General features: G+C 37.4%; 1 protein-coding gene across 1 annotated transcript; it reads left to right on the forward strand.

Annotated features, from left to right (window-relative positions):
- The first annotated feature begins 26,930 nt into the window (after nucleotides 1-26,930).
- Nucleotides 26,931-45,027, forward strand: LOC124138321 (transcription cofactor vestigial-like protein 2). The gene is made up of 4 exons (XM_046504913.2): nucleotides 26,931-27,081; nucleotides 27,391-27,655; nucleotides 37,938-38,351; nucleotides 43,216-45,027. Exons 1-4 carry the CDS (start codon nucleotides 27,004-27,006, stop codon nucleotides 43,263-43,265), a joined length of 807 nt encoding a protein of 268 aa, XP_046360869.1. The 5' UTR covers nucleotides 26,931-27,003; the 3' UTR covers nucleotides 43,266-45,027.
- The last annotated feature ends 27,062 nt before the right edge of the window (nucleotides 45,028-72,089 follow it).

Raw genomic sequence — 72,089 nt, forward strand, 5'->3', positions numbered from 1 at the left:
TGTCTGTCTGTCTGTACGCTCTATCCACTCCACCTCCAAGGCGATACCTCGAGCTGGTGAAGAGTTCGGTGCATCAATAATGAGGGCTGTCGCAAGACACCCACAAGACACAATGTATAATAGAAGAAGAAGAAGAAGAAGAGGAAGAAGAAGAAGAAGAAGAGGAAGAAGAAGAAGAGGAAGAAGAGGAAGAAGAAGAGGAAGAAGAGGAAGAAGAAGAAGAAGAAGAGGAAGAAGAAGAAGAAGAAGAAGAAGAGGAAGAAGAAGAAGAAGAAGAATATTTATTGTACAAAACACCCACAGGGGGCAGGGTTCAAAACATGAACATGACTAATTAAAACATTGGCATACAAAACAGAATACAAATATTGCTATGATTATATTGTAAGGGTCATATGCGTCATGTTAATGAAAGTCAATGCTATCATATATTTATAAAATAACACACTGTATTAGTATTTTGAGTGTGAAGTGGAGGCGTATAATTTTATATCTCACGTCATCACCAGTGTGTGTTTCAACCGTGAGATAAAATGAGTCGCGAATGAAGAACTCTGGATCGCCTTTGATTCTTTGAAGTGATCAAAGATGGTACATGCTTAGAACTGCAGTGTCATGAAATTAACCAAACTGCATTCACGCCCAACGACGTCAAATACCAATTTGATCAGTTTCGTCTTCTTACCCAACACGCTAATTGGCCAAAGGCCAAAGAGCAACGTCATGGGAAGGAAACCTACAGTGTCACTATTAATAAAGTTTGTCCAACTTGACGGCGCATAGACAAGCTCTATGGCTAAATAAACAAGCATCCCTCTTGTTATCCAGGCTCGGATTACGGTGTCAATAGCGCTAATAACAACCTAGTGACCAGATACATTTCAAGTTGGTTGGTCAGGGCACGGTCACTTGTGACGAAGGACCGCGGTTTAACTAGAGATGAGAGATAGGCATTTGGTACAAGAACCTTGAGGTGAAGCTTCAAGCCATGTAGCTTTTGATGGATTGGCTGGGACGGTTCCTTTGTTTACGAACGCATGCCATCCAGTGCAATGCAAGGTAAAACAAACTAAACGTGAATGAAAAAGTAAAGGATTGTTAGAAAAACCAACACATACATCAGTTTCGTCAACTGTTCTGTATGATTTGTGGTGCAAGTGTTACAAAATATGTCCGTGTTTCTTTATCTCTGTGGTCTTGAAACATAATTTCTTTCAATACATGAATCGGTGATAAACGCTGTTTCAGTTAACGCCAAACACATACCTAAGTTAATTAGGACAGAAGCGATGTACATATACTATGTTATTTACATTACAGATGTGTAGATGTACTCGGTTTGACACTGTCATGTCATGTCATGTCAATACCACTCTTGATTAATATCAATCACAGTTGACCCTCGTGAGGTTCCGCGGAGAAAAGGTCCCAATATTTGTTGTGAGCGGCGATCGGATGGTCAGGCTCGATGACGTGGTGCTTGCGTGTCATCGACCCCAACGGCTTGGCACATTGTTCATAACACCAATCACTGGTTCGTCTGATCCAGATTTGATTACTTACAGACCGGAATCATATAGCTGTAATATTGTCGAGTGCGGTTTTAAACAACAAACAAAGCAATCATAAAAGGTCATTTCCACTCAATCTATAGAACATTTATTGTACATAAACACCCACAGGGGGCAGAGTACAAAACATAAACATGGCTAGTTATAAGGAAAAGTAAAAAACGTTGACATAAACAATGGAATACAAATATTGCTATGATTAAGGTCCAGAGAGGACATGCAGATTTTCTTTACTTGAACATTTTGTAAATGAAATAGGAGATAATTTTAGTCTGTCTTACAGACCCTGATACAAATATATATCAAATACAGCCCATGCAAGTCTATAATGTTTGGCAAGTCTAGATTACTGCAGTATCTGAAAATGAAGAGAGTCACTGGGCTCCCTTTTATTATATTTTTATTAAGATAACTGAACAACTGTTTTTTCTGTACGATATGTTCATTTCAGAGACTAGATGTTAGTCTAGAGATAATTTATGCAAAGGGCTCTGGTGGATTTAGTAGTATTTTCAGTGATTTAGGGTGCATAGCTGAGACGGGTGATGAATTTAGTTCCAGTCTCAGATCTTTGTTATGTACAGAATAGTTCGAATCCCGGTTCGCCCCGATTATGTTTCTAGGTTTGTCAGCACCATACCCGTGCTCGTGGGTTTCACCGAAGTGGTAAACGTCTGAGACCTGCATCACTTCGGGCTTTCCTCCCACATTAAGCTGACACGCCGTGATATAACTGGAATAATGTTAAAAGCGGCGTTAAACTCAACTCACTCACTCACTATGAACAGAATATGTTGTTGACATGTCTTCTTGGACACATTAGACACAGACACACACACACACACACACACACACATGCACACACACACGCACACACTACCACACACAGACACATATATATATATATAAAGGGGGAAGCTAGTAAACTTATTGATGATAATCTGTAAGCTGTAAGTAGAGTTAGAACCCGATAGCACTAAGCTATGCAAGTACACAATATTTCTATATCAACACCCTTAGACATAAACCATTGACACAACGTGGCTGTTCCTTGGCGTGTCAATCATCACTGAGAAAACAATCAAACCTATCAGTAACCATTGCTTTTGTACACACATATTTGCATATGATCGTGAAGAAAAAAGCCCAAAACACCATGTGATCTATACAAAAGCACTTTGTCATTGGCTTTCATGTATCACACAAATCAACAGACTGCAATACTTAATGTTCTTTAAAACATTCTTATCGGTTGAACATGCAGGAGGCTTCACCAGGGATGTCATCCCTTGTTCCCTGCTTGAATATGCGGTGATACCTCACAACATCGTGTCGGCTTCTTGCGACGGCGGAGCGCCATCGGAGGGGTCATTATCACATTATCAGGAATATTTACAGCTCTGATAGTTCCGTCTCTCGGTGTATAACTCATTATTTATACGTATGTTTTGAAAGACCTGGCGCACTTTTTAATTCGCTCGGTTAAACTTCGAGCTACACTTTATTTTGAGATTAGCTGATGGGCTGTTTTTTACATTTTTTTATTTCATGCATGATATTATCGGTCTATTGTAAGACAGACTGTGATAGTTTCCCATGTATCATTTTCACTTCAAAGGAGGCTTTTTGCAATTGCACAGTTTTGTTAACCTGTTTAGTTGTTAGAGATAAAAGGACGCTTTGCAATGTGAATTATGTTGATTTATATACACTGGGAGTAGGAGTGTGTCTGTATTTTATCATGATGAATAGGAACATTTGATTTAAACAGACATTATTAAGTTCACGTTGACATGGATCCCGTGCACACTTATTTCCGTCACAATTAAGCAGTGATCCTTGGCGCAACCCTATTTAGAATGTCACACACCCTCCGTCTGTTCGGAGAGCAGAAGGTCAGTGGTTCGATTCCCGGCGGCGCCATACCGAAAGACGCTAAAAGAAGGAACATGTGCTTGTCGTTACGTTTGCTGGCGTTCGGCTAGAAGGGGCTAAACAAGGACTGGTCGGTTCTGAGTCGGTATACTGTGTCTGAGAGGGGTATCCATGTTAAACTGAAAAATGGTATTTCAGTGGACAAGCACAATAAAATGAAACGTCAACGCCAAAGAATAACCAGTTTCGATTATCCGCCGAAACAGGTTCCATTGGGCGTAAACGGAAAAATAGTGGTGACAATTATGTATACTACTCAAAAGAAGTTAACGATCACCTGATTCTTCCATATTACAATAGTTAATCTCTCATGCCATGACAGATTAACATAAGCAATATGAAGGAATCCGGTGATCCTTAACTTCTTTTGAGTAGTATATGAAAATCAGTGATGACACCTGGTGTTAGCTCGTAAGAGGCGACTAACGGGATCGGGTGGTCAGGCTCGCTGACTTGGTTGATGCATGTCATCGATCCCAAATGCGTGGATCGATGCTCATGATATTAATCACCGGATTGTCTGGTCCAGACTCGATTATTTACAGACCGCCGTCATATAGCTGGAATATTGCTGCGTGCGGCGTTAAACAACCAACCAACCAACCAACCAACCAACCTTGCTCACGGTATTAATGATATAGCCTTTTCAAACGGCTTTTGTTAAATTTTGATCATGATTTCCTGATATGTATATGGATGTGTTTATGGGGTGATAATTCCTTTCGACATGCCTCGTCAATTATAGATAATCACCCTACCTTATAAATTATGTCCACATTATTGACTAACGTTTGGAATGTCTGTGTTTGTATTGTTCGTAAAAAATGTTTTTAAACCTTTTCCCATGGTGTGTTTCATTACACATTCTCCACTATCAAAGCCCAATCTTTCAAATCTGTTTTGACACAATGCATAGTAAGCAAATTATTCACTGATACAAATGCCTCACAATGTTTGGAGAATAAAGTTAAGAAAACATCTAAACAAATCAGAAATGTTTCATAGGAAAAAACTATGCCAACGGAAATGGCTTAATCGAAATTGCGGCACGGGTTTTACTAAATATATGCGTGTGGCCAGAAGCGAATCCGGATTTCGATAGTTAACATATTTTCTAAAGGTACAATACGCAGCAGGCACGCGTTAGTATGTCTTTTATGGCTTATATAATAGCTGTACAAGCTCTCCTGTACATGCCAGCAAAATCGTTTCACACTATTTGGCGGTGTAATCCGCGTAGAAAGGTCCGGCCTCAGCATAAACCCGCGCCACAAAGCGGGGAGACTTATTTTGATATGTTTTGCTGATGTGAAAGTTATGACGCCAAACCGAGTAGACCTTAAATTTGACATAAAGTAATAAAGGGGCGAAAAATGTGGAAGTTCTTAAATTTTATGGCTGTTGACAAGCATAATTTACGTAGTAACGTTGTTTCCTTTATAACCTTAAAGCTGTGCGTGGAAAAAAAGTCAATTAGGATTTGTGTGAAGGGACACTGTAGAAAAGGATTTGAGACCACCTCATGCCAGATGAACCTGGATCATTGCTTTTTATGTGGGTCACTGGTGGCCCAGCTGTCAGAGACGCCGCATTTCTCTGTACAGCCTGTCGTCCATTGAGCCTTCCAAACCAATGATCGTGGGTTCGAATCCCAGATTCACCCGAGTATGTTTCTAGCTTATTTCAAGCTGTGTTCGTGAGATTGTTTCACCAGTGGCGGACGTCTAAGTACTGCATCACTTTGGGCTTTCCTCCCACAAGAAGCTGACACGCCGTGATGTAACTGGGACACCGTTCATGCAGCGTTAATCCAAACTCACTGTGTGTATGCTTGTACGGTATATACGGTATATATGGCACGTGTATTTATTTATTTTTCAAACAATCTACCTATCTGCATTGATTGTGTTTTTGTATATCCTGATTAGTCTGCGATACAGACCCTGAAACAAATATATCCAATACAGCCCATGCAAGTCTATAATGTTTGGCAAGTTTTAGATTACTGCAGTATCTCAAAATGAAGAAAGTCTCTGGGCTCCTTTTTATTATATAAATAAAATTACATTATATTATATTTTATAACTATAATTTAACAAATGGTTCTTCTGTGAAATTAATTCATTTCAGAGACTAGATGTTAGTCTATATCCTGATCCACTTTTCCTGTTCTTGTCGCAACATCCCCCTTAAGATGATTGGATGGGTGCGGTTGAATTTTGATGGTGATTGCGAGAATCTTCGGCGATGATTATAACCACTGGTTGCCTTGAAACAAGTAAACTGCTCTGGCAACAGAACGTATACACCAATGTTTGATGGTTGCTGAAAAAGAAACAAACAAGAAATGGTTATTCGATGTAGATGCATTTGATATACGAATATCACAGTTAAGTTTTGGACATTTCGTTTGCATTGATTCGGCGAATGTTTTCAACGTGGTAACGTTTTGATAAGGTCTGTAATGATTTGGTCCGATCCAATTTTCAAGTGTATCTTTCTTTTGCCGGGCAGTGTACATGGAGTATATATTATTTGGCAGGAGTATAACTGGCTGTGACCGTCATCATTGGTGTATCCACGTTTGGCTTTTGCGTAGGTTTTGAAGTTACGGTGAGGTTCACTTCGATCTTTCATCACTACAATAAGCAAATACGCCTCATTATGACGGAAACACTTCACAAAGCGACCTTACAAGAATATATTAAATCCATGTATAGCAGTGCTGTTTTTTTTGCCAATGTACGAATCTATCAAAATAAAACTTAAGCTAGTCATGTAGTTATAGTTGATTCTTAATGGGTATTGGCTGGAATTTCTATAAATCCACCTCATTGCCAAATATATCCATGCATCTTCCCAAACACCCAAACATCATCCATCAATATACACAACATGCCCTCCTCATTAATTTTCAATCCCACCACCACCAGGGTATCGCGTAACTATATGTTATTATAAGTCATTACGAAACATAACTTCTTAGTACCCAGTCGTCCATTACGCCGCAATTCGCTGTGAAGAGTTGCGTCCCTTGTGTGTAATCAGGATCCTAGGATCGTTGATAAGATTCCGGATTCGCGCTGAAATGATTTTTAGTTTGTTAGCATCTCACCCATGCTCTTGGGTTTCACTGAAGAGTTGGATGTCTAAACCTGCATCACTTCGGGTTTTCATCCCATATTAAGATGCCGTCATATTACGGAAGTATTGTTCAAAGCGGCTTTAAACCCACATCACTCTTTTCGGCCTATACTCAATTTCTCCTTCACTAATCCGTTTGTTATGTCATTAAATTAAGGAGAACATAATTAAACTTTTAAGTTTTGATTACACAATTACAAAGCTCCCCCTCAATAAATCTTTCACCAATATACACAAGATGCCCAAATCTCCAAGTTATCAATCCTAACTAAACACCACCGGCGTATCGCGTAACTACATATCATTACCAGCCATTGTATGTACTATTAAAGTTTATAATTTCACCTCTCAGACAGTTTACATAAGACGTTCAGTAAGTCTTCAAGTCTATCCAGCATTACTGTTTCAGTCAAAACGCATTTGGAAAGGTTAAGTATACAACGACTCGGATTAAAATAGCCACCAATACTGCAGGTGAAATGACTACAATCACATGTCATGTCGATATCTTTCAACACGTGACGCAGAAGGGTACCACTAATGAGGTTTCTATCAGTGAGGCATGTACATTGGTGGTAGATATATCATCACTCTGTGTGTAGGGCTCCACTGCAAGGTGGTCGCGATTTATGTACTGAAAACTTTAACCGTAAACCATGGTGAGAGGATGTACAGGGGTAAAGGCCATCCCGCATTCCACCTGCGCATTATTAGGGTACGTGATGTAGTGCCATCCTTGCAGACTGGGTTGCTGTCTATAAATCCGGCGGCGACTGACAACGTTGATGCCAGTAAACGTGGCTGTGAAAACACTGCAGGAAATATGTTTTTATTAATGTCATTTAAAAATGCTTTCTTCATGGGATATTTCACATGACACAGATATTAATTGTTATAATATGATTGGGATGCAATTTGTCTTTTTTATATTTATCACCCAAAAGTGGCTTCCACGGGAGATTTCGATTTGGTGATAGGCTATCTCTCCTTGCAGCTATCGCTGCAACGAAATTGCATCGCAATGCTTTGGAGAATACTGTGATGTCATCGGTTACGATGACGTCACAATCAAATGACATCACTAATCTCTCTGCTACTGATGCAGTTAGTACTTTTCGCACTCAAAATACTACTTATGAAATTTATGCACTCAAAAAAATGATTTCGGATGACAAATATAATCTCACCCTTATGTCTTTTGATATCAAATACATCAACCCTCTGAGTTTTGAACTTTTGTCGATTCGTGTTGATATAACCGATATCAAAGACACTTGGGTGAGATTCTCTCTGTGTAGATATCTCTCTGTGTGTGTATGTACTACCAGATATTTCTGAAACGTTGATAGGAATAATGAGGTATCTTATAATATGTACATGTACATATACAAATGCATAACTGTACACACCCGTGAAGACACGGGTTAGAATAGGTCTTCAGCAACCCATGCTTGTTGTAAGAGGCGACTATGCTTGTCGTTAGAGGGTGACAGGCTCGTTGACTTGGTTGATGCATCTCATCGTATTCAAAATGCGAAGATCGATTATTTACAGACCGCCGTCATATCGCTGGAATGTTGCTGAATGCGGCTTTAAACAACGAGTGAATGTTTGTACTTGTCTGGACTAAAATTCCGGTTGTATAGTTGTAGCTCATTTTAACGTCTTTTCATGAGTATGACACGACCAGGGGATCGAACCACCGACCTTTCTTTCCCCGGCCTGACACTGTATCCACCTGACTACTAAATCAGTTTGGAATACAGACCAAAAGGAATATAAGGAAGAGAATTTATGGATGTCAACTTCTTTATTATGAGGAACACAACGTTTTGGAGTATATGCTTACGCCTTCATCAGGTGAATAATGAAGGAGTAAGCATATACTCCGAAACGTTGTGTTCCTCATAATAAAGAAGTTGACATCCATATATTCTCTTCCTTATGTGAATCACTTCTAAATACCTTTCAAAGACCCAAAAGGAATATCCCTATCAAAAGTCGAGTGTCGTATGCGTATGAACTGAAGCACCTTATTTTCCTAATGGCGATGGCATGACATGCACGCCCAACTCTTGCCATCATCTGTCACTGTTGTATCAGTATAAATAATAAACGACAAAACCCTTTCCATATTCAGAAGAACTTACTGCTAAATACAGAGTCTGTTGTACGATTCCGACTATATGATGGGTATGTGTTTATGTATCAGGTGATACCAGGTGTTCGCGATGAGCGTATCCTGCCCCGTCAGAAACACATGCAAGGGCAAGTCAATTGTTCACCTGAAACATATGGGATATCCGATATCATTTGTATCACTGATGCGTCAAATTTGGAAATGCACTCCACATGTCTACAATAAAACGTTTTGAAATCTTTACCGAGGCCTTGAATGTTACAACCTTGTTATTACCCTGTCGTGACCCTGTTCAAAACCATTAATACATATATCTGTTTATCAATTCATCTAGAATTATTCATCCTATTCAGCAAATATTCCTACTAAAATACACTTTGCCGTGTCGTTGACGTGCTCCAATGGGTTACATAACAAGACTGCAGAGGAGTTTCATCTTATCTCAGAGTAACAATCTGGAGGGATTTAATTACCTAAGCACCGTTAAACACCTCTGTCTTGTCATTGCATGATAAATCAGGTGAGGGTTAATGACGTTGTTATCTACACAGAATGTTGATTGCGGCACGTATATCACTGACACCCATACACATGTTGACATTTGTAAATGTTAATTGCATGTTCATAGCTGTGAATTGCACGGCCAAGGACGTGTGGGACAAAATACACTTGCTTAACGTGTAGTTAAGTAGAACGAGTGAGTGTGCTTTGAACCTGCTTTGAACAATATCGTAGTTATTCACAGCGTATATATGGGCAGAGAACCCATATCGACTCAGGTAGTAGATGTTTAACCCAAAAATAAATAAAAGCGACAAAACCGTTTCCATAATCATGAGAAATCTCTACTGTACGATTCCGAGTGCAGTAAACTACGGTTATAACGAACACGCTTATAACGAACTGACGGATATAACGAACTTACGTTTTTGGTCCCGACTATTTGCTGTAGTTATGGTGTATAAATACTTATAACGAACTACGGTTATAACGAACTAAAATTAGTAGTCCTCTTGAGTTCGTTATAACCGTACTTTACTGTATTTCAAATAGTGATGATACAAGGTGTTCGCCAAAAGGTGAGCGTATCTTGTCCCACAGGAACCCGAAACTGAAACCTGCAAGAACCCTGTTCGGAATAGAACCGTCAATCAGCTGATCCTGGGACTGACACAGCTTCTTACTATGGTGCGTGGTTCCTTGCCTTTTGCAATACGAATTGAACATACTTTGACACGACTAGAAGGATTCCATTCACCATTAAAATTAAATTGGTTTTATCGGACAATGTCTATTCACATAAAAAATAGTTATTACTACCGGAGATTACAATATATCGGCATATCCAGCTTCATTAAAGTCCAAGTTAGACATGGCGTTTTGCAGAAACCCAGCTGTAGACTAAGAAAGGAAGAATTTGCGTGAAAAAAAGTCATCTTGAATCTACAGTAAACTACGTTTATAACGAACACGCTTATAACGAAATGACCGATAAAACGAACTTTCTTTTTAGTCCCAGCAATTTGTTGTACATATGCTGAATATATGCTTATAACGAACTACGGTTATTGCGAGCAAAAGTTAGTGGTCCCTTTGAGTTCGTTATAACCGTAGTTTACTGTAATCATAACTAAAAACGTTGAATAAGTTAAACGTTGAATGAACTTTCATTATCTAAGACACGGAAATCTCAAAACATATCTCTTAGTGACGCAGAGGTTCAGAGAAACCAATTAAAACCGTCAAGCCAGAAACCCATACATTCAAATGGTACTGTTTTTTATGTCCCCCTTACCTGCTATGATCCAGATTCTGTGTCCTCACTCTGTGTCACAAACTGAATCACCTTTTCCTTCATCGACCAAGAACCAAAAGCATTGAAGGCCTAAGGTAACACGTCATCTCATACGTCACTATTAAATTACATTTCTGTACAGTGTTACGCGCAACTACCAGTTAGAGTTTGTGTGTAGAAAAACCTAGTGACACTTAAAAAAGTACGACGATTTAAACCTCGTTTTGGGATTAAGCAATACTTAGAATGAGCGCTTGGTACTTAACTTTAAGGTTTCAAGCTGTGAAATACTCAATTCCAAACCCATTCACTACTTCTAAATCATGAAAATCCCAAAGGAGCGGTCGGGTAGTCTAGTGGTTAAAGCGTGTGCTCGTCACGCCAAAGCCTCGGGGTTCGATTCCCTACATGTGTACATTATGTGAAGCCCATTTATGGTGTCCCCCACCGTGATATTGCTGGAATATTGCTAAAAGCGGCGTAAAACCATACTCACTAATATTCCCAAAGAAGCGAACACAGAATTGTAAACAAAAATATATTAATGAAGCTCTGTTTGTAAATAGGTATATTCAAACAAATCAGAATAGGCAGCTGAACAAAGAATTCTTAAGTACATGGACCGTGTTAAAGTCTTTTGGGAGATGTATAGGAATAGGTTATCTCGTGAGCTTTAACATTTTTTGTCTACATAATCTTTTATCATTCTCATAAGATATGACCAAAAGAGTGATGATATGGCGTAAAATTCATCATTCATTCACGACTTACTTCATCATTCCTGTAATCTAAAGATTACACAGGAAGAACATGACTCCAGTGAGATGCGCTTTAAAGGATGAACAACGAGTACAGATCTCCAGCATGTGCACCTTTCACTGTGCACCTCATTAACGTGATGACATTACACAACTAATGAAGCCACGCGACTGACATCATCCATCACGTGATATATCTCAGGCGTCACTGTCGTCAAGGTGATAACGCCACCACCTGTAAAGCAAGACCCGTTACTGATCAAAGGGCGATGGTCACCTGATTGATGGCGTTCGTGATAGTGAATTTATGATGAGTGAAATGATAGGTGAATGAATTAGAGCTATTTGTAAAGTTGTTAAGGGTTTCATCAGAAAAGCAGCGTTTCCTGCCTTGAGCAGTTTGGAGTATGTTGTGCAATTGTACGAATAGAATAGTCACAAAAAACTTAGGTTTTTAACACATAACCTGTCATAATTTGAGTAGCATAGAACAATACTCAGCAATATTCCAGCTATATGATGGCGGTCTGTAAATAATCGAGCCTGGACCAGACAATCCAGTGATTAATTTCATGAACCTCGATCTACGCAATTGGGGTACGATGACATGCATCGACAAAGTCAGCAAGTCTGACCACCCGATCCCTTGAGCCGCCTCTTACGACAAGCATAGTCGCTTTTTACGGTAATACCTTAATATATGGTAACACTCCTAATAATGGAGATGACTTTCAGACCGGTAATGAATATGCGTTTATATTATGAAAAATATTTCTCGTAATACAAACATCATAAAAAACATATTTCTTTCCGCAATGAACCCAGTTAAATTTAAAAAAGCATCTCATTTTATCTTAATTTCAACATTTGAGAGAGAATTTGTGCCACCTACTCTGGGACCTGCACATCGCAAAAGTAAGAACGAGGTTCCCTTCTATGGAAGACTATGAAACTTGGAAAGCCAGTTTATCAAACACCAAAGGTCTCGTCTGCCTGGACCCGCGCGTGCAAAAGGTCACGTGGGAGGTCGTCTGCCACACAGACGGCACAGCAGGCAGACGATAACGCTGCTGGGGTCGTGCCGCCCCATAGCAGACGATACAAATAGCCAGCAAGTGGTTCACGTTAACGGAAGAAAAATGGTTTTACAGATGAAAGTCGGGAATGGTCGGGAGTCTTGTAATGATCGACTATAATGACCATAGTGTTGTATGATCAAAGTGCTCCGATTATATGTGACTAGTTGGGAATATCAAATACGGCTCAACGTTAATCAACGATGTCTGTAATTAGATGAATGATAACGATAAGAATTTGTTTTGTTGATGCATAATCGTTTGGTTAATCAATTACGTATGTACAATAGTTTTGTACTCTGAACTGTTGAACATATATATATATATATATATATATATATATATATATATATATATATATATATATCACTCTCTCTCGCTCTCTCACTATATATAGAGAGAGTGATAAATATATATATATATATATATATATATATATATATATATATATATATATATATATATATAGTTTATTTGTGTCAAAGCCATTTGTACATCCACATATAGAAACATCTATGCATATATTTTAAGACCGTATGTGCAATGGCCGACCTAAAAGGGCTATGACTAACAGTATAAAAACATATGGATACATACTTCCATTGTAGTGCTTTGAGACAATGTTTGGATATGGTTCAGGCGCGTTATAGATTTGCATTAATAATATTATTATCATTATTAGTATTGTGCATTTCAAATGGTGACTTTTACAATCCGAGTTCTGAATTGATAAAAAGTTAAGATACATGTATCTAATATCCTTACCATTTGATTCTCTTTGAGATAATAAACTCTTATGATAATGAATAACGTTGATAACACTGTGGCATTAAAGCGTCATAGGACCTTTGCCTTCCCCTTATTCACCGTGTGAACGAGATAGTGTAACGCGAGACAGTAAACTTTTGCTTCTGAAGAAAGTTCAGCAAATTAATTTCACTTTGTAGTTAAATCGGAATTTAACACTATGCCATCAGGAAATACTAGATAGCTTCTCGAAATGACGTCTCGCGTGACTGCAAAACCGATAACGAGGCACTTTGATGACGTCATAGATCGTTCGACATGTTGACTGCTTACTCCTGATTGCAATGATGGTGGCTAGTCATTAGGTGAAGAATCCAATGAAATATGCCTTTACTTTGAGGAATTGCCTTTAGGTCGTGAATACAGGGAATAATCTTTCGGATCTTTCAACAAACGTTGATGAAGATGAAATAAGTTCCTATCAGCAATGGAATACTTATGAGAAAGGGGACTTGGTAGATTGATTACGAATGAACAATGATTAACCAAGCCAGAAAAGAAACATATACGTAGTTTACATAGGTGGTAAGAACTGAAAAATGTTCTGACGAATACGATTCATTATTTAAAACTAGATCCATCGACAACCATGAATCACACCTGTTAAACTACCACAAACAAATTCTATAAATGTAACCCCATTAACAAAAAAACCAAACCATATAGCCAAGTATTTTAAGGTGATAAGTCGGACATCAACGTAATCCCTCCAAACGTATTTATGATAAATTTTAAATGCTACAAATTTTAGCAAGACCATGTGAAAGAATAAAAACAGCGTCTTATGCTAGAAGTGTGAAGAATGTGTCCCAATCCTTGAGATCTTTGCGAATAAGCCGTCCCCATGGCCCATGCATCCATACTAAGGATTAACGCGTTATGCAAGGGTGTTAGTTTTAGCATATTCAAGGAAAAGCTAAACTCCGAAAGGACATTATAGATCTTGGCGGCCTTACCCTACATGAGGTGGAGCACTATCTCCAAGTACCTCCATCACCCGACCTCCTCAAGCTAGGAAGCTGGGAGATCATCTCTTTAGACTGCAATCGATTGTTTTAGGATAGAGTCAACAGAAAGGCGACAAAGAGATCACATTGTAAATGCGACCGTTAGAAGTTTGCAGGTTCCTCCTGGAGAATGTCCTTGTGTGAACCAAAGCCTTTCCTATACAGAAACACCGTTTGAGGTATTCTATGTTTTGTTTTCCGATGCTTTTCTCCATTGTTTTACATGTTTTCTTCTAATTTCATAAGGCTTTGGTTGTGGTTTCGTGATTGTGGAGCAACGCGTGTCCTGTAGTCATAGCGTTTGTGTTTAGCTATTTTTGTGTACATGTGTTCTGTACAAACATTTTTGTGACACTGTTTTTACAAAACTGGATACTATGTATATGGTCTGTACACATGGGGTAGGCACGTTATCATTTATTGTTTCATAGGACCTGTATTCCTAAGACAAACATTATGTGTGTCGTATAATCGTTTATTTCTGGTGAATGCTTTGCTTTATTAATGAGGACATCTTCCTAAATTATTAACTATGAAAAATACAATGCAATGCCTTGCTGTATATCATATACTATGTTTATCATTTAATATGATATACAGTCACGTAAGGAAGCTTTAGTAAGTAAAACACATAAATAACTATTTCCTCTTGATGGATGCATGTATTGCACAATAAAAATACTTCATTCAACCAGGGAGGCTTGATAATAATACACTTATATAGGCTCCCTGGTTCAACAATTTTACACCTTATATTATCAATGCATGACTTTCGTACTATGTATGTCTCAAATAGTGCATACAAATGTACTATTCATAAACATCAATAATTGTGAAACATAGTTTGCCAGTGTCATAGGTAAGCGCAAATGTTGCTGATAGAAACGTATGCATCTATCAAAACTAAACTTCTTTTCTCAATCAATTACCAATACTTATTTTTTTAAGTCTAGCGGTATGCAAGATATTTTACACACCAATACGCCAGTACCCTCCCTTGGTTTCCCATGCTGCTATAACATACCGGTCCGGCATGCGGAGAACGGGTCCCTATCACTCTTTAAATACACAAATACTTTGTGTCTTTGGTCGTGGCTCACCTAACGTGGGAACTATGAGGCAACAAACATGTACAAGTCTCAACATAAACCCTCCGTAAATTTGAAAACGCTTCGCCGGCAGTTTGATAAAGGATCATGGGATATTAGCAGTTCCTATACCCTTGAGAAATATAGGACGCCACAAAAAACACAACATGGCAAACACAAGCAATACCAGTCCTCGGGTTGATATGAGCAAGAGGTTTGGTGGGCTTATGATACGACTCGTCGAACCTAGTGGTGAAAAACTACCACCCCCTGCCAATTATCCCACCACTTCTTGAAGTATTTTGGAGTTGTCTCCCTTTTCTGTCTTATTTCGTTTGAAGTGTGATCTCTCTCTTTTTTTAAAAATCAGTTTTATAGATGTATAATGTTCCTTTTGGAATATCAAAACGTAAACACAATTAATGGTATTCATTAATAAAAAAATCAATGGCATCACATAAAAACCCAGTTTGAAATCGTAATAGCTCCTTGTGTTGTACATATTAGTATCCTGTGTCCCAGCATAACTGTTTTTATAACTCTTATGCTTATCAGAAACAATGTTATAACTCAGAGATCATTTCAGGCGAGACATCTTGATTTACCAGACATCAAACAATTTATGATAAATTAATAAATTCAATAAATGCTCTAAGCATAGTCACAGACACAATCAACAAGACAGTCAAATTCCAACTGTATCAAACTTGTATTCTTTCCCAAATCGTTACTTACCCATCATATATAAGACAATGTGTGAAGCCTATTTCTGGTGTCACCAGTCGTGCTATAGCTGTAATATTGCTAAAAGCGGCGTAAAACTATATTCACTTATTCACATATAAGAGTGTCATCGTTAGTCATTCCGTTGATTAATACCTATGTAAATAATCAATTATGCATCCGTGAGCTGGAAGAACATTATTTCATCAAGTAGTTAGAATACACGGTTACTGTTAGTGGGTCAGGAAGAGAATTTATGGATGTCAACTTCTTTATTATGAGGAACACAACTTTTCGGAGTATATGCTTACTCCTTCATCAGGTGAATGAAGGAGTAAGCATATACTCCGAAACGTTGTGTTCCTCATAATAAAGAAGTTGACATCCATAAATTCTCTTCCTTATGTGTATCACTTCTAAATGCCTTTCAAAGACCTTTTTTTGGATCCTTTTAAGTGTGAGTGAGTTGGGTTTGGTTTAACGCTGCCTTTAACATTATTCCAGTTATACCACGGCGTCACTTTGAGATGAACACTGTCTGTTTATGTCATCTCAAATATGTATGATCCACATTAGTTGCATATGTTAACAATCTTTGTTGAAGCAAGAATTGTATAAACGGACAAATGTCACGCATATAAACTAAAGCTATCAAAGCATTTTACAAATAACGCCATAATTACCATTGGTTCAGGTCAATGGAAACAGGACATTTAAGGCACCATTTAAGCACATAACACACATTAATACACGAGCATAACACAAGAACAGGCTACCCATATTCATCAACATACTCAAGTGTAATTTATGATGATTAAACACTCTCCTTAATGTTTTAACATATGTGGGTTTATGCAAGAAGCGTGCTCCTCACGAGAGTCCTTATCCAACCTCACAAAAGTCCTTATCCCGAATATCAAAACTTCATATCTTGAATGTACCACTGTCAGTTAAAATTCCCACATGGATTTGGCATCAATGTTTGGATGAAAAAACACAAGTTTGTTGGTTCGTAACATCTTTAAATTGATGTAAAAGAGTAACAGAGAACATAAAAATAACTTAGTGGCTCGTTTTTGCAAATTTGTTTCAGGTACTTAACTTGCCTTTCATTGTCAACAGTCGGCAAAATTGCCATTTGCTTGTGTCACTCATGACAATGGGAAACAAAAGCAGGTAAGAAAAAAATTAAAAAAGGAACCATATAGATATCATATAAAAACCATCTTAAACAGGCCTTGTATTGAGTTGGCACATAACTTCGGGCAACAGAAATGGGACCCCGTGTATCAAGATACGACAAACTGTCTATGCAATTCCAAAAAGTCGACTTTGGCATTATTATTACGATTAAAAAATTAATGTAGCATCACCTGTCCTTTGTAGTCTCACGTGGCGGAAGACCGATGTGCTCATGCGCGCACGGTTAAAAAGTGGGATTGCAATGCGAAAATTGATTTGAAGTGACAAATTACCAAACATTAATGGGCTTCAGAATTTTGTGCTGTTTGTACAGTGTTAAGCAATTACCCTTTTGTGTTTATATTAATACAGTCTTGAGTCTAGGGTCGCGTCCCAGAATAAATTATTAATTTGCTGCTATAGGTTATTGCAACTGCTTGCAAATATGGAAAAGTCGTTATCACGTTTATTTATTTAGGAAAAATGTTTTTATGTGATGATGAAAATGTTTCTTTCCGTTACGGACAGGAACATACAATCGTTTTAATAATCTGTCACGCAACATTTTACAAGAAAGAAGAGAATGCAATGATCTTGACAAAAATATGTGTGTCCGATTTAAAGAAGAATTTTACTTTTCTTTGAAATTCTGTTTGTCTGAATAATATATATGTGTAACAGATTCTACAAGCAAAGCTCACGACATGTTTTATTACAATAAATATGTGTTCTGCGTGATAAAGTGTAAGAGTAAGCTTGAAATAAAATGATAATAAAGGCTCCCATGAAACAGAACATATTAAAATGTAAGACATGTGTATTTTGTTGTTCGTCATTAAACTCCTTATGCATTTGTTGAGACAAGTAGCAGTGAGATACTTTAAGTTGAAGAATTGAATATAACGAGAGAAAAATGCAACATAGTAATTTCTCTTAGTTTGTGACAAAAACTATTCAAACTAAAGCAAAGAGACCAATTTTACTCAGAATAGGACAAAAATCGAATTCCTTCAAACACAAACAAAAAGGGTGTCTCAAAACATAGAGCCAGGGTGTCTATGTTTGCCGCTTAAAGTGTTATGTTCAACACATAAGGAAGAAATTTGTTAGGAAAGTATTACCTCGTCGCTGAGCATCAATATAGCATCTCTTTAACAAGTCACAGACATTACCACTAGGCAAGTGGTCAATAACAAAACTAACTTATTACCACTTATTAACATACTATATTTAACATTTAAGTAACATTTTGTGACGTGCATACAGTTATTCGGTTTGTGAAGCTTAAACACGACTCAGGATAACATTGTTATAAAGAACGTACAAATTCAAACATAACAGTGTGCAGTATATTTTGCAAATGCATAATGAGTACATTTAGATATTTCAAAGCATTCCTGAATATATATTTCCCTTCAACCTTATCTACTTGATAGTGATAAGCTAGACTTTACACGTTCAGTCCACAGTGTGATATTCAATGCATTATACTCGCTGACGTCTTAGTTGCATCGTTGGAAGTGTTATTGTCACATCTTAAATATCAAAATATGGAACTGATGCATTGCATAAATTTGACTGTTTTGAAATGTTTGCCTGGCATTCCGAAAAGTTACCAAGATACAGGGCGTAGACATTCTGACATCAGGAACATATATTGACGTGCGTATTATATCAAACGTAAACATGAGCACAATAAAAAGGCATACGTATGACATTTAAGATGAAATGTATATCTGAAATATTTTTATTCCGATGTTGGAGCTCTGTTCAGTAAATTAATCAGTCAGTGTATTGACTTGTTTTGATGATTGACATACATTTCCAGAATGAGTAAAATATATTAATTTTATTGGCCAATAAATATGTGTCTATATTATTTCCATCTTTATCTTGCCATCTGTGCCTGCTTGGAATAGAGTGCCCACTGTCATGTTATTCAGTTTTCTATTTGTTGTAATTGACCAGGTACATCGGCCTAGGACGAAGATTCTCAGGTCAAACTTTCAATAATATTCATCGTTCAGCTATTCCAGTGCAAAGCCCACCGAGGACACGCAAAATACACCATAGCTAACCTGATTAAATTCAAAAACATAAGTTTTGCTAGAATGTAAACAAGTCGCGAATTTTGTTGTTTGCCTAGCATTGCATGCGGTTTTCCTTTGATCTCTAACGTCGCGGTGCTCTTTTGATCTCTGTTCTAACAATAGCACTATTGTATTGCGGTGTGCACTGGAGGTACCGCACTGGCCTACCGATTCCTTGAGGACAGAATCGGTGCTCCGTGTGTCATACGTAAACACATAAAAAATTCTAGTTTTTTTAGGTTCACGCAGCTCTGGATAAGTCTCCTGGAAAACCTTAAGAATCTGTGGGAGCCTTGCAAAGCTTTTGATAAGGTTAACAGTTAGCAAGGTGTCTTTTTGGCTTTAGAAGATTTTACCTACATAATTCGACTGAGAGGTAAACACTTATTTGATCCTGTTCTTCGTCTAGTGCTTTGGTGGCTTGTCATGCAAATTTTGAGTCAATCTTACAGTTAATCGTAGCAAATTGGCTCCGGATTGTAGGGATATTTACAGCAATAGTTTATTTGGCAATAGCTACCTGTAAATGTTTAGCTTGGTCGGGTAACAGTAGATTGAAGCTTCGCACTATGTTTGTGAGCAGTATTTGAAACGATTATGTTTTAGTTTGGAATATGCAATATTGCAATGAATAGCATGGAGTAATTACTTATATATAAACTATATTTTGGTTACGTAATATGTCCATTTTTTGTAGCTGTTCGGTTATCAAAACGAATTATGATGTTAGTTTGTTGTTAGTATCATGCACGCAAATTATGCCTATTAGAAGTAATCATCAGAATAGGTGTTTAAATATTTATGAATATTTTATACGTTGCTTAAATGAATTATGAAGAACATATAACTATTGCAGCCATTGTTTTATTATCAGGTAAACGCATCTGAGAGTAGAAATATTTAAATGTTATATTTATAATTATGTGTTCATGTTACGTATTAACTCAATATATTATCTTACTACTATGAAGACTTGAACTTAAAACATTTATTACTTGTTGGAAGTGCGAAAATATTATAATGTAATAAGAATAATACAATTATTTTGTAATTGAAATAAAATGTTCCCAGGGAAATCTTTCAGAAGCTTTTTTTATGATTACACACACCGACAGATGAACATCACCTTGCGTGTGCATAATACTTACAATAATAACATTGTAGACAAATAAAAATACATAAGAATTCGTGTCCTTTATCAATAGGCATCTTGTATACAAAAATTGTAATCATTAGAGCCTGTGAAACTGTTATTGCACATGTAGCAGTGTGTGTAGACGGATACAAATAAATAAACAACCAGGAGACAAACATGATGTAGAGAGAACCATCTGGTGAATAATGATGGTGAATCATGTGGATTTAAGGCTATTGCATTTTATATGCAGCTGCTATGCATATCCATCCTACTGCCAAGCAAATACTATGACAGAAACTGTTTGAGTCTACCTATCAAAAGGGATAGTGTCACTCAAGTTAATTGGTTGAGATCTTTTATAACAATAACAATGTTTGTTTTATAACAATTTCGGTCGGTATAAAACTGTTATATCAGCTATTTAATACAATGATATGAGATAGGCAATTTTCAAAATAATTTACCATTATGACAAGCAATGTATTTTATCAATAATAATTGTTCAAAACTACCAAATTCGTTAACCTGTGGTAAAGGTTATTTTCACATTTACAACATCCTTATACATACAAACAATATGCTCAGTTGTTTACAATGTATTTAATGTTATGCAAACTTATTTCAATGTACAATGATCATACATGACATACACAACAAAATTAAAGAGAATGAGCAAATTGAAAATGAAAAGTGATAAGCCAAGTTTTAATATTCCCTTGCTAATACATCTGAAGACACACACTTGTAAAAACACCGAAGCTTGTCTAACTTATGACAATGGAGGGATTTTCAAAATGTATAATGTTCAAGTATCAGTGATAGTGTCAGAAATATCCTGATGTATGTGAAATAACATGATTTGAACAACCGCATTTTATTCATTTCAAACAACCTTCTATTATTTATGAATGTATGTTGGATATATCATACTTTCATAAACAGGACGAAATACTATATCTTGCGTCATATGTATTTTAAAAATTAAATATGATTTCTCTCCGATGTGTTCGGTGAATGGGATGTACAAATTTATTTTAAACTTTTACAAGCGTAAGGCTATGGAAGGAAAAGGATATGCATATTTGCATATCCCGAGTATTTTAGAGATAATGTTCATAGTGTGCATGTTATCAAATATGATTAAACCAGACATGCATGCTATTAAAACCATGGCATAAAGGAACTAAAGACATTCAAATTAAACAATTATATAGATTATAGAACACAGTGGTAAATGAGAAGCAGAGCAAGGCGCATAATATTTGAAATGGGAGGATTATTCACTAAACGCATAATGCACCTGACAGGTGAGATTTCTAGAACACATTGTAATATATTGATAGTACACAAGCGCATTATTGCAGTGCAATTGTGCAGTTTGTGCAGTGCAATTGCATGTGAAATATCAAAAGACGCTATCGCAACTCTTACCGCTGCATTAGGAATGGGGGAATGTGTAGAATTACAAGCGTTAACACATCTGATTTGTTAGGGATTATCAACGCTTTCTTATCATATTATTCAGAATAACCAGCGCCTTTATCTGTGTTTTTCACATCAATAGAGCCACAGAAACGTCATATAGGTAGCAAAAGTTGAACATTCGTGATGAAATAATGAGGCTCCTTTTTGCAGTCATGTGTTATGTAATGGTCGTCTCGAAATACGTAGCACGGTTAATGGAATATTTAAATATTGTAGGTGTGGAATTATGTAATAAACTTTACAATGATGAGGCAGTTTGTGAGTGTTATTTAAAGGTAATTAATAAGAGTATGTCTAAGTGAGAACTTCTTAATTCTATATTCTAATTAATTGTTTTGTAGTGAGTGAGAATGGTTTTACGCCGCTATTAGCAATATTCCAGCAATATCACGGCGGGGGGACACCAGAAATGGGCTTCACACATTGTACCCATGTCGGGAATCGAACGCTTTAACCACTAGGCTACCCGACCGCCCCCAATTGTTTTGTAATACTCATGACAGTATTTTATTGTATTTTAAGATAATTCGATTTTGAACATTACCACTGAATCGTCTGTCTCATCTTTTAAATGTCATCTTATTAAGAGGCGACTAACGGGATCGGATGGTCAGGCTCGCTGACTTGGTTGATGCATGTCATAGTATCCCGATTGCGTGGGTCGATGCTCATGATGTCAATCACTGGATTGTCTGGTCCAGACTCGAATATTTACAGACCGCCGTCATATAGCTGGAATATTGCTGAGTACGGCGTTAAACAACAACAAAAAATAAATGTTACTTACTGCTTAATCTTCACAGAGAATGTCTTGCTTTCTACATGAAACCATTCCACTTAATTAATCAGATCCATTGCCTTGATAACTTACAATACAATTTAAAAATTAATGACATCGAAATAAAAGCGACAAAATATTCTCCTTAATCATAAGAAATCTCTGCTTAAAGCAGAGTCGATATACTATTATAACATTAGCATGTTGACAGCAGGTCAAAGAAGACAAAAGCCTATGGTTGGTTGGTTGGTTGGTTGGTTGTTTAACGCCGCACTCAGCATTATTCCAGCTATAAGACGGCGGTCTGTAAATTATCGAGTCTGTAAATAATCGAATAGGGAGATTTCGGAATAGATCTTTATACCGTTTTCAAGCAAGGACAACGGTATAAGGATCTATAACGAAACGTACAATAAAGAAGTTGTTCTCCATAAACGTGTCTACTTTGTCATCCGCCAACTTCTAAGAAATGCCTATCAAACAATTCAATTGATACCAGGTTTTCGACAAAAGATGAGCGTACCCTTGCAATTGTTCATCAGAAACAAAAACCACGGGAACATCTTATACATGGCAATATCGGGAATTGCATCAAACATCGAATTTTAATTGTGGTTCAATATATACTTACCATATCAAAGCATGGTTTGGTCATAATTTGTAGTTTAAGTATTTGTGCTCATTTTAACGTTTAAAGAAACCGTCATTTCTTTGGTCATTTATGTGGTAATAACAATCATATGCGTACTGCAATAAATAAAAGCGACAAAACCCTTACCATATTCATTAGAAATCTCTGCCCAAAGCAGAATGGATTGTACGATTCCGACTATATCATGAGCAGGCGTTACATCCCTGGCTGTCATCTTTGCTTATTGTCAGCACTGTTTACAACATTGCATACCGCTTGTTCTCTCATAAACATATCAAAAATAAAGACATAAAAATATATACTATCAATCTTAGCAGTTGGACCATGACAGTGCTTAATTTCCTTCGACATAGGTATTAAGTCCTCAAGTGCGTTGCCACTCAAGGTGAAAGTTTAAAAAAGCGGAAAACGCACTGAGAAATTATGTTTGAGTTCCTCAGACCTTGAGGGAAACAATTATTGTGCCTCTGAGCTAATCCCAACCTCCCGAGACGATGTTTGCGTAATATCGATGCGAGATGAATGCGTAAAATTTAGCGTAAAACGGCGATGTTTGGCTTTGCAATTTACGAATGTTGTCTGTCAGTTGAAAATATGAATGCAAACAAGGACACTGTAGAGTAGGGAGCGTCTTTAAAACGTATTGCTCTCTTCATAGGTGAATTACTACAACTTGAGATGACGGTGAGTTATCTGGAGAATAGGCCGTTGTTCTTTGGGCACTCTTTGGAAAAGGAGGTGAAAAGAGTCCTTGCACGTGAAATCCGGAAGTTGCGTAGTTAGAGCACGCGGTCCAAGGTCCATCTGACCAAATACACCTGAGTGAGAACTTCTCGTACCCAATACGCTGCATTGATCTAACAACACTCAAAAGTTTAATGTTTGTGTCCTCTTGAAGACTTAAAAGGTGCCGATGGTTGCCTGAAAACATTCGAGCCAATATTTGATGATGACTTTCGCTTGTCAAGCAAATAGCCTGCAGCGAATATCAAAGGACTTTAGCTGGGGTTCGAACCGGGCCTGATGAGTGGTCATACTATGTGAAACACGCTTTGTAAATATGTAAACTGTATTATATCCGTGTAACTAGTGGATCCCCTGATCCCACAAGAAGGATACATTTGGATATAACTTTTAGGTAATTCTGAAATCCAGTTCTCGCCTTTTCTAACCGCGGATTATTGCCCAATGCCAACTTTTAGCATCTGTTTCTGCTCTTTTCCTCGTGTGATTTGCAATATTTCCTCCTTAGCGATTGACACAGGACACTGTTGATTGTTTTGATTGCCTGATTAACAAGGTGATTATATCGTGTACACTTGACGCCTAGCTTTCCGATGTCGAGTCTCCTTATATACAAGGAAGTGTGCCAATGTTTTCACACCAAGGCGAAAATCCTGTTATTGGTGTAAAACAAGGTTGCCGTATTGGCCCTTGACTTTTCATAATACAAGAGTACAATGTGATAATCTCCAATGATCCCAGTGGTATCTTTTTCACAAACGTCGATACAATTATACGAAATTCGATGATATTTTGTACAAGTAGAACTGTTAAATATACGCGTATGTTTTAACAATAACTAAATTCACATCCTGTATACATGTGTGTCTCGCAGACTGTAGTGTGTGTGCGTGCGTGTGTGTGCGTGTGTGTGATGGCTTATTACGAAGAGGCATATTATAAGCATAGATGTTAGTGATTTATACCCAGGTCACACCCGGCGTTCCCATCAGCGACACAATGTTCTAAGAAAGTCTCTCTCAGTCACCAACAGGCATATATTTCATAGAACAACCAACCCGATTCTACTAGCATCCCCTTCTCAGATCTCGCTCCTGAAATTAAGGGAATTGGTGGTTCCTTTACTATATGTGGGTTCCCTCGTACAATTTTAATTAACTTTAAATTACTTATTTCGGGGACTGTATGTTTGTCTAGGTATGCAATTGTGTAACTACTTATTGCAATATGTTAAAGACAAGACAGAGATATTGCACTCATGCAACCTTTATCATGAATGTAGGCAATTACGTCTTTTTAAATCGTAACTTTCGGTTGCTACATAAAACATTAGTGTGTTTTAGGAGAATCTATTTAGCAGACTATTTAGGAATGTTGGACACTGAATCAATTAAATGTTGAATTAGTGTATGGCCAGAAGAAAATACTATGTTCTCCATATATAACATTTACGAAATTTGCGTCACTGTTTATGGCGTCTTGCTGACAGAATTACGACCGTTTTCTATGAAACAATCTGAGCAGTATGACACACACCGGATGAAACAATAGCTACTGCTTTGTACATCAGATGGCCCATACGTGCTACTCGCAACTACCGACCGTTTTTGCACGTTATACACAGGATCTAATTCTTGAAGCTTTTTCTTGTACCTTAAACGTAGATTATAATGTCAGGTTTATTATCGATGTCTCAATTGTGGTTAAGTCTTAATTGAATGGAAATTGTGTGCCACAGTGAAAAGAAACGCTTTGTATCTTTCTTTCCGTTTAGTACACGAACACACGCAAACACGTACGCACGCACGCACGCACGCACGCACGCACGCACGCACGCACGCACGCACACACACGTAGAGTTAATCCAAGCGGTAATTTTTCCAAATAAACTTGTTCGGCTAACTCTGTGCCGGATTAGCGAATCCTTCATTTCGAACATATCTCAACGAAATAAGCAGTTGATCATCCGGTAGGTGAGGTTTCCAGATTAATGGCGTCCTGACTAAAGAGGTATCACTGTATCCATGCGGTTGTGTGATATAGTATTGACATACCCAGAATAGGGTGATGTCTCATGCCTTGAAGTTATGGAACGAGAAAGTCCTGGTTTCATCGGTACAATTCATTGCTGCGGCCCGTTACTCCAGAAAACATATACACGCTGTTGTATTGAAGCCTGTCATTGTTTATTTGACATCCTGGCTGACTTACACCATTTAATCTGGTCCACACCTGACCTGGTAGTTTTGTTTGCAAAGTACCTTTTTATATAAGCGACCCAGTTCTGTTTGCCCATGAGCATCACTATAGCGCAGGGGAGATAATTCCATTGAAAAAGATTTAAACTGTGGAAAGTTCTAGGACGCTTCAATCGTCAGTCTGTTATACAGATATAATAGCTTCGTGTTTATTTCATGTACTTGATAAAGTTTATTCCAAGTTTATCTGCCCTGGGCGTTTGTCTGATGTCCTGATGTGGCGGTGGAAGCCCTGAGTAAATATACGCGTCTAACTTAAGATCGGTAGCTGTCACTACAAATGTCAAAACATGTGCCCCATAATAGTCCCAATTTGTCCAACATACGAGCCCATAATTAAAATTAATACCCTACAGCGAGGAACCAAGACGAGTCACGTGACGTACCGAGGAGCCCGAATGTCAACAGACGCTTGAGCCAATCAACATCGCGGACTCATTTGATAACCACGTGGTTCCCCCTGCGTGGCGTGATTGACAGCTACGCGTGACTGAGGGTGTTTCAATCCATGCTAAGACCGCCTATGCATATGCCAAATATATTCAATAGTCAAAATACTTGGTATGAGAGGAAGTGAACGTTAGATTCTTACGTTAAAGCTCCGTGTACTCGTTACATGTCGCTTCTCAAGAATGAGTTGTGTTGATATTATGTACCAGCCATATTCAACGGGATTCCCCTATCAACGGACCTCTTCGGAGGCCGTACAGGTAAAATATGCCTCAAAATTGTCACCTGTAATTTTTGCGTTCTTTTTTTGTCATGTTGAAGCCTCTTTGATCCCATGCCTCCTGCATTTCAGTTGTAACCACGTCTTCATTTCAGGCTAAGCCATGGCATACCTTTGTCTAGTATGAACTCACATTTCTAACACGGTTGCCATGACTTACAATCCAGGCAGTATTGGGCTATGTCTTAGAGTAATTCAAAGAAAAGCTAGGCCCCAGACCGTCTAACTGTTACCTGTCATTGGAGTATTAAATTATCGAGTACATTGCAACATTTTTGTTATTCTTCAGGCATTTAGCGTTCCCAGGATGCATGAGCCCCTGGATCTTGGGAGCTACACTGCCTCTGCATCAGCATCATCGGCTGTCAAGGAGGAAGATCTAGAGAAGGACTTACAGCCCAAAGAAACTCATTATTTGAACGCAAACTGTGTATTATTAACTTACTTTACTGGAGATACTTCAACAGTTGTTGACGAACACTTCACTCGAGCTCTCAATCAGCCGAGCAGTTTCGGCTCAGAAACACACACTCCGAAGAACCTTATTTCTAAAGGTAAGTTGCATTCTCTTCTATGGACAGGTTGTTATCATTCTCATGCCGCTATCAGGAACATTGATCAGGTCTGTCTTCTACTGGTCTGGTTTGTGATTGGTGTGTTGGCTATTCTCATGGACATATTTATGCCCTCTAAAACACTTGCTAGCCTAAACCACATACACAATGTGTCCTGTGTCCTATCTCTCATTGACATTCCAAATGGTAAGGTTTAATGTTAATGTCAAAAATGGATTCTATTAGGTTTTCCGATTTCAAAAGCATGTAACATTGGAAATGAATAGCAGTAATCAAGGCAATGCAGCCTATATAGTGTTCGTTTTCATGCATGTAATGTATTGTTAGTATCAATAGTGTCAATTGAGATCAAATGTGATGATTACAAAGCCTATGGTGGTCTATTTACGAAATTAACGTAATACACGAGTATAAAAAAATAGAGGGCAGCGTTACTTTTGGGGACAACAATGATATTTTGTGGGACAATGTTCATATTTCAGTCTGGTGTATCATAATGTGTATAAGATGAATAAATAGATGCGGAGCAATGAAAATATATCATACGTAAACTTTGAAAATTATGAATACAATATGGAAATGCCTGTAACCATTCTTTAAAGCATGAGGAGTACTCCAGAAGGCTGGCATAAAATTCGTGACCGTTGTTATTGTAACTTCCTTATAACAACATTATGTTCGTGGTACAATGTTTTGAATTACATAATGCACAACAAAATAAAATCGAGTCTTAACCATTCTAAAAATTTTCCCAGGAACCAATGAAATAAATCTTCATGTTTACTAGATACTGAAACAATAACGGTCTAAAAACAGACCCTTTCCGCACCCCAGCATCAAAACCAAACGGCTTGGGTTTGGTATGGCGAGATAGCCATGAGCTGAAAATGACAACCATATGGCGCTACTTCTTGTAACTTCGCTCCCAAATCAGATAAGGACGGAAAATGAGGACTCTGTCTTTAATAGCCTACAACGGATTTACAAATGAGCTTTAAACACCCTTTCAATTTTAAAGTGAAAAAAACGCAGCCATGTTTTCTCTTTTTGACAAATTTGACTACATCTTGGATCTTAAAAACGCATGCAGCATAATCTAAATTTTTAGATATCTCCTGTGATAATCCTTCGAGGTTGGTGTGCCACCATGAATAAAAAACTGTCATCCGATATTACAGTTTTAACGATAAACATTTTGTAATAAAATTTTCAACAAGTGGCAGTTCGACTTAATGTGTTATTACCATAGTGCTAAAGCCATTATAGAGGTTGAAACGAGGGAAGTGTTGCACTAGGGGGTCTTGTAAAATTTATTTTGAATATCGACCTTTGTACAGATAATTCATAATCCATATATGTAGACTTTAACACGTACCGAGACAACGTGCTGACGGGCCGCGAACCAAACTCTCTTCAATTTTCACTAAATATGGTAGGAACATTAACTTGAATCATTCGATACAGCAGGAGGCTACTGAGAACTGTTTTTGTCAATTGCTGTTTCTTGCTTGAGAAACGGGAACTGGCGCCGTAAATGGAACGTATGTTTTTAAAATTGTATAAGTATTTGAAATGATTCCTTTCATTTATACAGATGGATGATGCACGTGCAATAAAACTTGAGAAACGCTGTAAAAGATAATATTCTAGCCAATTAATACTTTGTTTTTAACTCAGGCTTTCAAATGTTATCATGTTTTAATATGTACAAGAGTGGACAAGCGAACAAATAATTATACATCTATGTCATATAGTTTTGATTTAATATATTTCTTTGGTACCTGTTTAGCTTCGGGTTAGTTTGTACCTTCAAAGACGGATTAAGCAATTCTCCCATTGTATGCATATGCTGTTGATTTGCTGAATTTCGATAAATTATGAATATAAAATATCAATGTTAGTAACTCTATATATTACCGCTTTAACATAAACATAAACATTCACATTTCATCAAACATACTGTTTCGCCTTTTTAAAGGAAACTACATCGTCCTGTTCAAATCAGTGGAGTATCAAAAATCGGTAATATATGCAGCTTAAGTATATTTTCAATACCAGACGATAGCCCTTCCTTCTTCTCCCTCGTTTACAATTCTTAATCTCAACTCTGGCGTATTTATTAAGAAGAATTATTTTACGCCAGTCTGAATCAAACGCGTTACTAATAATGCAAGCGTCCGTGAAATGTCTTCACAACAGATAAACAATCGTACATGTTGGTAATTAAACTGATTATCGAGACAGCCATCAATAACCCCTTGACGACCACTGGGCAGTCTTGGTCACTAAATGGGAAGTATTTGGCCACATAGAGAGACAGATCTGTGTGGTCAGCAAATACTACACAGACTTTGGACAACTCTTTGATCTTATAATATTTACATGATCTGTTAGGCATACACTGGTCATTGGTCAATTAACGTAATGATATTTACAATGCTGCCCACTGGGCCGGACTGCAAGGAGTCACATTTGAAATGGGTAACATGGTAACACGTGCTGGGAAAATCGCCAATTTAAATTTGGTTTAAGAATTATCGCAAGAGTATGGAACTGCACACACACGGGAGTGTTGACTATTCCTAGCATGTTGTCATTTAATAGGAAACACGGAGGTACCTAAACATTTGCGAAAAAAGATAAACAAGGCAATATGATAAACGATTTAATAAGAAATATATCTAAGATAGATTAATATCATGTCAATTGTCCATGAAATATACAGACGTCATACATGAACATCTTTTTAATTGAAGGGCAGATGAAAAAATATTTTGGCTGTAATAAATTATACACTTTGAGAACTATTAATACACACAGACATGTATATGAAAGTTTCTAATTATTCATACAAAATATTGACTGTCGGGAAACTGAACCCATTACATTTTTCATTACCTCGGGCGTTGACCGTACATACGTAACATAGCAACTCGACGTCAAATTCACGGGAAAGGTCAAAGGTGAAACTAAAACACTAATTAACATTTGACTCCCCCTGCTCCGTCCCCCCGCTCCCCAAAGTCCCCCTTCCCTACTAGCACCCGCACTCCCACCACGACTGTAAACACGGGCCTTCACGTGCAGCGAACCACAGAAAGTCTCAATTTTCCAAAACGACCCCCATAAAAAAAAATCTCAAAAAGCTATCAATATCGTGCCTACAAATTAGATTTTTGGAATTAGATTTGAAATGTGACAGTAGACTGTGATATAGGAGAGCCTGTTGACTAATCGCTGATATATGTATCTCCAGCCCGTTGCTCCATTACCCCGACCCCCACGGGTTGACTTCGCCAGGGGTCGTATTCCTGCCCCTCCCCACTCCGTGGGGGTCCCCTCGTGTAACATATAGAAGGTTGAAGTTTTGCTGGCACAGACTGTATTTTGGCTGTCTGCAGTGAGGGATTTCATAGCGTTATCCGCATGATGAACACAGATTTTAAATGTAAATTTACGGGGATTTTAGATAAAGCTGTTTCGAGGTATTTGGGGAGAAAGTAGACTTGCTGACTTTCGAATTGACAAAATTGTTTAGTTTTCAAACTGCTATGTTTACATTTACGCGCACTTCGTACAGAAAATGTATGATACAATCATAAATACTGACTCTTATCAGACCACGAATTGTTGGATAGGCATGAATATTTATCATATATCTATGTAATATTCAACAAACGATTTTTTAAACAAGTCGACTGGAAGAGACAGCACTTTCGAAAAAGAAATTGTTTCTATATCAGCTTCCAGTGCGAACCTTGAAATATTCCCTCTTTCGGCTAATATTGAAATAAAGATGTTTGAATGTACTTTGAAAGTTTGTATAGCACAGGAGAATTATGTTTGCTGAAAAATAGAAATAAGCATAGGATGTCTAAATATTATTTGAAAACACAAGATGAAGCCTTTTTGAAACTAACAACTCTGTTCATAATTTGGTACAATCGTTATTATTGTAATTATTTATCAATTTACGTATGAAGGGTAACCCTATAAGGGTATTATCAATAATCATGATAATATATTTTCTTGAGCAGTTTTATTACAGACGTACTTAATTTCTTCATTGGCACACATTGTAACATTCGTATGGTTCTTGGATTGTTCAATAAACCGTAGCGTAGTTATAAAATTTTGCCGATAAAATCACCAAAACATGAAATAAGAATTGTCATGCATTATTTGTTTTGTGAACATCTATGCTATAAATCAGTTATATAGTTGCTAACAAATGAACCAATATGTTTGTGTATAAACATAATTAACAACGTTTAAACCATTATCATTTAAATGCAAACGTTTATATTTTCTTTAATTATAACAAACAAAAAATATCTTCACACAAAACCGAAATAAGAGCAAGCAATAGAAGAAGCGCAAACTCTCCTGGTGTTTTTTGATTTGATTAAAATGTAAATTTGTTTTATTTCTTTTTTGCATGAACGTCAAGTTTATATTGTTGATGAGAAAATAAATCGCGTGCCGTTGCTGTGTCGGCATCAAGTATATCACCATTGATCGTTCCCATGAGAGAGAGATAAACTTTAACCCTCATCTCGACAGGTTCAGCATCGACTTCTAGAAACATTAATCGCCAAAAACATTGCATAATATAAGCAAGATCTGGCGAAAATAGCAAACGCTTTCTTTAAATCGTTTAACACCGCTACAAGCCATGATTACAGTTTATCTCCGAAATCCGACCCCAAGTTTATGTTCGTTTCGGAAGCTTTAAGCAAGGAACATGCTGGCGAATACAACACCACTGGTGGGAACAAGCGATGGTGCCGAGACGCCATGTTGCAAGTTCTCGCATTAAATGCTCTTTCATCCGCTTTCACGGACGCAGATTCGACGCATTACCCCAATGTTTGTCAACCACGACATTCGATTAAACATTTAGCCTAATTGAAGGTAAATTACACCCGTGAGGTCTTACATGTGGGGTTTTACAGAGTTCTGATGTTCTTAAGTCGACTTTTCTATCTGAATAAGTGACAAATCCTTCAATGTGCGGCTTATTTGCTTTTCTTGATCCGCGTGTTAGGGATGCGTGCTGTTGGCAAAAGTCTGCATCGACAGACAACTTTTAGTGGCAGTTTTCAGGTACCCCCGTGCATGTATCATCCCTTAGCGTCGGCTTCCCTGCGGTAGGGCCTTTGTTCTCATTGTGATGTCGTCCGAGAGAGGGTCCCGGCAAGGAGGCTCATTTGCTCAAGCCGAATTCGTAGTCCGGTGTGATTTCTCAAAATTGGGTAACTGGTTTTCTTTTATCGTTAGCGACACAAAGTTTGTCTTCTTGAAAGGTCATTGCTGTTTAGAACACAAAAGCGAACTGTGAGAAGATCGGGTAAAAATAAGCGTAATTCAATAATGTGTATGATTATGAATATCGAAGCGGTGGTAAAATCTTAAAGGAATTGGTAAAAAGAAGGACGCTCGTTCCATTAGATCTAAGGGTAAGAATTCCTATTCGTTGTCAAAGAGCTACCATCCAAATTTATATCTGCTATTTCCTATGTGATATGATTAAAATATAGAAGATTCACATTACCGAAAGCTTTGCTTCATTTAGTCCATTAGATGTTAATAGAGAAAAAATGCTGAAAAGAAATTGCAAAGCAGCCTCCATCATTTATGGGAAGATAAAGAAGTAATTTTAATGAATCGGCAAAAGTTTGTGAGAGAAGCTCTTATATTAAGAAATGTCCATATGTAAAATAAGCGTACCTATCTGTCACTGTAAAAATGAATCCTGTTAAAATTATGAAGTAGGGCCGTTGGCCTTTATGCGGAATAAAGATATAATGTTTTCTGTTAGAGAAGTTCGTACATAAGTTTCCGTTCATCTGACGTAGGTTCTTCTTCGATTCTTTGCCAACATGGTGTGACGGGTGTTGTGTGTACCTTCTCCCTATCATAGGGGATACATGCGCTACAGTTGCAGGCTTATACACCTCGCAAGCTGTGTCATGATTGAATTGTGATGTTTTAGGGATATAACAAATACAAGTATATATGGGGGGAGGGGTGGCATTAATGCACCATCCCGGAACTAAAAGCTTAATAATTGAAACCTATAATATATAATGGTTCGACCATATACTCTAAAAAAATTATTATGTGTATGTGGGCACTCTTGTGTATCACTGTCAACGCGAATGTTCCATCAAATCTTGTATCACTAGAACTGTGTTTTGTTTCAAATACATTTTTCTAATAGATATTATCTTATCTTGAACTGAATTGTACATTGATGGGTCTGTGTTTCTATTGTGGCTCCACAGTTCCAATAGGCTACATCCCCATTCACTGGCATCATGTCACCCAGTTAACTGCACTTGATCTTAATTGACAGAATCTGTTCTAAGGTATTACACGTGTTGTAGCGATGACCGTTGTATTGTAAATGTACGGTTTATTCATGGAACCTAAATCGTTCGTGTTTAGTGAAAGACCACGAGACGAACACCTCTCAACACAATCATACTGTTAACCACGAAACGGGGATAATGTTGGGAGGGAAAAGCCCTCACTTCAGATCTTCAAAGTGGGCTTACGCGTGTTGTGTATTTGGGTGTGAGTTTACGTATACTTTTTGCACATTTTATGTTTATTTTAAAACTTTTTCTTTGGAAGCTGAGTTTGAACAGTATCCAGGTTACAAGCCAAGAAGAATTCCAAATATCAAATTCTGGCCTCACATCGAAAACAAACTTAATTGAATCAAAATATTTTTGACACACATGGAGACAGATACATTTAGTATGCTTCTGCATTTTCAAACCCAATTTTCTAAAATAACAAAATATTTTCATTAAGGCGAAAGAAACATTATGCGTATACACCCCACAGGGCCCCGCGGAGAGACTGGCTGGAGAAATAACTTAGAGACATTTCCAGGATCGGTTTACAAATACTTTTAGGCAGAGCACGTGCTGTTTAGGATTTTTGGAGTATTTGCCGGCAGTATTGTGTACTTCATTACTTTTACAGAACATATTGCTACTTTTGTGATACATTAGACGCAGGGGTAGAGTGATGTAGTGTTATATAATGAACACAGGACAACGTATAAGAGAGACAGCTTGAAACACTTACCACTTATTCGTATAAATGTTTACTTCATGTATAAGGTTACATGCATTTCCCCATAACACACTATGATGTGACTTAGTCATTTAATTTATTTTGTCACATTTAAGGTTGGCAAACTTTTGTTTGACACTCTAAGTCGCGCGGGTTATGTGGTATATATTTCTAAAAAGCTAACGACATGAGCTCACGATACGAAACACGACATTCATTATTTTGTATCGATACCAAAAAAGTATATTAACCTGTGTGTATCAATGTAAATGTCATTCTAGTATAGCTGCTTTTTGTCGAAAGAAGAGCAACGCCGAGTAATATCTGCAATAACTTTATGTTCGAGTCAAGGTGTCGCTGCATCTTATAGGTCGCGTTCAAGATTATTGCACTCATATAGCGACGTGCATACCGCAGTTTAATTCATGAATACCCCATTCAGACACAGTATACTGACTCCGTGCCGACTTGTCCGTGTTTTATACCATTAATGCCGAGCCCCAGACTGGGTAACAACAAATACCATATTACAGACAGGGTAACAACAAGTACCATATTTTAACGTCTTTTGGTATGACGCGGTCGGAGCGGTTAATCGTTACACCCTAGTGTCTTATGTCTGAGTTCTGGGTCATAGAGGGGTGGCCTAGTGGTTAACGCGTTCGCTCGTCACGTTCGATTCCCGACATGGGTACAATGTGTGAAGCACATTTCTGGTGTCCCCCGCCGTGATATTGTTGGAATATTGCTAAAAGCGGCGCAAAATATACTCACTCAGTCTGGGTAATAGCGCCTATATTTTGTCAGACAGATAGTGTACAACGTATATAGCTATTCCCGTGAAACAGACAGTACTTGGTTCAGTGGCTGGTGTGCTTTCTCGTGACGTACAAGTCCGATTTCGATTCCTCACAGCGCTATTGCGAGTGTTGCACATGTTGGTGCCTTGTCGTGATGTTGCGGTGTAAACCACTCTCACTCGCCATTGTCGTACAACAATAAGTCAGTGTTATGTTTGGTTTGGTTCCGTTTTGGCAACGTGTATCTGGTAGCGACTGCGCTTCTAAATATAGGCTTTGCCTTATTATTAGGATTCGTGATCGCCATTGCAGTTGAACGTTCTCATATAGCTGACCACGTTTTCACAGGTTCGTGATCGTCATTGCAGGAGAACTTTGTGATATAGCTAACTGCACGTTTTTACAGGATGTGAACAACGTAATATGTTGTAATTTTCGAGAAAATTCATTCAAGGTCTTCGGCAAATAAAATACGATTTACCCGACGTTTGATGCATAATGAGAGCATCTTCGACTTCCAACAACTATCCAAGAGGTTTATATTTGTGACCAACTGCAAAACTAAGCATGTGTGTTTTATATTTTTTGTTTGGTGGGTAAAATTTGAGCAAATTAAGATGAAATGTGAGTACAAAACATCAACGCCTGAGAATAACCAGTCTCGATTATCCGACGAAGCAGATTCCATTGAGCGTTAAAGGCGAACTAGATGTGAAAAAAGTATGAATGGATAACAGAACGTCAGTGATGACACCAGATGTTTGCGAGAAGGTAGCACCCGCTACTCGTTCAATTTGCATAAAAAGTATGTTTGTTGCCTCGTTAATTCGAATTCGAACTTCATTACCTCGATTAAGGAGATTTGACACTATGGTCCTAGCAGTATCAATTTCAGCAGCATGTCTCGTTAAGAAGGCGTCACTGTACACCATTCGTAGGATGTAAACTATGCCCTTACAGTCAATGTCCCACGTAGTAATTCCTATAACGTACTCCAGAAACCTATGATTGTGGGTTCGAATCCCGGTTCGCCCCGATTATGTTTCTAGGTTTGTCAGCACCATACCCGTGATCGTGGGTTTCACTGACGTGGTAAACATCTGAGACCTGCATCACTTCGGGCTTTCCTCCCACTTTAAGCTGACACGCCGTGATATAACTGGAATACTGTTAAAAGCGGCGTTAATCCCAACTCACTCACTCACTATAACGTACTCACTAAGCTAACATATAATCTATGACGTCTTGATTACACGATACAATTCGGTCCTCTAAAAAAGAAATTCCTGATGCTGATGGAATAGAGCTGGCTAGACTTGTTTTTTATCATCTAGATTGGATTTGGTTTGATAAGATACATATATTCCACTGTCCTGGTGCAGGATTAAGTACTCACATACATGTACATATAAGATAACACCAATTTACCTTTAATATGTGTGAAAGCTTTGTCACGAAGAGCTATATCCGTCACCCGTGATTGTGACATTGATTCAACGTGTTGCGTTTGTAACTACAATTACCATGCTAGCGTCGAGATTGCATAATCATTAAAGTAACACCACTGCACCCTGACAAGCCAGCTAAACTAATACACTCTTCAAGTGGCACTGTTATCACTGCATGTTTACACGGAGCTTTGTCATCGGCCTGGAATCCATGGCCCAGGATTTAATCCTTTTGATGTCGCATATTATGAAGTTTAGCGAACATGTGTGGCATTGTGGTAGAGGCAGGGGTGGTTCTGATTAAACACTTTCATCCTAAATTAGAATATTTGATTAGCGGTGTTAGGAAGTGCCGTAACGTCTTGGAGTAGAGTACAGCCCTTTGTAGTGTATCCCGAATTCTAAGTCAATTGTCATTCTAAGAAATGTATACGTGTTCTCAAAGACAAATGTAATTGTGATTATATTAATTTATTGATTAGTGATGATTTAGATGATATGGCCTGCAAGTTGATACTGTTTTTGGTACATAAGAACCACGTGGCAAGAGGGGCCAGGACGTCACATCTAACATTTTCTTTTCATTGCAAAGTGAAACATATCAAGACATTTCACTTGTGTAAATATAAAACGTCAATAGAGAATAGTCGGTCTCAAATATCTGCTGATACAGATTCCACTGGGAATTAAAGGCAAAATAGTGGCTACAATTCTATGAATGGATCACTGATCTTTTCGCTCACACATCGTCTCATCTCTGATTTTCAGTGATCCATCCATACAATTTTTACCACAATGTTAACGTTTTTAGGCCAAGTTGAAACTTCGAGACTTATTATTCTCTTGCGTTGACGTTCTTGTAATTAGTTTGCTCAGATTGAACTTGAACATTTTTCTAAAAGACACCATGCAACCTTGTTCCAGATTGTCCTCCCATGTCCCAGAGGAACTTCCCTCCGTCCTTCTGGAACAGCGCCTACCAACCATCACCGTCCCTCAGCCACCACGACTTCCAGTTCTCCGCCAACCCTTACTTCTCCACGTCCTTACACGGGATCTCTGGGCTCCACCAAGACCCCTGGCACTACTCCTTATCATCGCAGACACACAGTTACCCACATCGGACAATGCATTATGACTTATCATACCCATCTATGGCAGGTTCCAGCAGATTCTCGCCCAACTATGGGTCGTTACTAATGAATCCCTCAATGAGGACTAGTCAGTTTGGTTCCATGTCAGGACAGTGTGATATTAGCAAGGCGTCGGATCCAAGTAGGCCAAGATACCCGGATCCAAGACTTGGCACGGAATTCAGTACACACGCAAGCTTACCTGGTATGTATTTATGAATTATCGCTCCAAATATCTGATCCGGTTTATCCGGAACTCATGCCTTCTTTACGATTACGCGGGCACTGGTGGCCCAGTCGTTTAAGGCGCCGCGATTCGCTGTGCACATTGGGCATGCCAGAAACCTATGATTGTGGGTTCGAATCCCGGTTCGCCCCGATTATGTTTCTAGGTTTGTCAGCACCATACCCGTGCTCGTGGGTTTCACAGAAGTGGTAATCGTCTGAGACCTGCGTCACTTCAGGCTTTCGTCCCACATTAAGCTGACACGCCGTGATATAACTGTAATACTGTTAAAAGCGGCGTTAAACCCAACTCACTCACTCACACTTTACGATTACTGTTTGGAACGACTTCATGTCGCGAAAATGGCATTGACACAATCACACGTCCATACGATTTCACCGAGAACTGTTCCATCCCGATTAACTGGGTTTCACTGTATGTAGACATTTCCAGCACTGTCCGTGTTAACGAGATCCTTGTTAACGGGGTTCACTGTAATACATTTTGTGAACCCCTAAAGAGCCGGGTTAGAACTCGATCATTTACAGACCGCCGTCATATAGATGGAATATTGCTGAGTGAGGCGTTAAACAACAAACACAAATTTTAAACAAAACGTTTTAGAAATGTCAGTGTCAGCTAAGGAACACACAAAATTCATGAATTCTGATTACATTTTATATATATGGAAATCGTTGCGAACGTAATCGATAACAGGTACCAGGGTCATTAATTCTGGTGTCACCAAGTGTATGTATTTCATTACATATTTTTAGATGTTTTGAATAATTTTCCAGGATGATTATTTGGGTTTTATATGAAAAATCAATTTGATGAAATACACGTTCGGGGTACTGTGGTTCTATCGTAATGGCGTTAAGTAGACGTTGAATGAACGTTAAACAATAGTTTAAGTGTTGGCTATTTGGAAACGTGATTGGCATGAATTTTCGTTAATATTACATCAACTACGTCAATGTTTCATTCCAAATTTCTAATTATTGTATATAATTTATAGGTGTCAAGAATACCATTGTAGTGTACGTCTGTAGGTAGGTAGGTGTGGAATAAACTGTGTATGGAAACATACACCCTGCTCACATGCTTAAAAATATGAAGATGGTCACTTTTAAACTCTCGTTCAGTTTGCAATCGTAGCAAGATGCGTAGTTAGTCGAATAAGGTGCTGATTTCAGAGATCCGTAAATAGCCATATAAATATGTATTTAATCTCCATCTCAATAACATATAGGAGCGTCTATTGCCTATTTTGAGGAAACACCTATCGAGAGCTGTAGATTAATACAAACACGTGCTCATGCTAGTTCTTGGTGTGCCATGTTAATCTCCAAATCGACTTCGGAAAGAAAATTTAGATTTACTTGTGTTCTTACGTCCAATCGTCTGTATCAGACAAGTAAAACTTCTTTTGATTGATAATCTTTTGAATTCGAAATAATTAGAGGCGCGTGATTGAAACTGGTTCAACTGATTTTCGAATTAGTACTTTTCGTCAGACCACCCCGAAGACGTTTTAGCCGTTTGAAGTTTGTTAACAAACAACTGCAACTGTTGTGAGGAATATGTACCTCCCCGATTACATCATCACTGACTCTGAAGGGAAACATTCATACATTTATTTACCCAAAACACGCCACTTAAATCTGACAACGATCCCCAAGCAAGGAACCGCTGTCCCTAATTGAGTAATTAAACCTAGTTGTAACGAATAACACTGACAGAAGGGGGGACCAACTGGTCTCGTCTCGCTGTCGGCTTGTGGAGATCATGTTTAGCTCATATCACACACGCTGGCGTAAGGGCGAAGCTTACAGCACAGTATGTCTTTCATTTACGACAATGATAAACAGCAAACACAAACAGAGATAGGTAGTAGATTTATGCACGTTAAGGAAGTATGACCGAAAATAGAAAAGTTCTTGATTTTCTTGGAGTGTGGAGTTGTTAAAGTTGTGTCGAGATGAGTTCGTTAAAGTCAGGTAATCATAAAAGAAATTGCAAAGATAAACGTCATCCTAATTTTGTATCTGTGCGTGTGTGTGTGTGTGTTTGCGTGTGTCTGTCTGTCTGTGTGTGTGTGTGTGTGTGCGTGCGTGTGTGTGTCTGTGTCTGTGTCTGTGTCTGTGTGTGTTACACCAAGTGTAATGTATACATATATCCACAATTAGGATGACCTTTTCTTTCTTACATATTTTATTATGACCTAACTGAACAACCTTCATCTGGACGCGATGTGTATATTTGAAGAAAGTGAATATTACAATGTTCAAGAAGTGCTATCATCGGACAAACGAATGGACAATAAGACAAACACGGGATGTGTTACAATTTGAAAAGCTATCACAACTTGAATAAGAACAAATGGAAATGAATTTCGATTAACAATTAATTTCCTGTGCAAATATTATCTTCCGAGGTGAAAGGCTCCTGAAAGAAGTTGAGAAGGAAAAAGGATGTTTTTGACAAATTACCATAATAATATGTTTCAGGCGTAGAAATTGATCCAGCGGCCGCGAGAACAATACTCTTTCTGTAGGGAAGTAAAACCCTGTACATTTTTGTAACGCCAATCTAAATAAAAATATTTGCGGCGAAATTTCATGAAATCCGAAAACGTTTCTTCACGTTTGGTTGTACTACTGTTTTTGATGAAAGCTACATTGTGCTCGTTCTATATAACAATGGGCCAGTATTGAACGCACTATATTACTTCTTGACGTAGAGGATCTATATGTAAATACTAGTCACTCCATAAACACTGCCAAGAACGATAATCAAACTCGCCCAAATAGTCTGAATAATAAGGTTGTATATATCAGTTATTTCTTTGGATTCTGGTCAACTCGGTAAGATGGATTCATGTCTTCGTTATATAAAGATAATGTATGTATGTAAGTACAAGAAAACTTCTGTCAAGTACATGTATGACGTGAACTTGTTGCATCTTACGTAACAATAAAGACGTTATTATGGTTGTTTAATGAAATTGATCTTAAGATTGGTTTTGAAATGTTAAACATGCTTTCATTTCTCGTAATTTCGAGGACAAGAAACGTTTCTTTATTCATTACTACTTATTATGAATCTTGAAGATTATATCGGATTTTATATATTCCATTATTCTATCACAATTGTGCCTTTGTTTTGTGTATTATACGTAACAAGTATTCTCCCGTTGATTTAGAAAGATATTAATTAATCCATAACATTTATTTTGCGATAATTGATTTTATGTTATAAAAGAGAGGTCAAGTAGTCCTTTTCTGAAATTCAAACACACACGTCAAACACACATTTATCAAAAGACAAAGGAAACAATTAAACCAGGAACATTTTATTAATCATCAATAAGGTTTGATAATTAGTTCACTCTTTCAAAGTGACATCCAATAAAAAAGCTCTTTTATCAAAGAACGGAACTATTTTTAAAGGAATGACACACCCTCTTTAAATCACACTGGCCTTGTGGGATAGGGGAGCCAGCCTATGAAGATTGTTATCAAAGGCCAATAAACAATGCTTACTGATATCAGCTAGAGCCTCTTTGATTTTATCTCATTGTTTATCGCCACAAAACACGTGTGAAGTCTAGGAAAAATTACTTGGCGAGTTTATTTGTAAATGCTGCTGATTGGCTCATGCAGAACCTACGAGTGCATTCGCAAAACGCTTACTATGATAAAACTCTTAAGGTATATTTAAGGTTCTGGTCTTTTATAGCACATTTCCCTCCTTTTCGTCAATAAAACATGTATATGAGGTGTCTGCTGTTTGTATAAATAAGATGATGTGACCAGGCAACTTTTAGAATTGAAACCATGCCTTATGCCCACACTTCATCCCCCCGAATATCTGAAACATTCAGTAGTTTTGGTTGTTTTGTTTCATATTTTTATCAAATTCAAGGGTTAGACACACAATGCTACTGGAACTATGCAAATAAAGAAATTATATATTAGAGAATAGCAATAATCATCACTATGAATAGCATGTGTATTGTAAAACAATGAAGAGGTAATATATATTGTTATACAAATATACATTAATATCAAGTTATATCAAGTCGGACACGTGGGTTGCTAATACGTTCAATAAGCTTTAAAATCTCAAACTTTATCATTACAACACATATGAAAATGATTAATAAACGATAGTGTACACGGTGAATAAAAGATTTCAGTAAAAGCAAGACATTTTATGGATGACAACTTCCTGTTTCTATTATTGCATTACAATAGAATAAAGATGATAAAAAAACATATTGTCCTTACTGTTATTTACCAACTAAAAATGCCAATCAAACAGTTCAACTTTCAGATTTACCAAAATCGGGCAATTACACCTAATAGAAAGTATATCAACTTCAACCATTCTTTTCAACGTTCAAAAGTGTCATTAGTTCTTGTATGTTGCCACACATGTAAACCAAACTCATAGGGAACAAGCCAAAGTGTAGTGTCTGCGTAACGAAGTGTTTCAGCTGTGCACTGTAGTTAACTCTTTGTTGTAGCAAAAAGACACCAGTATCACTCATTACACCAGTATTAGTTATAACAACACTACTCTCAACGGGGATATCGTTCATTAAGTCTGGGGGTTGTACTGGGGTGTTTTTGCAGAAGGGGCTAGAGGTTACTTTGACACAGAAACCAGTGATGAATGATGAAGCTCTTCCCAAGTCCCATATATCTCTGTAACGCTTAGAAAGAGAAACACGGCTTTCTAATTTAGACTGGGAAATTTGACCCATACGAGGAGATACTGGTAGGTCGAGAATTTATCGTCATGACAATAACTATAACCAACGCTATTTGTCTTACAGGCCTGGAAAGTTCCATACAAGAGGCGGGCAAAGACTTATACTGGTTTTAAAACAGCCCAAGCTGGACTTCAGAGTATGTGATTTGAGCCATGTTGCATTGGGGAACCCCGCACAGGTGATATTTGCGAAGCTAAGCTGAAAAGGATTGGCAAATCGGTCCAATTACCTTCAGCGGCCAGCCTGCAATCGTTGGCCCACGATTCAAGATGGCGGCTTGTCCTTCCGAGTCGAGAGAAAAGCGTCAGCTATATTGGTCGAAGGATTAAGAGGCTCAGGAAAATAATTTGAAATATTTCAGAAAGTCTTAGTCACCCCGTAGCTAAGAAAACTACTGGTGTTTTCTTGAAAAGCTTGGTCCGGACAAAGAAGGGAGAAGCAAAAAGTTGCATCGGGACACGGAACACGGAATGAGGATCAGAGAGTGCGATTTCCGATGTTTGTTGCAAAACTTGACAATTACATACCTTCACATTCGATGAACTGTTTCTGCTGATGGACAGAAAACTGTTTCTATGTCATGAAAACATATGCAATTATTAATAATTAATATCACGTTCAAAGACGACTGCTGAAAGTCATCGACCCAAAGATGTTCCAATTTCATATTTCTATATCAGCCACTTGAAACCAAAGAGATTTTCTACGTCTCCTTATCACGTAACCACACTCTTTATTGTTCAGAGTACTGGCACATGCGGTCATTTATAGTGATATTTGCATTTATTCCTTGTGGAGCTACTACTGTTTGGGGAAATCTGTCCTTCTTTATCATAAATAGTCACTATTTTTCAATAATTTTAAACGTACAGTTTACTTCATAGCAACCAAGTTTCTTTTCTATTTCGCATACCGATTTTACTCTATTGTTTACGCATTTTATACCCCAAATGTGTTCATAAGCCGTAAACAAGCTTTTAATTAATTTAGTGTAGTTATTACTTACTGTATTGATTGAATTAATAGACACACTTGAACTATATCCGTATCTTAATACTACGTTACTCAACTTGGCTACTCGTTAATCGACCTATTTCAAATCGAATGAGCAATATCCATAGTTTGCCATACATTTCTACCTGTAACGATGTGGCAACTGTATTCGTTCGTTCTTCTGTTGCTGTTTACAACATGGCAGCATATGTACATGTATGTCTGTATGTAGAATTTAAAGTAATATGTGCCTCTGGAGTTATTTATGTGAGGTGTCATTCGCGCAACTAAATCATCTTGAAAGTAAGGGGGCGGTAGGGTAGCCTAGTGGTTAAAGCGTTCGTTCGTCACGCCGAAAATCCGGGTTCGATGGTTGGATGGGTACAATGTGTAGAGCCCATTTGTGGTATTCCCCGCCTTCATATTCCCCGCTGGCGAATTGCTAAAAGCGGCGTAATTCAAAAATCACTCATTATGATGTAAGGTATGATATACTTTTCTCAAACCATTTCAAGCCAAACTTGAGGCAATGTTTGTTTCTTAAAAGGTAGAATATTTTTGTTAATATTTCCAACAAATTTGAATCCAGTTAATGCTGTTGTCTGAGCTATTCCTGTCCACACTATACTCGTCTCAAGAGTGACGTGAAGTCTCATTTGCCAAACACTCTCATCGGTCTTCCATTTATTATATTTAATTATTGCATTCTATTTGTCATCACTGCCATCGATCACGCCAAACATACCTGTGATAATAAACATATATCGTTACATCGTGCCAGTGACGTCACACCTACGTCATCAACGTCACCCGACGTTATGTATGAAAATATTGTATATATGAATCATCATCATCATGAAATAAATATCATGTTTTCTATCACGTTTGTATTGTGTTTGTTTTAAAATTGGTTACAATGATGTGCTAGTCTGATTTCAGGGAAACACACGGTTTAATTTATGACGTTGAATTGTACAAAAGATGTAATCTTTTCAGTTTTGCAAAACCATGTACGTACAAGTCTTTGAAAGGCATTTAGAAGTGATACACATAAGGAAGAGAATTCATGGATGTCAACTTCTTTATTATGAGGAACACAACTTTTCGGGGTATATGCTTTCTCATTCATCAGGCTGACATTCAGAAATTATTTTCCTCACGTACGTATACTTTCCAAAAGAAGTTAAAGAACACCCGATTCTTTCATTTTTTATAGTTATCTGTCATGCTTTTCATATTACTATAGTTCATCTGTAACCATAGTGATATGAAAGAGTGTTGTGTTCTTAAACTTCTTTTGAGTTGTCCACATGCTAACCTTTTAAATGAATCAATGGTCCAAAAAACACACTCCACTCCACTCCATCCCACCCCAGAACGTTTGCTTGGTTGTAGTACTAATGATATGATATAGACACAGGTGTCTGCGATTTAAGGATGCCTACTGGTGGTTTTAATTTTGGAAACTGGAACTGTTGTGTATCGGAGATTCTTAAACTTTATCTGAATCGTGTGAGTGACGGGTGCTACCGGTAGGGCAGGACATGCTCATCCTTTTCGAACACCTGGTGTCATCACTTATTATCAGTGATCCATTTATGCAATTTTCACCCCTGTGGTTGCCTTTTACACCCAATGGAATCTTTTTCGGCGGATATTTGAGACTGATTATTGCATTGCGTTGACACTCGTGTTTAAAGATATGTTAAGTGAATGTCGCCGAACATCATAGACTGAAGGACAAATCGTCAAAGATACGGCGTTATGTCTCACTAAAAAAACTAAATACAATTCCATCGTTAGATGTTGCGTATTGCATCCTTAAATGTTTTTAACAGATAAACAGTTGATCTAATTTTGGTTTGAATATTTTTTTACTTGAAAACTATAATCAATTATGCTTTGATGCAAAACTGTTAACTCGGTGAGATTTTTTTCTACATGCCTCTTCACTAAAGTTCGAGGAAATCATTTTGATCTTAAAAATATATATCTTAGGAAGTGTTAGCTATTCTCAATGCAGATAGGCTAAGTTCTGTAAGACTTGCTACAAGAAACGTTGAAACGCTACAGAGAGAAGGAGTAAATTTAGAAACTTTGATAGCGTGTCTTTTGCAAGATGTTGAAACTTGCATATGGCATTTTGTTAAACAGCAGTTTTGGTGTACCTCATGATACCTAGATACTGTAAATTCGGATTACACCCTCAGATGATAAAATGGAAACTTACTCAGACAACACACACCGATTATAGAAATGCTTACATTAGGCTAAAACATGTGATATCCACATTTAAATAATCACTTTTTCATAAAGGTCAACGTGATGATATTACAATGACAACAACGTTAAAGTAGAAAGTGACAGTGCATAATGATCTGTCGATTTCACTAATGCGAGAATAAAAATAATATTTTGTTTCACACCTTTAGTCAGTTTAATAAAGGTAATTACGATCATTGTCATGGAGGAAGAGACCACTCTGAAATGTGTTTAAACTGTGATATCATTGCAGCATACGTACAAAGGACAACATGCCAATATGATTTAAAGTACCAAGTCGCAATCCCCCACCACGATGACAAAAAAACAACAAGCCAGTTCACATATTGTAGACTCCAATTACCAATCAGGTCTCGTCTATACTTCAAGCTGTCCATTCCCAGCCAGACAAACCAGTGGTTGGTAGCGTGAACTGTAAAATACGAATTTTATGCGAAGAACACAAGCGTAAGCCATGGAGGATAACTCATATTTTCATCTATTTTAGAAGGCCCACAGAGATATGATCATGTGTGTCTCACGTAGGATTGCTTTGTAAAAAAAACCCGCCAGAAACCCGAATGTTTACCGCAATTATATCCACACTCTATGAACTTGTTTTTTCTCACAAGAAAAGCGAGGTTTCAAATTTTAACTTTTAGTATTATACCGTACCTAATGCAGCTAAACCACATCCCCTTTAAAACACTAGATTTGTGTGTTTCCTTTGTCAGCTCATAATACCAGCATTAACTTTAAGCTTCGTCGTGGGAATTAACATATTTGTTAACAAATAGTTCACATAATAAAACTTGAAAACACAAATGAATGTGTCAAAATATGAAATACGAACAATCTGATTGAATATAGATAAAGAATTTACAACATTTCCTTTGAGTTTTTGAATAAAAAGGACATAAATCTTCGCTTGCAATTGACAGTGAAGTTGAATTTCAGAACACACATTGATTTATTCAGATACAATGTAATGCAATACTGGGTGGCAATGAAAATTAGTTTCATGAACTATTCTCATAAATAAGAAGCTGTCTTGCGGTAAATACTATCGGCGACAGAAGCAAATTGTAGCGCAAGGGCAAGGTCATGACGGGACTTCTTTTTGCAGCATATACAAACACGAGGTGTCGACGTCAATTAAAAGCCAAATGAAAAGAAAACAAAGGAAATAGTTCCGTCATGGTTTGATTGAAAACGAGATTCTCGCGATAGCGAGATTTCTGCGTTGTTACTTGAATCCAGTACTAAAACAAAGACTTGTAACATCTGATTGTTATGATAATAAGCTGGAAAGCAGAATTTGCAAAACTTACTGAACCTTAGAAGCGTACATAAGATCTTTATGTCCCATTGATAAATTAAGACATTTATTTAAGATGTAGTTCGCAGAAGGAGAAATAGGTCTTTGAGAACAGACGCCTGCTTTAAAACATCTGGGGAAATTGCTACGATAATTTTCAGAATAACACAGTGACATTTTATCACGATGAAATACATTGTACTCACTGTTTGTGTTGTACAGGCTCTTGTTATGTCATCAAGCGTGACGTAGTTGTCTGGAGAGTATTATATATCACGCGTGTATCGTTTGTCTATATATAACCATTGTGTTGCTATGCTATATCCATACCCCCTGGGAAAAGACCATATAGAATGGTAGTTAAGTAGTGTTACTTTCAGATAAAAAACGGTTGGAAACAATTCCTATGAAACTATATATTTCCGCGTTGATTCTGATTTTTGTCTCTGTCATATATGTCTCCTTATCATTTTCACTTTAATTTCTCCATGGTAAGTAATAAGGCTGACGAAAAGAAGAAACCACATTCAACAGAGAACAGAAAATGTTTAGAAAATATACATTTTATTCAGCCTAAACACAAACTAGCTTGCTGTTATTACCACTGTTTGGCAATGCAGCTCCAATAAGCCATGAAACAACTATGTGAAGGAAGAATGTATAGCAGGGTAGGAAAATATGAAATATAAATAAATGTGATATATGTTACACATATATAAAATTTGTGTGCGTGTGTGTGTGTGCGCGCGCGCGCGTGTGTGTGTGTGCATGTGTGTGTGTGCATGTGCGTGTGCGTGTCTTATGTGTCAAAGAAGACATGTGAACGACATATTCTGTACATAACACATAAGTTAACCTCTTGTTCTATTATGTATTGTCTGAAGTTATCATTGTCATCATCATGCAACTCATAACTAAACTGTGATTAGGAATGCCTATTATATTGTTGTGTCGAATACGTTAATCAAAGTCAATTCATGAAATTGGATTGCATAATACCAACACATTACATCGTTGACGCGTGCGAAGGAAACAAAAACATGCATGTTTGTGCGGTAATTGATTAATCAGTTCTTCCCCATGAACAAAGATAGGGAGTGTGCATATTTATTAGGTGAAATCGACACCGCTTTATTTCTCTTGAGTAGCTATTGAATCACTCTGCCACACGTGCAGGGGGAACGCTTAGGTAGACAATATCCAATCAACACCGAGATAAAGAAACGACACTTTTATCACCAGACAGCTGCAAGAGATGGTCAATTTTGAGTGGAACTAATTATCGCGGAGGGTCATCCGTTCTTGGCCTCAAGGCGTGATGTTTTCTGCAGATTGTAGTGGAACATTGCAGTTGTGTTTACCTCGCTTTTCATTTGTACCAAAATATGAGAGAGAGAGAGAGAGAGAGAGAGAGAGAGAGAGAGAGAGAGAGAGAGAGAGAGAGAGAGAGAGAGAGAGAGAGAGAGAGAGAGCGAGTGAGAGGGGCACTCGGACAAAGTCGGTTACAGTCGGCTAAAGTCGGGAACATCAGGTCAGGTAGCTGTCCACTCGCAAACAAGTACATTGTTTTTCAAGCCACACGAACTGTTTGTCGAATCAAGTCGTACATGTTCACCTCTAGAATGTGGAAACAGTTCTGGGCCTCAACAGTTACCCCCCTTTGGTATTATAGCTTGACTGTCAGACTCTCGCTTTCTGTCTTCAAGAAGTGCAGATGTAGTTTGGAAGTATTCCACAAATCCATTGCCAACATTTGACACCAACCCTCTTCCAATTAATTGAGTTTTCTTTACTTTGAACAACAACAACTTTAAAATGAATTTAATTTTTTTATATTTTGATTAAAATATTTATGCAATACTTTTAAAAGTCAGTTCAACAATGCTCTAAAAACAAAACAACTCATAATCCCTAAGAGCAGTTTAATTTGGTGAATTGTAAACTCTGTAGTCAAGAGATGACAAATGAAATTGTAAATAAAATGACTAAAATGAAGACATATATATCAGGGATTAAGTATTGGTATGTACGTCATTTTCCCGCCAACCGACTTAATATGGCCTCAGGGAGGCAGGTAAAGTCATAGTAGGGTATTCGGGTCAGATTTAGAGGAGATCAAAGGGATTTTGTCTAAATCCCGCCGATGTGCCCAAGTCTGCGTGTGTTGATCTGTAGCAGCGCGCATCTCACTCAACAAATTTGGTCGCTTCCTTTTCTATTTGCCCTGGCCTTTTATCGCGGCGCTTCGATTGTATTTGTTAACAGTGCACAATGGCGTATTATTCCCCTTCACCAAGAGTCAGTGCTCATCTTATTTACTTGTTTCGCTTGGGACCCCCTTCATGGCGTAGAACAAGGCTGGGGACGGAGTTTGTTTAGATGGGGGGTTTGTTAGGATTACAAGAGAACACACCAGAAACACACATTAGGGAGACGCGAAGAAAGCAAGACAATGTAAGTGGCTACGATTATCGAGCTTTAAGAGGTGGGGTCCGGTTTTAAGTAAAGGCGGGGAAAAGAGAAGCAAAATTACAGTATGGCGTTAGAAATTCTTGTTGACCTTCCCAACTGCTGAAATCTTCTGGTTTTTAATCCGGTTAGGATTAAAGAACATTGTCAGACATCAGAAATGGTAGGAAAAACACCCGATTATTGCAAGCATGTTTGTTTGAGAATCGATTAGAGTTGCAAGGGGATTAATATCTTAGTGTTTGATGTCATGTGAAAAATCAACTGTGTTCTCTGTTATGACAATATAATTCGTCATAAAAAAACATGAACCTGTTCGTGGACCGAGTACTGAATTGTTTTACACGTGTCTTGTTGGTTCGTTCTTCACGTCACCCTGAAATAAAATTCAGTCAAAACCATTAATATCAAAAACATTAAACACATGCTTTTGACATAGTTGGAATCGTACAAAATACTCTGCTTTTAGCAGAGATTTCTAAAGATGATGGAAAGGGTTTCGAATTTTATTTTTTTTTAAATACAATTTCTGTAACAGTGACGGTGATTGGCGTGCACTATCGATGAATATAACATCCTGTTCTCTACAGATGCCCGGTACTGACTTTGATAAGTAAAAATGATAGACTGAATTTGAAATACGTGTTGCTTAGCAATACTAGCAGTACTGTTCACATTGCATCGGAACTGATTACATTTGCAATAACAACATAGTGTGATTATATGAAAATAATTTAACCATTTGACTTAAAAATTCAAAACGCAACGCTTGGAGTATTCACATCACCATTCATTCTCATTAAACATCGACGCTTTGTACAATCAGTGGCATCGTGATGTGTCATGTTAGTGTTGGAGTAACCAAGCAGTTCTACGTCCACAATCACAGGCATGGTACTGATAAAACAAGTATCATAATCAGAGCGAGTTTGGAAATCGAAATACGCTAAAAGGGATCCGGTCACGCCAAAGGCACGCAACTCTGCACAGCTAGAAAACAGCACCACACGTTTCACTTGGACCGGGAAGTAATTTACCACAATCCACACATGGTCGAAAATCTTTGTGGCTGTCACAAATCTGATGACTGTCAAAATGATGTTCTCTCGGAACAACCAGTAAATCTCAGGTACATATACAAATAAATATAAAATAAAATGGTAAAATGTACATATGTTCTTTAAATATTGTGTTCAAGCTGCCTTTACACGTCGAATAAACCGTCGTGCAATGAATGTCCACAACGCCTTCTTATTGAAGACGACCCCGTGTTCTGACCTTCTGAAGAACTGAATCTGATGTTTCTTCTTTCAGGCTGGAAGGGTCAATGTGTTCGCAAGGCGCTGTAAAGCATTATGTTGTATCTGTAGCTAACCCACAAAAGGTAGAACAAAAGTCAACAGATTAACAGTTAACAGTGTTAATTAGCACCAGCCGGAGTCCAACTCTTAGAAGTGACTTTGACGGGCAAACACGTTGCACTGATAGTGTACCTTACACGGGGAGCGGTCATTACCAAGGGAGCAGTCATTAATTTAACAAAACCCTTGGGGGCGAAGAGGCCTGTGCGATACAGGTATTTTGTGTCTATTTGAAGTTGGCTTTTTGGCTTCAAAATTTCATTTGCCAATAATTCTCTCGCAAACACACTTTCCTAAAGTCTAGGGTCGACCCACAACGAGGAGTTGACCTTCATTTAAAGCTGTGTGCGTGACATTTTGAAACAGTTAAAACTCTAATTGTGAATGGGATTGCTGAGGCTACAGCAGTAATTTTGGTAGAAACCCCACTTGTCTGCGTTTACACGCCACACGTGGTTAAGCCCAGCGCTGTTTATCCCCCGCCCTAACGACATTTGAAGAAGGGCAACCTATGGAAATATAGTACTGTCTCTTTGTAGCATGCATCTGCACTCTATGATCACCCGCAGTGACAAAGGGAAGACTTGCTTACGTTTTTGACATCTTTTTGTAAACTATTTTTATGGTTTTTGAAACCATGACATCTCGGTTCTCAAGGAAAACGTTAGGTAATAGTTATCTTGCAGATTTATGGCCCATGTCAGGTCTACATAGTTACACGTTTTGTAAACAGCTTCCCTGTTTCATGACATTTCTAAACGCATGGTCATCTAGTAAAATAAACGACAACATTGTGCGTAACATGGTGCGTATTCCGACACTTGGTAGTATAAATATTTGTTTCCAAATACCTAGCATTGGCTTACCATCACTTATCCCTTTTGTTGTTCCCCTGCTGTACCTATACCTTAACACTGATTTCAAAGGCATCGCTTTTGTAAATGATTAAAGAAGTATTTACAAATTTCTGATATAAAAAAAAAGACAAAAATAATATTAAGTTCCTTTCACGGCCTGTCAATGAATATGGTTATGGTTATTTGTGCATATACACGTATATCCTGGGCCGTATTGTCTTGTAGTTCTGACGATATGAGAATATACACATATACTAGTACATAAAGTGAACACTATTATACATTGTACCTTTTGTAATGCTTCATTCGAGAAACCATCGCTGTTCTTAAAGGCACCTTCTCAGTATTTCAGGTAATTTCGTGATCCACTGGTTACAGGTTAGTTCATGTGGAACTTTGCATGCGTAAATGTGTGCTAGTGTTCCTCCTTCACGTGTCGTCATCGTCCAATAAACCTGATGCCAATTGTAAGGGGATATTGTATTACAGTAAAAATTGCAGTACTACCAAAAGATGAAACGTTCTGAATTCAAGTTAAAACAGCTGTCCATATCTGTAGCAAAAATACAAAATAGTGTCACATATACATGTGTACAACACTCTACTCAAAATTTTACTTACAGAACACATGGGACGTAATTATAAATGTCTGGAAGGGACGTATACATAATATATGTGTAGCTAAGCGTAGGGATATCTTATATTGTTAATTCTCTTACAGTTTAGTTTATTCGTATGTAGTCTTAAAATTAAATGATTATGCATTTTATTGTGGATCATAAATCGCTTAGCGATTGGTTGTGTACATGTATAAATATATTGTATTTTTCTAAGGAACCTACTTCATGTACACAAGTGAAACAGTATTCGATTTGTTGGTTGGGTTTGTTTGTTGGTTGTTTGTTTGGTTGGTTTGTTGGTTGGTTGCTGAGTTGGTTGATTGATTGATTGTAGAGAACGACACGACGAATAAATTGATCAGCAATGCGTTTCGACGGACACATACATGCAATAAGTCAGTCAAACAAACCCTGAAACAAATATACTCATACAACCCATGCAAGTCTAATATATTTGGTAAGTATAGATTCTGAAAATGAAGAAAGTGTCTTGGCTCCTTTTATAATATATTATATAACTTTTATTTAACAACTGGTTTTTTTCCTGTAAAATATGTTCATTTTAGAGACTAGAAATTAGTCTAACATGCAAAAAACAAGTTTTCTTCTTCTATGGTGGAGGAGATACTTATGAATAATACACTAGAATCCTCGATTGATAATATTATAGTTTTAAAACAAATGCTTGTCTCTTCTTACTGCAGAAAGGGAAATGATTTCTAAAGATGTATTGAAACACCCATATTCGATATTATCATGTTACAGTGTCAGTTTATATTTCCCTGAGTACTTTGTAAGATTTATCCGTATAATTGTAATCCCGAGGGGGCCATGTCATAAACTGTCTTGGGGGAAATTGGCAACGTAAATTAACATGCCACCTGGCGGTGACTACCAGAGTAGGCTCCCCTGAGAGGATGTTTAAACTATTCAGCACGAATCAATTTTCTGCTTGTTACTGTCACATTCCTGGCTGTCACTTATTTAATATTATTATATGTGTGGTACCGTATCAACTGGGATGTGGTATAAGTATCCACATGAAGATACAAATACATTATATTTTGTACTGTACCATATTTGATTTAATTTATGGTTTTGAAGAATCACTGTAGTACATTTATGTTTGTTATATAATATTTTCGAGAATTGTATTTGTATTATTAGTTTTTGAGATTTTCACGTTGAAATAGATATGTACATAACATTCAGTTAATGGTTTCTTTAACTTGTTCACATATACGTTTAACAAATAGGTGAACAGTTTCAAATTGTTTGTTTGTTGTTTTACGCCGCACTCAGCAATATTCCAGCTATATGATGGCGGAGGTGAATAATTGACTTGCCTTTGCTTGTATCGGAGACAAGTGGCGCCAATGGGGCAGCACACGTTCTCTTGTTCGCGAACATACATCGTGTATCCTAATCATTTGATAGTGATTCATAAACTTATCACATGCGTTTCATAAAGTCAGAATCGTACAATGGACATTGCTTTTCGTGAAGATTTCATATGCTAATGAAAATGGGTTTGTCGCTTTTATTCACTTTGCTGATATGGCTGATATGGGGGTGGTGTTTGCACCAAAAACCATTACGTTTTACGCAGTACTGAATGTTAAATGACATTCCCATTGACGAATAAACATAACAAATCACATCAAGATAAGCATCCTACGTATCCAGTTTCACATGGTTGAATATGCCACGGCAGGTATATTTTTAAATATAAAATTGGTTAATACTGCTACTTCAAAGGATACGTATTAATTATTACATAATTGTTTTTGTTCCTTTTTTCACAAACTATTATACAAAATGAATTAAAGTCTCCGATTTATTCCATAATTTGCACTAAATCGGCAAGATTTATCAAGATGTCTGCATTCATTTTCAAGTATGTCTTATCAACACTTCCACAGCTCATTTAATTGTAACAAAAACAAAAACATCCAAATTGATAGCACTAAAACTCAATTATTTTCATTTCATTACAAAGACAAACAAATAGGAAGTGATTCTACCCCCTATAACTCCAGCTGTCAGCGCCCTCTAGCAACAGGCGTGTGTCACTAGCCCCGTGAGACCATTCGAGATTCGACGAGTTCAGCACCTGACGGTCTCGTCAAATGGCGGGATTATTCCCCTTGACGCAATCTTCAGACATGGTGGGAAAATCAGTGTTAGAAGATTAACGATAGTTTGTTTTTGCACACCCGGTCATCATATTCCTGCTTGAAAGTAGTTAGCTCCCTTTGTTAACATGCATAACGATCAGTATAATTGTGATAGACTGTCGATTATAAATTCGATACACCAATATAATGATGACGTTGGAAATAATATTTAATTAGTTCATCATTTATGCACAATGTTGAATCACATCCTCCGAATCATATTCATCTTAGACCTTACAAATATGCTCCGCAAAAGGTAATGACATCACTCGAGTGATATTGACTGTTTAGAGCGCCATGGAGTGTGCAGCAAGTACATTAAATATGCGTATATGAATCTAAATACTTAACCTTTCTACATGAAACATATTTTTCTCTTTAGTGATACAATACTATAAGGTTCTAAATTTCTGTTCGTGTTTATGTTTATTCGTTGGCGTACAATTCAATTAGCCTACTTATTAGAGCATTATTCTGGCTGTCTGGTCTGTCTGTTATCATGGTTAATTACAGGAATGAGCTATCCATTACCATTAGTGCTTCCGCTGACCACTTGTGGCACATAAGTCAGTTCCAGTAATTAGGACCCTGCTGTCGCTAGACTGAAATCCGTGCCTGTAAATTTCATGGTAAGCCAAGATTGACGTAACAGTGTCGGAGGGGGGACAAGGGACCCCCTGCCACTGGTGGATTGTGGTTTTCTCATTACTGACGATATAACTTATCATTAACACAGATTAACACGTAACAGAGTAGATTATTGTTCGTCAGTGGTCATGCCTATTCATACCATTTAGAATAGGAGACCTTTTGTTTTTACACTTAATTATAGAAATGCTTTAATATTAAGTCTTTCAAAGGCATTTAGAAGTGATACACATCAGGAAGAGAATTCATGGATGTCAGCTTCTTTATTATGAGGAACACACAGTTTCGGAGTACATGCTTACTCCTCATCAGGTATATACTCCTTAATCACCTTAATCAGCGCCAATTATCTGTTGGCTTCCCTTGTTAGTTTCCACCCTTTCTTAGTTTCCACCTTTTGTCAGCTTATTAATTTTGTTGTCCTTACATGTACATATATACACGCTTTCTGCCTCATGGCATTCATTCACCTGATGAAGGAGCAGGCATATACCCCCAAACGTTGTGTTCCTCATAATAAAGAAGTTGACATCCATAACTTCTCTTCCTTACTTTTAATATTCATTTTATATGTTTAGAGAAACATATAACGTAAGAACTGATCAATAAATTTTAGAAATAGTAATTGAAGGTTTCGTCCGAATGGTCTATTTAATGAAATGAAAATGAATTCTTACTTCAAGTGTTTCTGTGTTTAATCAAGCATTGTCAACGTAAAAGTGTTAAACCGGAATTGAAAGAATATATTTTCGCGAAATAACATCATGTTGAATTTTCGTTATTACAAATTTAGAATCTTGTTCATTTAAACTCGAATCCATAATGAAACCGAACATAAGTGTGGATGTACTCTCCTTTATCATATGAAATTCACTTTGTATGTCAGTGTTCCGGGATAAGTTTGCTGTTCTCTGCATCGTTTAGTTGCCATCTCTGACAGTTACCTAAATGATGACGTATAACACATATTCTGTCCTTACAATGCTTTCACATAACGAGGTGAGGTGAAATGGGATTTAACGTCGCGTTCAAGGTTATTTCACTTATTTAGGGTCGTGCATGCATGACTGCGTGTGGCTGTTTTTACTAGTAACAACAAGTATACTGTTTTAACGTCGTTTGTATTGGTATCGAACACTGACATTGTACTCCTCTTGCAGACGCCCCTACATGACCACGGAGGCGGTTTGCATAAAACTAAAGTTATGAATATAATACCTGTTTACTGTTGATCAATATGTTTTCAGAGTATGTCAAGTGTGTTTTTATTTATTATAAGAATGAAAATTGTATTATGCTAACCCTTGGCTATAGTTACATGGATATGATAATATCATTTCTGTGATTAAATAATTTCTCAGTTTTATCATGAATGCTGTGCTTATAGGTGTTTTATTTAGAAAGAAATTATTCAGATTACTAACATTTTAAATTGTATCTGTAATTATCATTGACGCTGTGAGAATGGTATGCATGTTGAAAATGCCTCATATGATCGTTGTGCGATCCTACAGTGTTTCGATAACATAAACGTTTGTCTTTGGCTTAACATCTATTGTTGTATTACAAAATCTATTTCCTGTCGGGTGTATTTACTACAAACTGACCACGTAATATACACCAACATCAAAACCGGAACTCGGAAGTAAATTAAAAAGATAAAAGATTTGATATTACGTAGACCGTTTACACCGATGGCAAGGTAAACGTGTATTTTGAAAGCCACAATTTCATTGAATCGGTGTTCTAAAGGAACGTAAGGGTATCACCGTTTTGTTAATTTGATGATCCCCGAACCCCCACGTGTTGGGCTGAAACTAGCTTACCCGTACAGTAGCGAGTGGCTGTCACCTTTGTGCTTCCTGGAAAGGATCTAATCCTTGAGCCGCATTGAAGGCTTCCTGAGCAAACAGAACAAGCACGTTCTATTCCAGCACCCACAATCTACTAATGGTCTATTAAAGACAGTTTGTTGACTTTTCACACTTAACATACGCTATCAAGTCGTTCTCAGCTTCCGTTACAAATTTACATTAGCACGATCAGTTGACTTTATGTCTCTTTAGACTTCGGATTTGGAAGAGTCGCGGTTGGATGAAGGTGGTCGTGCCTGAGACTGGCCAAGACTGGTCCATTAGCTTTGCCGTGCAAGATATGCTTGTGTGAAAATCGCTTTCGTGTCATTTCTGACTTCCTCAAGGAATTTCTGACTTTAATTTTAGCATTTTAAGACCATGTCTTAATGGAGTTTGGAAATGTGAAAGTAATTTGTGTTTGTTGTAGTACAAGAACAATTTAAAAGGTAATGGTGTCTCGAGTGACCATTAGCGGAATATGCAAAGATAGTTGTTAGTTAATTGTAAGCATAGTTGGAATAGTCTTAACTAACATGGACGTGTCAAGCGTTTGAAGGTTTTAGTGAGGAGTGACATTACATGTATACGTTTATTGGAAAGCGATGTCCCATCACAGTTGATGAACACGTGTGACCCTAGTGGTGCATGTCTTTGAAACGATAGTCTTCACCAAGATGAAATACTGGTAAAATAAATATTTTTTTAAACCTTACTTCGATATTGCATGCCTTTGCTTGCAATACATTCATGCTTGCCAGACAGCAGGCAGGTTAAACTTCATGCATTACGTACCGCCAGAGCATCCACCCGGGAAGTTGGGGGGTTCGATTCCCCGCCGCGTCATACAAAAAAACCGTTAAAAGATGGTACTTGTTGTTTCCCTGCCTGGCGCTCGGCTTTAAGGGGCATAAACAAGGACTGCTCGGCTCGGAGTCAGTATACTGTGTCTGAGTGGGGTATTCATTTTAAACCCCAGGATTTATGAGTACATAAAACCTCGTGAATATGTATGACAAATACTTTTTCTTTAAATAAACTATGTGTGCATTCTCGTCGAAATTACATTACAAACATTATATATAAAGTATTCATGCATAACAGAGCAAGGAAGTGTTTGGCTTACGTTAAACGAGGATATGTCGAAACTAAACTTAAAAAACATCAATTTGCCCTTTGCTATGTCCATTCTTTCACCTATCAGTGCTAATTAACCCCGGCCTCCCGTTTGCCCAGTGTCCATTACCTATTACTTATCTATGATAACTTAAGTACTGGCTTCCATACTATCAGCGCAAATTACTGTAAACTGTAAAGTGTTGGTTTCCATTGTCTATTGTTAATCACCTATAGCTATCAGCGCCAATCATCTGTTGGCTTCTCTTGTTAGTTTCTACCCTTTGTTATCTTATTAATTTTGTTGTCCTTACATGTACATATATATGCTCTGTGCCTCATGGCATTCATTCACCTGATGAAGGAGTAAGCATATACTCCCAAACGTTGTGTTCCTCATAATATAGAAGTTGACATCCATATTCTCTTCCTTATGTGTATCACTTCTAAATGCCTTTCAAAGACCCGATCCTGTATATTCTATAATCATTCTATTTAAGACTTGACAGTCGTATACATATAAACCTAGGTTTACAATGAACAGTTTGTTATGTGTTTCACAATTACAGCTAACAACGTGTCTATCAACGTGAGTCGATACACACGTGTAGCTGCATTATGCAGCTTTACTCATTCCAGCATTGGCATTGAACCATAATAATGGCAACCCCCACAACTAAAATAGAAGCAGTAAAGGTGAAATAGAAAATAATCGTTATTTTAAGGGAGGCTTTGTTGTAGGATTCCGCCGATTATAAGATAATTAAAAGTTGGATAAAAGTAATATCTGAGAAGCATTTATATTTATTTCATCGAATGACAACTTACGGACAGACAGACAGATTGTTTATATGAGTCTCACCCCACAAAGATATTTACATAGATACATATTTAAGGACAAACAAGTGAGCCACCCGTTAAGGGTTACGAGAGACTTAAAATATATCACAGTATATACAGCATAAATATATTGGTGTACGTGTGTACCACAAACAATTATGCATACAATGCCGACGAAACTGACTAACAACCAACTAATTAAGCTTATCTAACAATCACATGGCAATATATCCAAATAATTGTTTGGAAAATCTAAAACGATAATCTTCTATGGGTTTTTCTCACTTACCGATGAATATTTTTCACACAAAAATACGTAAACGAAGAAATATAACTTGAATACGTCTCACGATAGTGTGAAAAAACATTTATGAATAAACAACGGACACACACTCACCTGTAAATTATAACTCCACGAAAGTCATAACACTGTGGATGTTTATTTCAAAACGGAAGAAAACGATTGCACTAAAACGATGTCAACAATGTATGTTGATTAATGACCTTGTGTTATGTACAGTGACAATGTGTCAGTTATATCAATTATAATGGATCTGTTCCCTATTGGCCACTGGGTCAGTGATTATGGTGTTTTCTGTTCATTCCCTTTGGCATGCTAATCGTTAATTTTATAGGGAACATCTTACCCTTGGCCCCTGGGAGAACCTCCATTAGCACTGTAAAAACACCACGGGTGATTAATGTTTCTTATCTTTCTATGGTTCAATTTAGATAGGACGGTAAATAAACAACACAGAACAGCAATATACATACATAGACCCCGACAAGTACAAAAACGTTAATAGATTGACCCTATTAACTATGACGAGTTTTTGTAGCCACATTGTTGTATCAGACGAACAAGACCGTAAATGAAATAAACATGACATATTGGCTAAATACAGTCGGAATTGCATCACTGATGCATTTGTAAACAGTATGCACTGATGCACTGATGCACTTATACATATGACTCTGATAACAATAAGAATCATCATATTTATCTCATGTATTGAACTTAAATAGTAGAAGATGAATTCTTATGACATCCTGCAACAAAAGCAGCACGTGTATTTCTTTTACTCAGTCAGCCCTCACCAACTCTTTTCTTCTGTTTTTCATTATAGGAAACGTAAATACCAAATTTAATACAAACGGGAGTTGTTTGTCATTACGCGGCCTGGAACCTTAGGTCAAACAATTATATGACGTTGCCATAATTCAATTTGAATGCAAATTATTTTTTTCTAATTGGAAAGTTTCTATTTGCTTATGATCACGAAAGGAACCATAGGTAATCTTGACTCAGTGTCTGACAAAGTTTGCAGTGCTATAAACACAATTGTATATTTTGACTCTATACGCAGTGTCTTACAAAGATTGTGCTTGTTATAAACATCGGTATATGTTGATACTGTACATAGTGTCTTACAAAGTGAATACTGGCTATAACACGGTATGCTTTGACATAATTATCATACTTTTCCTGTTTGGAAGGTTGGCTCATAACATTTTGTTTTCAAGTCAAATGCAGGCTTGATTCCAGGAACACAGATGGTGTTTAAAAAATCACATACTCTATATAGTGGAACCCGATTAGTCGGAAAAACTCGACTTCCTAGCGATCACTGCCGTGAACCATCAGCAGCCATGCAGAGAGAATATATGGCTTTTTGTGTTCAAATGGGGTTTTTCAGGTTAACGATTGACTTACCTTTGAATGTGTTTGTATCATCACTAATTGATAGTGATTAATCAAAACATGCTTTTGATAAAACCAAATGTTCTTTTCGTTTTGTTTTTGCTTTTGGACCTTAGTCTGAAAACCATAATTTATGGCAGACTAAAAGTAATCCAGGCAGACCCTTGACCAGTTATTTCACTTGAGTAAACTATTTTTTATACAAAAATGACTAATTTAGATGGAACATTTCTGAATACCTATAATTCATTTATCCGAATGTGTGCTAAGTGGAACATACTCTCGGAACCGTAGTGTCCGGATTAACGGTCTTTTATGGTATACACATGTACAAATTTAAAAATATATTTTGTTTATATTTAGTGATTATATTATTACATGTATGTCAAAAATAAGTTTCACGTGCATGTAATTTACATCCATGTTACTTCCTGTATATTGTGAATATTAAAACTTAAACAAGTTGAAATTTTAAATCAATGTGTATCCTGGCTACCTTCAATCACTGGAAACAATTAGACATGATGTTGCTTTAGAAAACAGATCCAAACCTTTCAGACTGCGACATTCGAACTCCTGGAATGAAACAGACATACACGTCTTAAATAAATTACAAACTTCAAACAAGACAATAGAATCACCTTCCACCCTACTGACGAGAAATACAGCTCCAAGTTTAATTAAAGTTTCTAAAGAAAGACATCATAAGCAATAACGGCTTAACGAATGGCGTCCAACTGGCTCTAGGTGCGCTTTTATTGCTACTCTATGATTACCCAGCATGCAGCAGGGGTGATTGATGGCTAGCTTGTCTGTTTCAGCATACCGGAATGGTACTTTGGCCTTGTGAAGATATTGGCTTTGACAGAATGTCCCCTACTGCTGTTTGATGTTCACGACAATGAGTGTCCGCACACGACCAAGACTTTCCGTACATCTACGGAATGTTGTCCGAATTGCCCCCTGTCCACTCACCTTGTAATGGACAATAAGTGAGTGCTACCCACGTGCCACTTGACCAGTGGTCAGAACAAAGATACACACGGAGTCAAATTTTTGAATTGAACGTGATACATTTTTAGCACATCTTCTCCTTTGCTCTATAGTGGAACAGCGGCTGCCGTTATAGTACTTTGGCGGTGAATGGTAAACATGAAGGTCGTGTCAATGTTCAGGCTATGCATAAACTTTCTCCGTTTGTGAAGTAAAATGACTGTTTATGGTGTAGATTGTTTATGTGACCAACCATGAGATAAGGGACCTCATGGGTGAAAAATCACATTTTGATTTCTCATTATATTTAAAAACTACATTATCTTAGGAACATAAAAATAGCTTCAACAAGCTTCAATTAACATTTATTGCCAGACTCATTTTCTGCAAAGTCCCATTTTCAGGCTTAAAACTGTTTATATAATAACTGGAGTTTAAGATATAATATCTGATAATTGAACGTAGACATATTACTGAACTGTTTTGAAATAATGTTTTATTACATTACGAACTAAAGATAGAAAAATAAGATCTTGGAGTACAGTCCGCATACATCGCCACTTTTTACGGAAGTTAGTTGACGTCAAACGCCCCTCTCTATGACGTCACAGTGCAATTTCTCCCAAGCACCAATAAGGTCCCCTTTCTCCTGGTGGGTCACATATGTGTATTGTGTGAAAGCCTGTTTTGAAAAATAATCTGAAATATTGCTTAGTATTTAGAGGCATCGTTCTATAGACATTTTACACACCGTTTTAAACACCGTTAATCAGGAAACTTCACTTTCTTGGCAGATTATTAATTGGAGCAATGTCTTTAAATGATATTATGGAAGATTCAGTATCATCTGTACGTCATCTGTACGTCTTTAAAATATAAACGGCCATTATTGAACATATACATACGCTTGATTCTTTATTCTAGACGATTTCACTGGGGGCAGTACCCGCCAGATTAGTTCGATACACAGTAAACATAATTCAGAGAATATGCATTATTGACTCAAAATGGGCATAGGTAGTGCGACAGTTGTACTAGTTCGGACTTACGCCCGTTTTTTACAGTGCTAGCCCCCTGAGATAACATGTCACAGTTTTACGTGTCATTCAGACACATTACATACTGACTCCGAGCCGACTAGTCCCTTATTGCAGAGCGCCAGGCAGGCTAACAACAAGTACCACAATTGTTTAAATAAACTATAATAATGTCTGAAATATAGAAAACAATAGGCAACAAAAACTATGTAATCAATTTCATTGGATGAAAGAGGGAATTTGAGATACAGTAAAAATATATCCAGTAAAATAATTTCATTTTATGATGGAAAGATAAGCTCAGGTATTTTAGGTGGATTGAGGATTAATGAAAAAGTGTGCCATTAGTAGTTCTGATTCGTGAATGTGAGCCTTCCATCTTAATATTTATTTCGACAACTGACAACTCTACCAAAACACTCAAAGGTTCCCAATAGGTTGTGAATGCCTGTTATTGCTTTATGCATTGAGGGACAAAACAAAGTATACCGAGTTTGTTAAAATTAAAATAACTGTTGTTAAATTTGATTATGTCTATTTAACAAATAAATAAATAAAAATAGATAGAAATATTCGTTGAGTGCTGACAAATCGCCAGTGCAGTTCATTTTTGGACAATATAATATCGTTGACGTAAGATATTGTTAATTGAAAATCAAACTTGACAAAATTATTTGAGTGGGATTTAGCTTCTTTTGCCCCTCTGTTCATATGTTCCTATTTTGTGTCCCTCGAGTTATACGATGTTCCAAAATAACGTGAAGTAACTACTACTAAAACTACTACTACTACTACTACTACTACTACTACTACTACTACTACTACTACTACTTCTGCTGCTGCTGCTGCTGCTGCTACTACTACTACGACTACTACTAGTCAGATGGAGCTAGACCTCCGCCCCCACTTTTCAATTGTAACGGTCAAAGAGGCGTGTCTTGGAGAGATGACAGTAGGAGCTGATCTGAGGCTGGGGAGAAGAGAGTTCTACAGTGAAGCAACAGCGTGTTGGAAAGATCGAGAACCAGAAGTTTGTAAGAAGTGAGTGAGTGTGGTTTTACGCCCCTTTTAGCAATATTCCAGCAATATCACGACGGGGGACACCAGAAATGGGCTTCACACATTGTACCCATGTCGGGAAACGAACCCGGGTCTTCGGCGTGACCAGCGAACGCTTTTACCACTAGGCTACCCGACCGCCCCAGTTTGTAAGAAGGGACGTTGAGTAGGAGCTGGTAACTTCATCGACGCTGATTATGTTCATGAACTCATAATAATATAAATATATATTTTCCATCACTCTGTTTATGTTCATGTTCATTCGCGATCACAATGTTCATGTCCATGTGTTCACCATTCTCTATTCATGTTTATACGCACACTATGTTTTGCATGTGAACATGCTGCAGAACGTGGCATTGGCAGCTCATGATTTAAAGTCCTCTAATTGTGACTGCCAAGACTCATCATACTGCAACTCACCTGTTGGTCAGATAATCAGTGACTACTCTATCGTTGATAATAACAACCTTCGTTAGTTATTCAAGTATGGACCAAACACCCGTGAGCAGCCTCACACCAATTGGGATTACAACCTTTAAAGCATTATAGATGAGGTCGAAGCATATGACCAAAAATGCCAAAAAAGCAGAAGAACCTGTTTGAATGTCTTCCCGAGTGGGTTAAGTCAGTGCTTGGTGTTGTCATTGGTAGAACGGGAAAAGAAGAAATAGAATTGGATAAAAAAATAAAATCTGTTGCTGCCAGCTGTCATCCCAAGTCTGGCTGACCGACATCAAAAGTTTGTAGTTTCCAGCAAGACCTCAAACCTAAATACACGCCATGCCTATTTTGTATTTGTCACTTACATTTTAGTGTGAACACTATTCAAGTTCATGACATAATCCTGTTCATGTCCATGTGCTAACCATATTTCATTCATGGCAATACGATCAATATGTTTATGTTCATGCGCCCACCATGTTCGAGGTCAAACGCCAAATATGTTCATGGGATTGTGATATAAATGCAGGTGAAGGAAGTATATTCATTTTTAAGCTTCCTTGAAGTAACTACACTCATCTTTACGCCATCAGTAAGTATCTACACTAATATTTACGCCATCAATAAGTAACTACGCTCACATTTACGCCATCAATAAGTAGCTACATTTATGTTTACGCCATCAGTAAGTAACTACACTCATATTTACGCCATCAGTAAGTAAATACATTTATGTTTACGCCATGAGTAAGTAACTACACTCATATCTACGCCATCTGTAAGTAACTACACTCATATTTACGCCATCAGGCAGTAACAACACTCATATTTACGCCATCAGTAAATCAGTAAGTAACTACACTCATATTTACGCCATCAGTAAGAAACTACACTAATACTTACGCCATCAATAAGTAACTACGCTCACATTTACGCCATCAATAAGTAGCTACATTCAACTTTACGCCACCAGTGAGTAACTACCCTCATATGTACGCCATCAGTAAGTAACTATACTCATATTTACGCCATCAGTAAGTAACAATATTCATATTTAAGCCATCAGTAAGTAACTACCCTCATATTTACGCCATCAATAAGTTACTACATTCATATTTACACCATCAGTTAGTAACTACAATCATATTTAAGCCATCAATAAGTAACTACATTCATATTTACGCCATTAGTTAGTAACAACTCTCATATTTACGCCATCAATAAGTAACTACAATCATATTTAAGACATCAGTAAGTAACAACACTCATATTTACGCCATCAGTAAGTAACTACACTTATATTTACGCCGCAAGTAAGAAACTTCACTCATATTTACGTCATCAGTTAGTAACAACACTCATATGTACGCCATCAATAATTAACTACACTCATATTTACGCCATCGATAAGTAACTACACTCACATTTACGTCATCAGTAAGTAACTACATTTATGTTTACGCCATCAGTAGGTAACTACACTCATATCTACGGTATCGATAAGTAACTACACTCACATTTACGCCATCAGTAAGTTACTACATTTATGTTTACGCCATCAGTAAGTAACTACACTCATATTTACGCCATCAATAAGTAACTACACCCATAGTTACGCCATCAGTTAGTAACTACACTCATATTTACGTGATCAGTAAGTAACTACACTTATATTAACGCCATCGATAAGTAACTACACTCACATTTACGCCATCAGTAAGTAACTACACTCATATTTACGCCATCAGTAAGTAACTACATTCATATTTACGCCATCAATAAGTTACTACATTCATATTTACGCCATCAGTTAGTAACTACAATCATAGTTACGCCATCAGTTAGTAACTACACTCATATTTACGTGATCAGTAAGTAACTACACTTATATTTACGCCATCGATAAGTAACTACACTTACATTTACGCCATCAGTAATTACCTACATTTATGTCTACGCCATCAGTAAGTAGCTACACTCATATTTACGCCATCAATAAGTACCTACACCCATAGTTACGCCATCAGTTAGTAACTACACTCATATTTACGCCATCAGTAAGTAACTACCCTCATATTTACGCCATCAATAAGTTACTACATTCATATTTACGCCATCAGTTAGTAACTACAATCATATTTAAGCCATCAATAAGTAACTACATTCATATTTACGCCATTAGTTAGTAACAACTCTCATATTTACGCCATCAATAAGTAACTACAATCATATTTAAGACATCAGTAAGTAACAACACTCATATTTACGCCATCAGTAAGTAACTACACTTATATTTACGCCGCAAGTAAGAAACTTCACTCATATTTACGTCATCAGTTAGTAACAACACTCATATGTACGCCATCAATAATTAACTACACTAATATTTACGCCATCGATAAGTAACTACACTCACATTTACGTCATCAGTAAGTAACTACATTTATGTTTACGCCATCAGTAAGTAACTACACTCATATTTACGCCATCAATAAGTAACTACACCCATAGTTACGCCATCAGTTAGTAACTACACTCATATTTACGTGATCAGTAAGTAACTACACTTATATTTACGCCATCGATAAGTAACTACACTCACATTTACGCCATCAATAAGTAACTACACTCATATTTACGCCATCAGTAAGTAACTACATTCATATTTACGCCATCAATAAGTTACTACATTCATATTTACGCCATCAGTTAGTAACTACAATCATAGTTACGCCATCAGTTAGTAACTACACTCATATTTACGTGATCAGTAAGTAACTACACTTATATTTACGCCATCGATAAGTAACTACACTTACATTTACGCCATCAGTAATTACCTACATTTATGTCTACGCCATCAGTAAGTAGCTACACTCATATTTACGCCATCAATAAGTACCTACACCCATAGTTACGCCATCAGTTAGTAACTACACTCATATTTACGCCATCAGTAAGTAACTACCCTCATATTTACGCCATCAATAAGTTACTACATTCATATTTACGCCATCAGTTAGTAACTACAATCATATTTACGTCATCAATAAGTAACTACAATCATATTTACGCCATCAGTAAGTAACTACATTTATATTTACGCCACGAGTAAGTAACTTCACTCATATTTACGTCATCAGTTAGTAACAACACTAATATGTACGCCATCAATAATTAACTACACTCACATTTACGCCATCAGTAAGTAACTACATTTATGTTTACGCCATCAGTAAGTAACTACACTCATATTTACGCCATCAATAAGTAACTACACCCATAGTTACGCCATCAGTTAGTAACTACACTCATATTTACGCCATCAGTAGGTATCTACACTTATATTTACGCCATCGATAAGTAACTACACTCACATTTACGCCATCAGTAAGTAACAACACTTATATTAACGCCAAAAGTAAGTAACTTCACTCATATTTACCCCATCAGTAAGTAACTACATTTATGTTTACGCCATCAGTAAGTAACTACACTCATATTTACGCCATCAATAAGTAACTACATTCATAGTTACGCCATCAGTAAGTAACTTCACTCATATTTACGCCATCAGTAAGTAACTACACTCATATTTACGCCATCAGTAAGTAACTTCACTCATATTTACGCCATCAGTAAGTAACTAAACTCATATTTACGCCATCAGTAAGTACTACATTCATATTTACGCCATCAGTAAGTAACTACACTCGTATTTATGCCACCAAGGAGTAATTACATTCACGTAAACGCAAGCAGGAAGTAACAACTAGGTTTACGTCATCTCTATGTCAATGTAGATGTTCGTCAGTGATCCAGCACCTGTTTCTTCTCCCAAGCTTTCCCGGCTTCGCTTATGCAATGGTAGCGCTCACTGGATGCTCCTAGTGTTGCAGTGAGTGTTTGATCGTCCAGGGCCTTATATTGTCTTTAACTGTGCGTATTTTCTTCTCGTGATTTGTGCAGCGATATCACTGGGCTGTGACCTGATTGTTTGATATCAGTCCGAGCCAACATTGGCGTGAAGGGGAAACGAACGCCGGGGATTAAAGGATAATCCGAGAGGCCGACGACTTGGAGTTGACTCTGTGCTAATTGACAATTGTGCCTGTGGTGTGTAAAGAATGATGTTTATAAGGCAACGGAAATGAAGTTAATTTTACTGGACAGAAACCCGTGACTGTAATAAAGGTCACTGTGACTGTTCTTTCATATAGACACAGCTATTTCAACCCAATGTATGCATTTTGACAAAATAGTCGACTTTACCACTTTGATGATGGTTTCGACGTTTTAACTGCCAGAGTGTGTAGTTTGTGTGATCGCTGTTTTCATTTCTGTGATACAATGTCTGTACTTTATTTGCAATCTTGCTAAAGCTGCATTAAGTTAATATTGCAGTTATAGTCCATCTAGGAAGGGTTTGGAGAATGATCTGAGCTTCAATGTCCATGTATTAGATCTCTGTGAAATAAACTATACAAAACAGGCATCTGCGTGCTTCTGCTGCATGTAGTGAATATACACTTTTATTGCTGAATTTTATTATATTTATAATGAGTATATACTTTTATTGCTGAATTTATTTATATTTATAGTGAATATATCACGACAGAAGTACTGTAATAAAACAACTGCCGTTTGCTTCAAATCTTCTATCTCTCCCTCTCCATGTCCTTTATGTGGGTCATGGGGAGTCCAGCCACCTAAGGCGTCGCAATTCGCTGTGCAGAGTTGCGTCCCTTAGGCGTGCCAGAACCCTATGGTCGTGGGTCAGAATTCCAGATTCTCCCTGATTATATTTCTGACATCACATGCGTTTCACAAAAATGTAAACCAACATCTAGACTCTGAAATGAACATATTTTACAGACAAAACACAGTTGTTAGATTGTCTAAATAAAATATACTAAAAGGACGTCAACAGGCCTTCTTCATTTTCAGAAACCACAGTTATCTAGACATGCCCACTATTATAGACTTTCATGTTTTGGGCGGTCGGGTAGCCTCGTGGTTAAAGCGTTCGCTCGTCACGCCGAAGACCCGGGTTCGATTCCCGACATGGGTATAATGTGTGAAGCCCATTTCTGGTGTCCCCCGTCGTGATATTGCTGGAATATTGCTAAAAGCGGCGTAAAGCTATACTCACTCACTCACTCACTCACTTTCATGTTTCATGGTCTTAATGACAGACTGAGCAAAGTCTAGTCTATCATCTAGTCTCTGAACATGTTTTACAGAAAATACAGTTGTTACATTATCCAAATAAAATATACTGAAAAGGAGCCCAGAAACTCTCTTCAAAAGTGGTAAACGTGAATCACAAGCACGTCGTGATATACCATGAAATAATGTTCAATCCCTTGTATGTGATATATGATGTAAAAGGTTTATTTGTAAATGCGTGGGAGAGGGGAAAGTTTGTTCCCAGTCCTTTTCATGAGCATACACTGTATAAACTAGACAACTAAAACCATGACTCACGAGTGTACTTAGTCTGACTACACTAAACAAACTAGTGGCTTCGATCCACCCTTACTGCATGTGCTGCGTGTGTTAGGGTGACATTCATTGGCTACAATGTGTACATGAAATTTCACACTGGTTTCAGGCAATAACTAAGCGTTGATCTCTGGTCAGAGAAAACCTCGGTACAAGCCTAAGGGTATGAAAAGGATCATATTCTGAACTATTCTTTTCATGCCGCCTGATATGTTTGCCTTTGTCCTGTACACAAAGGCAACACAACCATTTCCATAATCATAGGGAATACATTGCTGAAGGCAGAGTCCATTGTTAAATTCCGACCACATGTATATCATAAGTGTGTCCTTATGAATCACAGGGGGCACGGGTGGCCCAGTTGTCTAAGGCGCCGCAATTCGCTGTGCAGAGTTGCGTCCCTTGGGCACACCAGTAACCTATGATTGTGGGTTCGAATCCCGTTTCTCTCCGATTATGTTTCTTGGTTTGTCAGCACCATACCCGTGCTTGTGGGTTTCACCGAAGTGGTAAACATCTGAGACCTGCATCTCTTTAGGGTTTCCTCCAAAATTAAGCTGACAGGCCGTGATATAAATGGAATACTGTTAAAAGTGGCGTGAACCGAACTCACCCACTCACCCTTATGTATCACAAGTACTCAAATACGATCAAATAGTGATGATACAGTTGTTGAAATACTATCAAATAGTGATGATACAGTTGTTCAAATACTATCAAATAGTGATGATACAGTTGTTTAAATACTATCAAATAGTGATGATACAGTTGTTCAAATACTATCAAATAGTGATGATACAGTTGTTCAAATACTATCAAATAGTGATGATACAGTTGTTCAAATACTATCAAATAGTGATGATACAGTTGTTCAAATACTATCAAATAGGGATGATACAGTTGTTCAACTACTATCAGAAACCTGTGATTGTTGGTTCGAATCCCGTTTCGCCCCGACCCTTATGAATCACAAGCACGAAGTGATGATACCAAGTACTCAAATACGATCAAAAAGTGATGATACAGTTGTTCAAATACCATCACATAGTGATGATACAGTTGTTCAAATACTATGAAATAGTGATGATACAGTTGTTCAAATACTATCAAACGGTGACGATACAGGTGTTCCCGAAAAGGTCAGTGTGTCCTGCCCCGCCGTCACAACCCGTCACAAACACACGCAAAGACATGTTAATTCACCTAAGGATACGGGAACATATGGTAAAATCAAAACAGGAAATTGCATCAGACATAATTTTTTAACTGATGCGTCACATTTGGAAATGACCTCCACATGTCTACAATAAAAGTTTTGAAAACTTTGCCGAGGCCTTGAATGGTGTACTCTGGTCAAACAAATATTGACCACGCGCCGTATGAAGCTCTTTCAAATTTTCATCAATATACCTGAAGCTTAAGTTCAAGTTCTTGGCAAAATTCCCGTGGTTTGATTTTGCCAATGCGAGCAGAAATAAACTCGTGTGCATAAAGAAACAGACAAAATCCGTTTTTAATATTAGTTCTAGGACATTATCAGGGATTTGAGAAGAGGGTATCTTGCCTTGCCCAAGCCACCATTGTTGACAAAAAAGTTTGAATTAGTTTTCTGCCTATTGAGAAAATACAGGAAAAATGTCATTTTGAAGAAACTATTTCCATGGTCCAAAACGATTTGAATGT

Source organism: Haliotis rufescens, unplaced genomic scaffold (assembly GCF_023055435.1).
Source record: "Haliotis rufescens isolate VD_foot unplaced genomic scaffold, xgHalRufe1.0.p SCAF_5, whole genome shotgun sequence".
In the NCBI taxonomy this organism is placed as follows: domain Eukaryota; kingdom Metazoa; phylum Mollusca; class Gastropoda; order Lepetellida; family Haliotidae; genus Haliotis; species Haliotis rufescens.

Bases quoted from the DNA above. Each gene is read 5' to 3' on its own strand.
- LOC124138321 (XM_046504913.2), top strand. From the start codon at position 27,004: ATGAGTTGTGTTGATATTATGTACCAGCCATATTCAACGGGATTCCCC. The intron at 27,082-27,390 runs GTAAAATATGCC...GTTATTCTTCAG, and splicing joins CCTCTTCGGAGGCCGTACAG to GCATTTAGCGTTCCCAGGAT. The intron at 27,656-37,937 runs GTAAGTTGCATT...ACCTTGTTCCAG, and splicing joins GAAGAACCTTATTTCTAAAG to ATTGTCCTCCCATGTCCCAG.